We start from the raw sequence: 72,089 nt of genomic DNA, 5'->3' as shown, positions 1-72,089 counted from the left end.
TACCATGGCAAAAAATGAGTTAGCGGACTATCTAGAAGCAATAACTAAAAGGAAGTGGGAAGCAAGCAGGTTGTCTCATCATGAATACAGGGAGGGATGTGGCAAATTCCTGGCGTGGAAAGCCAATGCGTACCATACCAGGAATATGATAAAAGACCTTAACCCCTTCGACGCTCATGATGAGCTGGGCTCGTCATGGCGTAGCCTCCTCGCACGCTCATGACGAGCCCAGCTCGTCACGTAAAGTGCGATTACGAAAAACCCAGCGTACGGGCGGAATTCCGCCCGCACGCATGCGGTTAAATGCCCGAACTCTGAAAAAATCATCACAGAGGATGTTGAGATTGAGGAAGCTTTCGCCCAATTCTTCCAAGGTCTCTACTCTGAAGATTTAGAATTGAGGGAAGAACTTTTAGAAATCTTTTTCTCAGACCTGGAACTTCCTACACTTCTAGACTCTGATAAAGATAAGCTGAGTAACCCTATCACTTTTGAAGAAATCCTCCATACTATTCCGACATTAAAGAAAGGAAAAGCCGCGGGCCCTGACGCCATTCCAAATGAAATATACAACATCTCAAAAGAAGAGTTAGCTCCAATTTTGCTCCAATTGTTTAATTCTGCTTTTATATTTGTCCAAGACCTCCCTGTATCCTGGAATGATGCCACTATAACCATCATCTTGAAACCAAATACAAATCTGTGAGTTTGCGAATCGTACAGGCCTATCTCCCTCCTGAATAGTGAGCATTAAATATATACTCAGATTTTAACTAAACGCTTAGCAGGGTCAATAATACATCTTGATTAGAAGGGATTTATGAAGGGGAGGCAACTTCATGAACTAACTCATGACTTAATTTGAGCAATCGACTTGGCCAAGGAATATGAGATCCCCCTAGCGGTTATGACCTTTGGCGCTGCAAAAGCATTTGAGAGGGTCAGCTGGCCCTTCTTACATAAATATGAGATCCCCTAGCGGTTATGACCTTTGGCGCTGCTAAAGCATTTGATAGGGTCAGCTGGCCCTTCTTACATAAAGCGAATCACCGCTTTAACTTAGGAAGAGCTTTCATAGCAGCGGTGATGGCCCTATATAAAAATCCATCTGCCAGGGTTCTTGTTAATGGTAATTTAACAAACCAAATACAAATTTGCAGGGGAACCAGACAGGGCTGCCCCCTCTCACCCCTTCTGTTTAACATGGACATCAAACCACTAGCATGCAAACTAAGAGCTTGTCATGGTATTTTTTCTTTTAGCTGTAATGGTTGGGAAAAGAAAATCGGCCTGTTCGCTGACAACCTTATGATTTTGAAGGGGAATTATAGCAATCACTCCCGGAGATTTGGGAGCAGTTGAAGAATTTTGGGAGAGCATCTGGATATTCAATTACTCAGCAAAAAACTGAATTAATGTCATGAATGCCCCCTATAAGAGTAACCTTATAAAACATGAAATAAGATACATTGGAGTCCAAATAATCCAAAATATAGAAAAGATAGCACAGGTGAATTTTGATAAAACAACAGCGAGTATGAGCTCGCAACTACAAGCATAGGAAACTCTTCCACTTTCTATCCTGGGTCGGTCAAACCTCTTAAAAATTTAAATTTTACCTAAGTTTACCTTTTTGTTTGACACTATTCCATTAGAATTTTCAAAGATCTGGTTTAGGAAAGTACAGGGGCTCTTTTCTTCTTTCATTTGGGGAAGGAAAAACCCAAGAATATAACAGGAGAAGCTTAGGAGAAAGAAAGTTCATGGCGGCATAACCACCCTGGACCTTTACTTTTGCTATTGTGTCTTTCACCTAAAGAATTCATGTCAACTATTAAAAGAAAGCTCAGCTTTTTCTCCACTCTTTAAGGCTCTAGGCATGAGCTTTACGAATCAAGCAGATTTTTTTCTTTTAAAATTCGGTCACCCTAATTTTTTTAAGAAGATTAGGCTGCATATCCTCCTAGCTGCAGCTAAAGTATGGTCTCAGGTGAGGTCAACATTGCATATACCGTACTATAACGGCGAAGCACCTATCTGATACTCCCCAGGCAACCCAGCATGCTTAGTGGATGCACTTGAAGTCCCCCTTAGAATATCTGGGATATTGAAGTGGGGGCAACTAATTGTGGACAATGAGCTGATCTCATTGCAGTGCCTTTCTGCAGTTTCAGATAATTTGGTATCAGAGTTTAAATACTATCATATTTCGAGTTGGATAAAATCGATAGAGAAGAAGATAGAAGGGAATCGGGATCTGGTGAATGGGATCTGCACAAGGTCCACAATGCGGAAAGAAGTAGCAGAATGGTACTGGTTGATAATTCGGACCGGGGAGGACACATAGAACCCATTTACAGAGATCTGGAAGAAGGACCTGCCAGGCAAATACCTCAAAACCTTAGGGCAAGTATCTATGTCTCTTTTGTGGTCATATGTGAAAGCTGTGCCTTTAAAGAGAAACCACCTTTTTACTGTCCATAAAGCATACTGGACGCCACGGGAACTGTCAAATATGGGGAATGGAGCGACAAAGAAGTGCCCAAAATGTGATGAGAACAACATGAATGAGGTCCATATGTTTTGGCAGTGTCCTTCAATCCAGTCCTTTTGGCAAAACGTGGGTAAAATAATTTCTGCTTTTATGGGTCAAGAAATTGGGTTGACCGGATCTTCTGTTATTTTTGGTGTGATCCCAGGTGGGGTGGATAATCGAATATTCTTCAAAACCCAGAAGGCTCTCTTTTTCGTTCAGATCCTTTTGGCATTAAGGGAGTTGTGTGTTAAATGGATCCTCCCTTCTCCCCCACTGAAACTGAATGGATTGGTTCAATACAGAGAATTTCACAACTTGATTGCGTAAATAAGCGGGTTAGGAAAACTACATTTTGGGATCTTTGGGACACTTGGTTTAAAACTTATGTCTCAAGTCTCTCTCATTGAATATAGCTTCCACAAACTGTTACTGCTACTTTTTCAGTTGTTGTCTTCTATTCAAATTTTCTTATACTTGCCATGGTTTTCTTTTCACATGTCTGGGGTTTATCTCTCTTTTTTATTTAATCAAGAAACTAAGCGGTGTGCTCAATGGTCTAATGATTACCAACTTCCTGTACAGGCTGTTATGGTGGCGGCTCAGTTTATCTCAATGCATTTGCCTGTAGAAGAATTGGTGCCAGGAGGCTTACTCTTACGATTGATCCTGGGGTAACAACTTACCCATCCTCCTGTTTGGAGTGACCTGGTTCTTTTTCGCCTCTTACTGGTCTGACTAGGCCCGATCTTCTTGAAATCAGAGCACCATTTGTTGAATAAGGACTAAAAATTAAAAAAACAAAACAACAAAAAACAAACAGTTGGTACATATCCAACTGATCCTTGACATTTTCCATGGGTTGACGACATATAAATGTGATAGTACATACATCGTCAATAACATTTTTGCAACACAATAAAACAATTTTAGATTTAATCAAAGTGCAGTGTGCCCCAGGGTAGCACTGCAGTGGTCTGAATAGAACTTACTTTAAAGCAAGTCTCATCATCAACTAGCTGTTGGAAATGGTAATAGGCATAGGTGCATTACCAAAGTTTCTAGATTTCATAATTGGAATAAAAAACATGTTGGTGAATATTTTATAAAAACAATGGATGAAGATAAAATGTACCATTGTGACCCTTGACCCTTTTTTTAAGAAGGTCGCTCCCCACGCCGCACCACACCACCTGCGTGCCTGTGTCCTGAGCCCCAGCTGCCGCTGCTGATGTAGTCCCTCCTCCACCCACAGGCTACCACCTGTGCCTCATTCCTGGTGGCCAGTGGTAGGCCGTAGGTTTTGCTCTTTTGTATTGCATTCATAATTGTACTGTGATTGTCTTCATTAGTTTCTATTAGTTTTATCGTTTTTCCTTTCCCTCTTGTACTTTCACTATGCCCTGTGCCCTCTGCCTGCTGTTTCCTTTGCCGTTCCTCCTCCGTAGGTGTTGCTCTTTTTTGTATTGCATTTGTAATTGTACTGTGATAGTTTTATTTGCTTCTATTGGTTTTTTACTGTGCCCTGTGCCCTTTGCCTCCTGTTTCTTTTGCCGTTTCCTCCTGCCGTTTTTCCAACTGCTGCATCCCCTGCATCCTCGCCCCCCCACGCGCCCATTCGTCCGCTCCCACCTTTCAGCTGCTCCTCCCTCCCATCTCTCCTCTTACGGCAGCTGCTGGGCGGCATGCCGCTGCCGCGCGGAAGGTGCTCCTTAGGCAAGACCGTCTGCGCCCGTCCATGCTCGGACCGCGCCCAGCGGCAGAACTCCTGGCCCCCGCAAACGCCACAACGCCAGCCTCCATTACGGGGCCAGCAGCCTTCACACACTCAACACTGAATGATCACACACCTGCTTCCTGGACCCAAGGACACTTCTCCAGCCACAGCTGCAGCTTCACCAGCCTCCGAGCCACCAAACCACCCACATAGAAAGGACACAACCACCTCAGATGCATTCTGCTTAACACCCGCTCCACCAGCAAACACTCCATCGAACTCTGGGACCTCCTCGACTCCACCTCCCCAGACATCGCCTTCATGACGCAGACCTAGTTAAACCCCTCTTCGGCACCCGACATCGCCATAGCCATCCCTGATGGTTACAAGATCAGCCGCAGGGACAGCACCAACAGAACAGGAGGAGGAATCACCATTGTCCACAGGAACACCCTCAGCACCGCCAAACACCTGCACTTCCAGATCCACACTGATCCTCAGATGCCATTACCGACTTCGTCAGCCCGCACGCCCTCGCCTTCACAGACTACATCCTCCTCAGGGATCTGATCCTCCACCTCGAGAACAATGACAACACCAACTCCACCGCCTTGATTGACAACCTCGCCAAGCTCGGACTCAAACAGCTCGTCACAACACCCACCCACTCTGCCGGCCACACGCTTGACAACATCTTCTCCGCAAGCTCCCATGTCTCCTTCTGCCACACCACCGAACTCCACTGGACTGACCATCACTGCATTCACTTCACCTTCCGGAAACCCACCACGCACCATCGCACTCAACAGATCCCTAACCGATGCTGGAACAAAGTCACAGAACACCAGCTAAACACCACCCTCGCCCGAAGCCCACCTGACGACCCCACCAACCCCGACACCGCTGCCCGCAACCTTAGACAGTGGATCAACGACTGTGCCAACACCCTCGCCCGCTTAAGAAACCCTCCAACAGACACACCAACAAGAAAGCCAGTTGGTTCACCACAGACCTCCAGACATCCAAGCAAACTTGCAGAATACTAGAGAAGAAATGGCACAGTGAACAGACACCAGACCGCTACGCAGCCCACAGGAACCCCATCCGCAGACACCATCACGTCATCAGATCTGCCAAAAGGACCTCCTTCAAAGACCGCCTAGACAACAATGCACACAACAGCAAAGAGATCTTCAACATCGTAAAGGAGCCCTCCAACCCCAGCTCCAACACCACTGACATCCCACCTTCACAAGACCTGTGCGGCCCCCTCAACACCTACTTCCATCACAAGATCGCAGACATCCACGGCAGCTTCAACACCCTGACTGGCCCGACAATCACCAAGACCGCGGACCTCACAACCACCACCCTCAGCAATCTCCTGCTCACCTGGACCAACATAAACAACGACAACACCATCAAAATCATGAACACCATCCACTCCGGCTCTCCGTCAGACCCATGCCCACACAACATCTTCAGCAAAGCCAGCTCCACCATCGCACCCCATCTCCGCAAAGCCATCAACATCTCCTTCGAGACTGTGACTTTCCCGGAAAGCTGGAAGCACGCCAAGATCAACACCTTACTCTAAAAATCCAAGGCAGATCCCAAGGACCTCAAGAACTTCCGACCGACCTCCCTGTTCCCGTTCCCAGCGAAGGTCATCGAGAAGACCATCAACAGACAACTGACCCGTTACCTCTAGGAGAACAGCATCCTGGATCCGTCCCCGTCCGGGTTCTGCAGCAACCACAGCACCGAAAATGCCCTCATCGCTGCCACTGATGACATCAGGATCTTACTGGACAACGGCGAAACCGCGGCCCTCATCCTCCTAGACCTGTCAGCCACCTTCAACACTGTCTGCCACCGCATCCTACGCACAAGCCTCCCCAACGTTGGGATCCGAGACAAAGAACTGGACTGGACCGAAGCCACCGAGATCATTTGCAGCGTACCCTAAGGAACATCCCTCAGTGCGACAATGTTCAACATCTACAAGGCACCACTCGCTCACGTCACCCGACTGCACTGCCTCAACATCATCTCCTATGCTGACAACACCCAGCTGATCCTCTCCCTCACCAAGGACCCCTCACTGCCAAAACCAACCTTCACAAAGGAATGAAAGCCGTCGCCGAGTGGATGAAGATCAGCTGCCTGAAGCTGAACTCAGACAAGACGGAAGTCCTCATCCTCAGCTCCACTGCCTCGGCATGGGACGACTCCTGGTTGCCGACCGCACTGGGAGCAGCACCGACACCCACCAACCACGCACGCAACCTAGGGTTCATCCTCGACTCTACACTCTCCATGTCCAAGCAAGTCAACGCCATCTTTTCCTCCTGCTTCAAAACCCTCCACATGCTAGCAAGATCTACAGGTGGCTCCCCACCGAAACAAGATGAACGGTCACACAGGCCCTCGTCAGCAGCAGGTTAGACTACGGTAATGCCCTCTACACAGGAGCCTCGGCCAAACTCCTGAAACGACTACAAAGCATACAGAATGCCTCTGCACGCCAGATCCTCGACATCCCTTGCCGCAACCACATCACACCCCACATAAAAGACCTGCACTGGCTTCCCATCAACAAGAGAATCACCTTCAAGCTACTCACCCACGCACACAAAGCACTTCACAACACCGGACCGACATACCTCAGCAGATGACTCACCTTCTACACCCCGAACCGCCAGCTCCGCTCCACCGACCTCGCCTTCGCCACCTTCCCCCTCATCCGAAGAGAGAATGCCGGCAGCAGATCATTCTCCCACCTCGCCACCAGGATCTGGAACACCCTCCCCGTCCTTCTACAGCAGACCCAGGACCTACTCACCTTCAGAAGGCTACTCAAAACCTGGCTATTGGAGCAGTAGCAGCACCCCTTCCCTCACCGCCTTGAGGCCCTCACAGGTGAGTAGTGCGCTTTACAAATGTTATGATTGATTGATTGATTAATTGACCAGAAACATCATTGCATGTGCACGGGACGGGCTTTGAGGTTACACTGATAACCTGATCTGCCCTAAAACTAAACAATAACGAGCGTTCCCATCTCCCTCTATTATTCCAAACATAGCTAGTATGAGAATTCTCAGGACTTAAATATAAAGAGTCTGCAAAAGTCAATTTTGATATCTTTATACTGAGGCTCTAAGCTTGTACCTGACCTAATAATAAAGCTTGTACTTTCTTTCTTCCAAGGTGAACATATGCTAAATTGGAAAAAATGTGATTTAGACCAAACTCTTTTATTGCTTTATTTACCTAAGCTAACCACGAAATAGAGAAGCCTCTGTCACAGGCTAAACTGTCAAAAATTCTATCTCTTGTAAGAGAGGCCTTTTCTGTCTTCCAAATGGACAGCCATAACAGTGGCGGTCGGATACAAATTTGGTCAGTCAGGTAGCTTAAACCCAGTTCCTTATTGCAAATGAAGTGGGAGGTGGATATGGGGACAGATAGAACCTTTCTACAGAAGTGATTTTTCTCCATCCATAAGGTTGTACAATCTAAAATACTCCACTTTTACACCCTGTAAGATGCAACCGGGACATATTGGGAGGTATATTTCGGCAAGAGTGGGGCAAGTTCCCTACCACACGGTGGAGATGGAAGACTGAGGAGTGAACTGACTGCCCTGGATAGCTTCACCGTGCACTGTGTAATGTTTGGAACCCATGACCCAGCTGCATTAAAAATGACTCCCAAGTAGGAAAAATTGCTAGTACTTAACAGATGATTTATACCAACTGTAACACTTGAGAGTAGAGTGCATTTAGGGCCATACACCTTATAAATGATCTGGTAAAGTTTGTCAACAAATCAAGGTTGGCCATACATTGTACAAGGGCTTTGGGTGTGTGGGCAACTAGGTATAAACAAACCCATAGACCTAGTTGAGATCTGGGTGAGGGAGTATAAGCAAACAAAAATATCTCAACTGGTTTTATTGAAAAGACTGGTAATTAGGCTTAAAAGAAAGGAAGGCAGGGAGACTCATAATTCGTTTGAATGTGCCAAGGCACCATATATTTGAATGAATACAAGAAGTTTGCAGGACAAGTGAGAGAAGGATGGGTACGGAAAAATTGGGAACAGTTGTAGCAGCACTGTAAGCAATTAATACGTACGTAACCCGAAAAACTTTGTGCACACAAGTGCTTGTGGCACTCAAAGGTGGACGGCGCAGGTGACAAGTGAAATCAGCGACGGCACAGAGTGAAACCGTGACAAGAAAATACAAAGGGACTTCTGGTTCACAGGTAATTATTTACATGAATTTTACAGATTTTAGGCTTATTAGTGAACCATGGTAAAGGGCGCTACAACTTTCGGCCCCCTTTATCATGGAATCTACAGTTGAGCACATTATCAAAATTGTCATTATAGAAATTGATAAGGTGTAGCTTCAGGTACCTCTTGAAGGGAGGGAACTGCCTGAAAATTACTGCCTGGAATGTTTGAGGCCTCAGTGTGACCGTCAAGTGACAAATGTATCCTTATGGCTAGGCCACCTGAGGCACAGCCAAAATGGGTTGGAGTGGCCGGTAAGCTGAAACACAGGAACCCCAAAAATTTGATGTATCCCAGGTTTCCTGAAAAACTCATAACTTATCATAAATGACTGCCAGTCTGGGACATTTATTTTGGAATGAAGGCCTGCGATGTTTCAACTTGTTATTTTCATAGGGGGGAATTTTATGTTAAAGGCAGGAGTGGGTGAACTTAAAACTGGGCATTAGGGCACCACCATTGATTCAACCAAGGCATTCTCCAAAAGCTGATAGGGCTGCATATGTGTTGCTACATTTTAAGCCCCCTCTTGGGAGAGACTGAAAAACAAATGAAGGCAGGTACAATGCCTTCTTTGGGGGTTTAAAAATACCCTATAGATAGTGTGACAATGCTGGTACTAACAGATGACCCCCTCACATGTGGTTTTAGTATATTCCCTACGCTAAATGGGTGTCTGAAATTCACAACAAAGAAGGGGGTACTTCGGCCATTATCAGCATGTACGGGCAAGCCTCTGTGGGTAGATTTATAATTGTGGTACTGAGGATGTGCTCTGCTTCTCTTTTTATCCATGTTATCCATAGCCCTCCGGCCCACACTCTGGCTGGGTTAGATGAGAGGTATTTATATGTAACAATGCTTGAAGCCCCTGTACCGAATATGTCTCATTACAACGTGAGGCATTACAACACAGTACCATTGCAACGCAAGTCGTAAGAACGACTTGCTCGAGATGGTGGCGCTGGACTTAGGAATAGTATAATTTACTATTCCAACTCCAGTGTGTGCAACTGTAGGGAAGATGTTGGAATAGTAAATTATACTATTCCTTAGTTTAGAGCGCCATCTAGAGCAAGTCTTTGTAATGACTTGCGTGGTAATGGTACTGCGTTGTAACAACGCGGTCGTTGTTACAACGGCTTTGTAAATGTAACATAATGTGATGACAACATTGTAAAGGTTGTTTCCCCCCTGTACCTTGTTCATTGAGAGTGAGACTGACTGTGCTGCAATTGGATCTGTTCCATATAGCAGGCATTGAGTAGTTCCCATTCTATGTTGATATTGCTGCCAAAGAGGGTTTACCTGCAATGCCGTATGAATCTGGCAGCCGCGAACATGCTCATCAGTGTCATCAATAGGGTTAACCTGACTGCTAACCATAGCATAGGTCTTACTCAGGTTTGCTAATTTAGCTTCCCAAGCAGCAGTTGCTCCTTAATTGTGTTAAGTTGCTTGTGTAGAATTGCAGTGAATTTATTGCATATCTCCTTGATGCTTAGCATTCCCGCGGTTGTTGGGTCTGGCCCCTTCCCTGTTTTCATTTAGTTAGTTTGTGGTATTGACCTAGGTACACGAATACTGGTCTTCTTGCATTTAAGGACTGGTTCAGGCAATGAGATGACACTTATTGAGCTAGGTGGTGATAAACAAACATACAGATTGTCCTGAGTGGCTATGGCACCATTATGGCAGGTTAGCACCTGGAAATGAGTGTCCCACCATCATTCCTTAATGCTTCGTCTGCTTTTGAACCACATGATTTGTTCACAGATGTATTAGTACCATGAACTGACTCTTCTGTTCCCCTCCCCTGCTCCATGGATAATGTGCGGTCAGTTAGGGCTATTTCATTTGTAACTACCCCTATGGCTTCGCTCCAGCATGGCTTGTTGTTCTGTGGGGTACTGTGGTACACCCAATTACTTTTCATTTGCCCATGATGTATAAGTGTTAAGGCACTCACCTACAATGAACAAAGTACTTATTGCAAATTGAGGTCCACGTCAGAATACTGAGCTGTTCCAGGCTCGTTCGGCTGCGGACGGGTACAGACGGGCCTGTCTTGGCCTGGTCTTGGCCCGGGCACGTCCTGCACTGCGGGAGCCAAGCGGTGTGTTTATAGCACCCGACTGGTGCAGTGATAGGCTCCCACCTCCTATGTCCCCTTCAGGCACTTTGGGGCTTGTAGTCCTGCCCTCAAGTGTCGACACCAGCACTGGTAAGGCTTGTCCATTAATGCCGGAGGGAAACATTGTGTTTATATCGCCCGACTGGTGTAGCAATAGGCTCCCGCCTCCTACTTTTAATGAAGGCACTCTGGGGCTTGTAGTCCTGCCCCCAAGCACTGACACCAAAACTGGTAAAGCTCGTCCCTACACCGGTAAGGCTCGTCCTGACATCTAATACAATAGAAGCATGGTACCGAAAAGGAACTATTGCTTTTGGTACATTTGCAAAATTTGAATCACATTTTCTTCAAGCAGTGACTGAAGGGAGCTGGACTAAACAAATAAATGTCTGAAAGAAGACTGACCAAAAGTTCTTCTCTGTGAATTTGTTTCTTAACCATGTGAGCTCTAGAATACAGCTATGCTGTCTCTTACCAGACATATAAATGAAAATGTGGGCATGCTTATACAGCTAAATGCAGGTATGTTGTTTTTAACAAAAATCACCAAATAAGTATATCTCATGAATAAATCATCGAAGCAATTAGATATAAATGTCCCTAACAGTTGTTCACAATATCACTCACTCTCTCAAGCACAATGTCAGTATTAGGACTTTGGTAAAATAGCAACTGTTTCTTTAAAACTCTGGCACCATTTTACCTTAATGTCACAAATACCCTGGAACTAACTTGAAAATGCCTTTTCATGTCTATACAGAAATCAATTAAATTCTGGTGTGCAATAGGATTTGATTTTATTCGAGATGATTAATCTGAGACACCATCTTCACCAACAGAGTATTTTGGCACAAAAGAACATGTTTTGAAATTTGAGACAATATCTCTATAATGCACTTTCTGCAAATTTCAATTACTGGTATCCAGTATTCAGTTCTGCATATGTGGTTAGGACAACACATTTTGGGATATATTTAGATTTGGCAGATGAGATACCCCATCACAAATGGTCTAGTTCTCACAAAAAAACAAAAAGGTTCTAGTTTTTCCACTAACTGCCCAGCCCACTGTCTTTATCACTGCTAATTGATAGACTACCCTGTTAAGTGCATGCATGGATCCCACCTATACGTCAAGACTGCTCCCTCTTATTCATATACACAGCCTCAGCTCTACTATGTTTCTTGAGAAATATTGAAAATGATTAAAGGGTTTTATTGTCAATTTCTTTTTGAATTGAAACTTTATTTTTCGCTTCTGAAGCCTGGCTAACCTCAAATTTTCATGTAAGCATATGAGCTGATGCTGAGCGTCTTCTGGGTTTAACAGAAATTGTCTTTTTTATAACTGTTTGCATGCAGTAATTCCAATTTTATGTCAAATTCTCTTATACCCTTCGGTCTTGTTCACGTTTTATAAAACTCCAAAGATAAAATATGTACATAAAATAAAACTTCGATTCTTGGAATCCAGCGTTCTGCAATTCACAGATTCAGAATTTGTGTATTTTTATATATGTAAGGTGCAGGTTTCCAACAAACACAAATTGCATTTTGGCATAAGTGGCATGGGTGAGCGGACGCGCAGAAGCGGTTAGCAGCGAGTGTAAGAAACCTCTTGCACTTTTAACTTGTTTCTAGCCGCATTTGTACTTTCTCTTAATCTGCTCTTACCCTGTTTAAATTGGTGTAATCTGCGCTGCAGCCTTTTTAAAATTGCTGCGCTCAGGCATTTTAAACTGGACAGTTCACCTGCTCTGTGCTCCTGCACGATCCCCGGTCCACCACAATGATTACCGATTGCGCGGAGGGACGTGACTCCTCCCCATGACTCTCCTGGCTTGGCTGACCAGCTGACACAGCCACACTACTTAACTGGCATGGGCGAGTGGACAAGCCCAGCGGGCGTACCACCGGCACGACAAAGACAAGCGGGCGTCCGGGGCAAGGGTCCACCCACTATGACTGTTTGAAACCTGCACAGCCCGTGCGATACTCTGGCAATGTCTTGAGGACGCTGGAACAGCCTCTGGCTGGAACATGCCTCCACCAAATACAGGTAGGAGAAGGGGTGAACTGCTGTTGCAGTAGCCCTTTCAGTCTCAAACCCTGCAATACCACTCCCCAGCAAGCCCACTTGCAGCTCACCCTCATCAATTGCTGATCCCTCGTCAAACATAAAACAGAAATTCATGATTACCTCACTGACCACCAGCCTGAGGCCATGATCCTCACAGAAACTTGGCTTAGTGAAGAATAACTATGATATGCTCAGACAAGACCGTATCTTGAAGCGCGGAGGTGGAACAGCTTTAATTTTCCACTTATCTCTCAATTGCACGTTTGAAAGAGCTCAAATAGATAACTCAGAGGCAGCTTTTTTTAGCCTAAGGAGAGCTAATGAGACCGCAATGAATGGTCTCTTAATCTATCGCCCACCTGAGCCACTTAATGATTTCATTACCAATCATATGGATCTAGCGACCCAACTGCCTCTTAAATACAACCATTTTATGGTTTTGTGCGATCTTAATCTCCACATAGAAGATCACCTCAAAACTAGGGGTGGGTGGAAGTCGTGTAAGGGATTTTCGCTGAGAGGCACCGAGATTGAACCAATCTCCGTGCCACTCCGCATATTTCCATTACGCGGCACCCGCCAGCCGCCTGCCTGCCATATTAAACAACATTAAAGCCTAAAATAACTATATAAAAAACTTACCTTATCGCGGGGTCATCTTCCTTGTCCATCTGGCCTTGTTCTTGAAACTGCACATGCGCAGGAGCCTCCGCATGCGCATTCCTGGCGAGGAACGCGCATGCGCAGTTTCAAGAATAAGGCTAGATAGACAAGGAATATGACCCCGCGATAAGGTAAGTTTTTTAAATCGTTATGTTAGGCTTTAATGTTGTTTAATATGGCGGGCGGTAGGCGGGCAGCCAACTTCCGTTCCGCCCCCGAGTGTGCGCTTATTTGCCCCGTTTCTCCGCCTTCTTCAGGAAAGGCAGAAGGGGCAAATATCCGCACATTCCGTGGGCGGAACAGAGATGTCCACCCACCCCTACTCAAAACCGAGGCACAAACTTTGCACAAAGAACTTGCCAGCATACAACTTGAACTTAAATCCGTGGCACCTACACACCACGCAGGCCATCTGCTAGATCCCATCTTCTCAAACCACTTGGGTCCGGTAGTGGAACAACCACACTCTGTCCCGTGGTCCAATCATCACCTCATAGAATTTCATATACACCTACCCAAACAATGCCCTATGAAAAACACCAATTCCACCCATCCTTGTAGGAATTGGTCCAAGTTCAAACACAAGAGCTTTTCCAAAGCACTTCAGAAAACTATTAAATAGCGATGTCAATCTGGCGAATACCTCAATAAACAAGTGGATAACAGAAGCACTTGGTGAAGCAGCCCCTGGACCACAAAGACCCCAAAGAGAGGGTCTAAATCAGCGAAGAGCTCAGAAGTGCTAAACAGGGATGTAAGCGCCTAGAACGAAAATGGAGACTAGCTTTCTCCAAAGATGCCAAAGAAGCTTATAAAACAGCACATAACAAATACCACTCCCTCCTCAAAAAGAGGCGCTCCATGTACTATAAAGAGAGAATTGACATGGCAGAAAATTCCTCTAAGGAACTGTACACTACGTTGAAAGAGCTCTCGTCTCTGGAGAGAACACTCTCAAAACATAGCAGCTCTGAAGAGCGATGCAACGTAATTGCAGACTTCTCCCTTCAAAAATTATCCACTATATACAATGTCTTCCCCGAAGGAAGTCCGCAACTACCTTATTGAACCTAAAGAGGAATTTACCTTGCTGAATTCACCACCCTTGCATGAGTTTTTCACCCCCCCTGCAATGGTGCTCAAGGAAATGGCTTTAAAAATCAAATCTGGCTCCCCTGAGGACCCAGCGGCACCGAACAGAATAAAGAAGGGTATTGAATTGATAATACCCAAAATACAGCAACTAATAGATGCATTGTTCAAATGCAGAGAGGTTCTGATGGCATGGGAACATCTGATTGTCATACCTCTAAAGAAAAAGCCCTAAGCCAACCCCGAGCTACTGGATAACCTGCGTCCCATCTCCTTGCTCCCCTATGTATATAAACTCGCTGAAAAGGTTGTGAACAAATAGCGGAACATATCAACACAGATAACCTTCTGCATCCTACGCAGTCAGGTTTTGGAGCATCCTTCTCTTCCGAAACCGCTCTCCTTTTTGCAACACAGACCTTACGGAGACGGGCGGACGCCGGTCTGACGGTGGCCTTGGTCCTGCTGGACCTCAGTGCCGACATCGACATGGTATCCCACAAGCTTCTCATTCAACCTCTAAGGGTGTGCGGTCTGGATGGGGTAGCACTACAGTGGATGCGTTTTTTTCTGGAAGATCGTAGTTTCCAAATCGCACAACACCCCCACCATTCCAAAACCCTGCCACTACACCAAGGGGTCCCTCAGGGATCTATTTTTAGTCCCACCCTTTTCAATCTATATATTGGACCTTTGGCTAAGAATATGGACAACTACAAGATCTCCATGGTGTTGTATGCTGACAACACACAGCTTGTGGTGACCTTGGCACAAGACTCTGGCGAGTCAGCACTACAGTTGTCTTCCTGTCTCAATGATTTGGCCTCATGGATATGAAACAACTACCTTAAATTGAATGGTAGCAAGACAGAGGTCATGATTGTCAGGAAATCCGGGATACAGCCTGTTGGCCACAAACACTGGGCCTATCCCTGAGCCCAAAGCCGAGGTAAAAAACCTAGGAATGTGGCTCGATCCTAAACTCTCGTTTGAGTCCCAAACCAGAAAGGTAGCAGGGAGATGTTTCAGAACTTTGAAAACGCTAACAAAAAACTAGACTTTCTTCCTGTATCAGCAAGAAAAACCATAGACCACACTCTGGTGACCTTGCAACTTGATTACAGGAATGTCCTATTACAGGGTGCGCCAAAAGACTGCATGATATGCCTCCAACGTATTCAATAGGCAGCGGCACGACTTGCTCTCAATCTACCCAGTCGCGCTTCTACGACAAAGCTCTCGACTCCCTCCATTGGCTACCTATCGAGAATAGAGTTCTCTTTAAAGCCATGTGTTTCTGTCATAAGAGCCTACAGGGGAAAGGCCCCAGCTACCTGTATGATTTGTTCACCCTGTACAATCCCAGCCGCCAGCTAACATCGACAGGAGCACACTTACTCAAGATTCCCAAGATAAGGAAAGCTAGGATGGGCACTCGACCCTTTGGCTACCTAGCGGCCAAGAACTGGAACTCACTTCCTTTCTGGCTGCGCGCTGAGAAATCTGAACCAGCATTTCGTAGAGAACTGAAAACCTGGCTGTACAAACATTTGCCCAGCAGTCTCAATCACTCTTTTTGACGTGCTTCTAGCGTGGGGACACACCTTTTGGGGTAGCCAGGCGCTCTTCAAATTAACTATTATTATTATTATTATTTTAAAGTTGGGACCCTGTACATTTCTGGATGTGAAATTGAAGGATATCATGTCATCGACAACAAACAAGTCATTGGGTATTTTTATACCCGTTCCAGGCAGTTTTGACTCCTCAATGCAAATTTGCTAATGTCACGAACAGTAAACGTAAACGAGTTTCAAGAATGGAAAGGAGAGGACACAACCCAAAATTCGGCTGTAGGTTTGGGCAAATGTGTTCTTTATTAGGAAAAATAGGTTCTCTTGGTAAACAAAAAAGCTGCATAAGCTAATACACATTGGTACATCATTGACACATGCCAAAATTCCACCTGGTGACAATTCTACATGCGTAAATGCTGTGTACATACATTTTACACACTGGAGAACAACAGGAAATCTACTACTGTCAAAGATGTACTGAAATACTAGGGGGTTCCTTTGTAAATCTAGTTTTGGGCCAATCATTTTAATATTGTTAACACCATTGTTTTTGCTATCTGCACTCCAATTTATGCCTCAAATTGTTAGAAGAAAGTGTCTTAAACAGTAGTAATAGATAACCCATGTAAATATTTCTGGAACTAGAACAGACAAACCAAAAAACATATTGTTTAGAATGTGTGCTCATGGGACCCCTTAAAATATGACTTAATGGCACTCCCACGGGCGAATCGATTGTGATGATGTTAAACCACAAATTAATGGGGCAATATGACCCAGGATAATTTGTGAAATCAACATATTATAAAAACAATCAATTAAGTAAGGACAGACTCAATAAGTGAGTTTGTTTGTAGAATTAGATACATATAGTAATTTATATGAATGCTCTCAGTAACAGGACAATACCAAATGTTATACAAAATCAAAAATATTCGGAAAAATATTCTACGTTTGGAATGCGCCCCAAAATCAGTAACAACATCCCTACTAGCATGGAAAAGTCTTCAGGCTCACCCAGAAGTTCTAGGGCTCATATAGGAGAAAATTTCGTTCACCGTAATGGAATGTGCAGATTCATCATGGTGTGAGCAATAGAAAGACAAATGAAAGAGCGTAATACAGTGTTACCACCTTAGAACTATCCTACTAAATGAATATTCATTCAGCACTCTCTATGCTAATGTCATCTGGAGATGTCAAAGCAAACTAGACTCAAAACAATTGTGAACTACTGAGAATGAATGCAAAACAATGAGAAATGTAAAATTACTGAGTTCATGCTAGAGAGCCTTCTTTGAGAACAGCGTCAATCAGAAATAAACAAACAACACATGCGTGTGTGTGTGCAGCAGAAATAGTTAACAGTGAATGTGTAGGGTGAAACATCCATTTTGAATAAAATGGTGCTGAGGCCTAACTAGGGCCTAGTTTGTAAAAATGCACAGTATCATATCAGTGCGCAGATGTGAATTTGAGCACAAATTACTATAGTGCACAAATAATATTAAATAAACAAAAACTTCCACACATGTTCTAAAAACGTCCACATATGTTACATATATACATAGTTACATATTGCACCTAACCCATGCACTAGACGTTTCACCAAAACAGCGCATGTGAAACAGGGCATCACACCTAAATCCTTTCAAAGTACCTAGTAATGATCATGGAACCCCTGGATTTCACTTACCCTAGTGGTGTCTGTATAAACATGAGCAAGTTGAACGCTACTATGGCAGGGTTTGCAGAAAGCAACAATCCTGGCAGAGAAATTGCCCAGGTCATTGTGAAACCCTGCCCTTTGGCAAGTTATCTTGAAAACATAGAGTAAGCAAGGTTACCAGAAAAACCATGAATGTCTGAGGATTTTTGCAAACTCATATACAACCGTTAACGCAAACTTGACTGGCTGAGCAGAACAGAAATATATTTTGAGTCTCCGAAGCACCAGTCATCCTACCTGTACAATAGTGTATACTCCAGGACAAGCAGCCAGCTACAACAAGACCGAAAAATAGAAAATGATATTTGGAAGAAATCTGAAAGCACAAATATTTACACTTTTGGATTTTGTTCAAAGTGCTTTGTCATACTCTTCCCCATAGAACAATCGGCACAATTTAGAGTTTGGTGAATGAGATACTTTGTCACAATCATCAGAGATGTCCCTTCTGCCATATTAGAAGTGCAATATAGCAAATATACTTATAAATGATGAATAGAATATCTGCAACATTTTCAGTGAGTATCTCATATGTCAACAACTAAAGAGAGGTTTGTAGGATTTATAATTTTAGCTTTCAATTTAGATTGTGATAGTTAAGATGTGGCTACATTCCCACGCTTTTGAAACTGGAACCTAGAGATCTTTGTTCTAACCTCGTAATCAAAATATTGTGTGGTTTGTAAATACTATGGGCCCGATTACAATGCCGGACGGACCGAAGTCCGTCAGACATCGTTTGGGTACTGGAACCGAGCAACATCCTGTAGTCGATTACAGAACTGCAAGAAGGACGCGACATAACCCTGTTTGATCTCATGCCTATACCTTTCAATGATAGTATGTATTCCGCACAGAATGCATGCTCTCATTGAAAGGGCAGGGGTGCGTTTCATCCCTGCACCCCATGGCAGTCACCTCAAGGCGCCTGCCACCAGGTGCAGGGATCAACCCTAGGCTGCCAAACCCTGACAGATCCCCAAAGCCTTTCTGTGTCAGAAAGGCTAGCACAGAAAGGCTGTGGGAATCTGCCATTGTAATCCCTTGGCCGGAAAGAGCCAGCCAAGGGATTACTAATGGCTATCCGAATGGTGGACAGAGCCCGTCGGACTCCATTCGGAAATCCGATTTAGATTCTCTTTAGACTGACCCCATCAAAATGAGTTGGTTGTAAAGGAATCTGAACAGGTGATTGAGATGCAGGCTGAAGGACTCCGACCAATGGTCGGAGCCCTTCAGCCCACATCATAATAAGACCCTATATGTGTAGTTTGGTATCTGGTGCTGTAAAAATGTCATATGCTCATCCTCATCCTTATCTTCATTGTGTGCTCACTTTGGTCTTCACTGTATAAAATTCTGTCCAATGTGTTAGAGGTACTTGGTTGTCTCTAAAATCGAAATTAAATTTACTAATCAGTGGCAGCTGGTGAATAGTAAATTGTAGCAGGGCCAATATTTATCAAATACATTGAACGAATAAGGAGGTGAGCCTAGGGAGGTTCTTTGACTGGATAAAATGTTAAAAGAAGAGCAGTAAATAATGCACCACATAGTACAACTTTCTATGGTAAAAGCTTTATAGTCAGTTCTACTGCTTGATGAAAAGTTGCCCAGTTTTAGATTTTGCAGTACAAATACCACCAAAAGGACTAGAATTAGAATTACAAATAGCATTTGTGGACAATTGGACAAGAGTTCCTATCATTTTATTTAAGTAATATCTCCTCAATTCTAAGTAAATCATCTGTCATACAGTAGTAAGTAAACCTGCTGGGAAGGGAAATATTTATAGTTATTAGTGTGGTTACCGAGTTCAATACATCGTGTTTGGAGGTGTGAAAGTTATATTAATTTGAAGGTGCCGGTTAAATATAAACTAAAGGAATAAGTATATGTTTACAATACAATTTTTTGATATATTGTAACTTTGGTTTGTAGTTAAATAATTTAAAAAGTTATAATATTTAAAGGTGATATGTATATATATATATATATACATATATATATATATATATATATATATATATATATATATATATATATATATATATATATATATATATATATATATATATATATATATATATATATATATATATATATATATATATATATATATATATATATATATATCCTACTGGCTGTCGCCAGTAGGTAGTTATAGTTAGGACCAAGTATCGATAGGACGAGCATTTTTTGTTTTGCTTATAACTTTGGCATAGTTTGATGAATCTTTATGACATTTTCCAAAATCATTATTTGCTCATATCAGCTCATATGTTGAAAGTTTGGTGGTGTTTCATCAAAGGGGGGGCTGAGAAAAAAGGGGTCCCAAAACGTGTTTTTTCCATGCAATTTCCATAGGAGACTTTAGACAAGGCTGCAGGTCGAACAGGTGAACGGAATTACCCCAAATTTGGCAGGAAGAAAGGTCTTGGTCTAGAAATCACGCTTTTGATCATTTGGTGTAAATCCGTTCAGTAGTTTTGGAGAAAGATATCGATATTTGGGAATTCTGCTATCTGATTGGCTGAGGCGTTACGAGCACAAGCTTGCTGCTTATTGGCTGCGAGCCGTTGCAACTTGGAAGTGTTGGCAGCCATTTTGTGATTCCGTTGAAATGAGTAAGGGGACAAAAGGGCAAAAAGAGTAAAAAACAGGAGGATAGGAGCACTTTACCTCTGTGGGGGAGTGCGAAGCGAAATAGTCACTCCTACCGTTCTGAAAGTGCGATGTTGCTCAGAGTGACATGGTGATGCTGCTACACTTGGGTATGAAACCGAGAGCCTAAACCGTGAGCTCTTTGCTGTAAAGTGATGTGCTCTGGTCTTTGTAGCATACGTGTGCAAGTAGAGTTAGTAGGCGTTTATACCATGCAGGGAGTGGGAAGCAAATTTCTGACCACTACCATGCATTTATAATATACCGGAAGTGGGAAGCGAAGTACTCATGCCTACCGGTGTGAAGACTCGGGGATCAAACTGAGCTGATTGCTGTAAAGTGATGGGCTCTGGGCGCTGTAGCATACTGGCTGCTGTAGTATAACTGTGTAAGTAGTGTTAGTATGCATTTATACAGAAAGTGGGAAGCAAACTACTCACCTCTACTGGTCTGAAGACTCTGGATGAAACCGTGAGCCTAAACCATGAGCTCATTGCTGTAAAGTGAGCGCTCTGGGCGCTGTAGCATACCAGTGGAAGTAGTGTTAGTTTGCGTTTATTCCAAACAGGGAGTGGCAAGCGAACTACTCACCTTTACCGGTTTCAAGACTCGTGGATGAAACCATGAGCTCATTGCTGTAAAGTCATGTGCTCTGTGTAGTATTGCAATGTAAGTCATAGTAGAATGTTAGTATGCAATGCTGCTAGAATATAAATATGTAATGTTAGAATGTAGGGCTGTCATGAGGGGAATCTTGGGAAGTTTGTATACGGTGCTGGAGAAGACGGTTGCCTTGCTGGCTGGTCCTGTTGGTTGCTATTTAAGCTGTCTTGTTTTCCTGCAATAAATCTACTTATTGGATCTACTGCTGTCTGCCTCTTCACTACATAAATTTGGTGATGAGCGGGTGAAGGTAAAAAGGCAGCACTCACCAATACTTCGAGCTCCCTTGCGTTCTGCTGAAGACCCGGTTTCTTCGTGAAGCTGTTTCTACTCATCCCAAGGTCGTCGGCTCATCGAACTATGTCATCTGATCTCTGGTAGGATTTATATTTTTTGATTTTGGGTTTCCTCTGCCTCGTCTCTACACTCTGGTGGCTGTACCACATGTGTGCAAGTAATGTAGGTATGCGTTTATACTAATTCTGTAGTTATGTAGTAACCAATGCATCATGCCCTATGGAGCGCCACCTCCCAGACGCACCTCATACAATGTCCCGGGGTGTGCATCCACAGGACATTTATGTTTGCTATTACGGGGCGGGAGCATGGCTTCCACCCTGTGATAGCAAATCCTTGTTTGCCTCATCGAAGCGAAAGGACGAAAACCTCGCATCGCTTCATTAAAGCGGATCCGGATGGTAAAAATGGAAAAAGAAAATGAAGCGGGGTCTCACCCGTTCATTTAAATGAGCCCCCTGGTGGGTAATGTTCCGGGGCCAATCCTATTATTACATTGCGGGGTCTCTGCAGTACTGGGAACCTTAATCTCACATGTAAATTAGAAGCGGGAGGGCACAGAGACATTTCGCAGCCTAGGGGATCCCTGGGTATTGTTTACTAATTGTTCGGGGGCCTTCGAGGCCAATTAAATTCCGGGGATCACTACCCTCCAGTGCTTTACGTAAATATGCAGGGTAGGCCTCGTCAGTCCCTGAAGCCTCGGTGACCCTAGGCAATGCTTTATTGGTTCTGTAATCACACGGGCAGTACTCATGGTGTTATAAAGTGATACACGCATAGAACCCTTGCAGTTGTAGAATTACCCAGGCTTCATTTATGTAATAGTCTTTTGGTTTATGTTTGGTAGGTGCACTGCAAAATTACTAAGCATGGGCGGCAAATCCGTTACGTCCGCGGATTTTTCGGATTTTTGGTGAATACGCAATCCGTGTATTTTACGTATTTTCCACAAAATCCGAAAAAATCAGCGGATGTAACGGGTTCAAAAGTTGAACCCCCACCCACTCATGTAATGGCGCCAGCAAGCTGCCAGCGCCGTTGTAAAATAGTTACAAAGTTAGCTTGCACAGGAACCACTAGATAAAACGAAGCAGGTGCTGCTTTATTTTATCTAAGTGCTTCCTATGCAAGCTAACTTTGTAACTATTTTACACGGCGCTGGCAGCTTGCTGGCGCCATTGTAAACACACACATGGTCGCTGGAACTAGTTGAAGCTCAAATGCAGTGACTCATTCATCAGCCCAGAAACAATCGAGAGCGTCGTCGAGGCTGGGCAATGTGCCTTCTTTATCGAAAGTCAGCTGTGATGCTGGATAGAGGCCTTTGCATCCTTGACTTTCACGAGCACAATCCCTGTGCTGTTCCTGTGACCTGGAGTCTCTGTATCTTCATCTGCTGCTCTGATCGGCCTCTGACCTTTTATACACACAAGAGGCATGTGCAGCACAATCCCTGTGCTGTTCCTGTGACCAGGAGTCTCTGTATCTTCATCTGCTGCTCTGATCGACCTCTGACCTTTTATACACACAAGAGGCATGTGCACTCGCATGGAAGCCCCGTCCGTTTGGCCATAAGTAGGCACATTGTGTTCGCACGGGTTTCTGCACGTTCGCGAGCGTTTGTACAATAAAACCCTCGCGAACTTGCGGAAACCCGTGCGAACACGCCAAAAAAAACAATACGCTAGGATCCGCGGATTTTGCGTATTGTCGCAATCCGCAAATACGCAAATCCGCAGAACCGCGGATTGCCAATACGCAAAATCCGCTCATGCTTAAAAATTACAAATGTTTTCCCTCATAACCTTCTATCAACCGCTGATTTTCACAATAAACTACAGACAAGTGTTGTCAGAAAAAGAAGACCCATACACTCACTTATTTATTGGTAAAAAAATAACCTTTATTAAAACAACACAAATAAATGGAAACGCAACTTCATTCAAACAAACAACAGTATAACATGACGTGGGACTCCTCCGGAAGCAGCGTACAAAACCTGCAAGACAAAAAAGAAATAAAATTATGTGTGCCATGTCCAAGAGAAAAAGAAAGGTAGTCAAAATGAAAGGAAGAAAGTGAGAATGGGACAGATAGCGAGTGGGTGGAAGGGAGAAGGGGAGGGATAGTCAAAAGAACGGAGGGAGAAGGAGACAGAGCATCGGCCTACTGCACCCAGCCCTCACTGTTTACCTCGCGTCACCCGTGTGTCTGGGACGCTATGGTCCGTGAGAAAGAGTGCGGTCCTGCAAGTCCTTAAACTGAAACAGAGATATGAATGAGGCCAGAGATTACATTATTATCTACGGCAACATCACTTGCCTGCACCTGTGCACCCAGGCTGCTGCACCCCAGCCCCTTCCCCCGCACTGTGCTCAATTGCAGCTCCTGAGCATCAAGGTTTCACTGCTCACTTGCCACCACTGGTGTGCCCAATGACGTGCCGGTGCGAGCTCCGACTCCAGGGTGCCTCTCTCAGGGTGGCACAGCAGGTCTCCGGTCGGGGACAGTGTCTTGATACCACGATGGAAGGCGTCAGAATGCCCAGGGCATGATCATGAGCTGAGGACCCACTCCGCCCATTTTGGTGCAACCAACTTAGTGTCTGCAAAGGGAGAAATAATATAATGCTGGAAACGTCTTGAGGTAATGAAGGTTTATTTCAAGCTTAATAGAGAACACCAGTTGAGTGCATCCTTCCTTCTTGAAGTAAGATCTACCAACTGTTAGTGGTAATCGTGGTTCAAAGAGGAGTTGGTGTGCACAAGAATACAGAAGGTGAAATAATAATATGTTATGCCAACGTTGATATACAAAGGAACAGAGCGCATGCTAGAAGCATAATGTGCATGTGTAATGCAGTGACGGAACCCTGTGTGCATGTACAGCAGGTCCTTAAAATGAGACAGGGATGTGACTGAATGAGGTCAGAGATCACAACATTACACATGGCAACATCGGTTGTTCGCACCTGCCCACCCAGGCTGATGCACCCCACCCCAGCCCTCCCGCCACGCTGCGCTCAATTGCAACCCCTGTGCACCCAGGCCGCACTGCTCACCTGCTGTCATTGTTGTGTGTCCAAACACTACGGCCAGCAAGATTCACAATTCAGATGGAGTTTTGATTGCCAGGATGGTGTAAACCTCATGGATTCCTTTTTTTATTGCGCATTGTGATATGCGAGGTGGATTCGGCCATATCACTTGAGGCAGTGTGGAAGAACTTGGACATGTGGAGTCGTTGTTATCCTATTTATACATTCGGAAAGTGGGCTGGGCTGGGCTTGCGTTCCCCAGGCTAGCATAGGGGTGTGAATAATTATTACGGGGACCTGGGCGTTGTTCAGTTCCTGCCTGGCCAGGGAGTGTACTTATGTGTGTGTCCCTGTTGCAGTTTTGACTTCACACAATCCGCAATTTACATTATTGCAGCATGTACCTGGAGGGCGGCAACTATCTCTAATGAGATGCTGTCCGAAAACATTGAATGGCCAACATCACGTCGTTGTCAAGCTTGTGGATATGCGCAGACACGCATGTCAATGGTGTGCGGTATTATTGAAAGTGTTGCTATCGCGAAGCGCACACATGTGAATGTGCTCGGATGGAGGGAGAATCAGCAGTGAGGTTACATCATACACAGTGATAACGCTCGTTACAGTCGAGCAATGCATGTCACACGTGAATCTGAAAGTCTCACATATGACACACTACTATACTAGTAAAGCCTGACAACAGAGCATACTGCAACACAAATCTACACATTACACTTTACTGTTTGTCACATGTGATCTAGGATGTGCACTCAGCCCGTGGCTGATGATACCCCTTCGAGCCACCAATATCCAAGCCAAAGGCAGCACAATAGTGCGCATACACAAACACACACCAGGGGCATCCTGTAACATACATTTGTTTTTTTGATGTAACGTTTCAGATGCATGGCCATCACACGTGGAAGGCTACTGTACAGACCTTGAATATTGATCAAGATGTTCGTTGCATGTTGTGTGTAGTATAAGATATGCGTAAAAAGCGAAAAACTTTTCAAAAAAGCTCTCAAAGCAGAAGAGGTGTCTCTTATCAAACGCTGTAGAGAGAATGACTAAAAAGGGTGGGGTCTTCCAACTGTTACAATGGGAATTGTTATGAACCAATCAAATGCTTTTTTTAAGGTCACATGGCAATCGCACACCGAGCGCGGAAGGAGGCCGTACCCAACGCGATTTTGAGAAAATATATTTGCCATAATATAAGTTTATTACAGTTAGAAGTATATAAATGTTTAAAATATTTTAGATTATAGCTTGCTCCCATATACACTTTAAACTTATTTGGATATAGTTTTGAAACATAAAAAAAAAATTAGGGCATGGCTTGCCCGGCACAACACCATACGTCTGTGACATAACACAGGGCCTGGCAGCATGCACTCTTCGCATACGCAACGGTCAGTGGGCGTGACCCCATACGTGCATGAAGTAACGCGCGGCTTGGTACTGCGTACCCGTAGCATACCAAAGTCGCAGCTGGCGCTCCCTCATACGTATATGATGTTGCGTGGGATGCAGTGCCACAAACCCGTCAGATACGAAATGCGCATCATTTACGAGTTTAGCAATATGGTGGATAGGATTCGCGTACTGATGGTGCTTGGTACACCACCGGTGCTGGACTTCAGTTTTCTCCCCCCAAAAAATATATATACATATTTTTGGGGAAGATATAAAACATTACATAATTTGCAAAGTTAAAAAAAGATAATACAGTTCCAAAATAGAAAAAAAAATAGAAAAAATATAGGTTTTATAAATATTAAAATATGAAATTAACATTTAAACAACTTTTTTTTACAGACGTTATAGTTAGGAATTAGCATTTAAAAAACCTTTGAAATTCACAAAAAAAACATAGGTTTCAGGGACTTTCTAGTTAGTTGGACATTTTACTCATATAAAACCAGACAAATTCACCCGTTATAGTTAGTTGAGCTAACTATAACTCGCGTGCCCTCAATGCACTGCTGATGACGTCACATATTACATCACTCATGACATGGTCAGTGACACCACTGATGATATCACTGATGACATCACTCATGACATCATCCATTGAATGTGGGCTTCCGTAAAGTTTAAATATTGTGAGTGAATGGACGCCTCAGTGGTACATGTGTGAGTAACTGCATATGTGAAAGGCAGTATATGTGAGTGTTGGTCTGTATAAATTACTATATTTGAGAGTGAGTGATTGTGAGAGTGCCTGTATGGATCAGTGTATCCTTGTATTAGTTATTGTATTAGAGTGAAAGTATGTGTTAGTATATGTTTAAATAAGTGAGGTGGTATGTGTATAACTGTACAGATGAGTAAATTAAAGTGTGATTCATTATTTCCATTACTGACTAGGTGTGTCAATAACTCTATGAATGAGAGGAGGTGTCTGAGTGTCTGTATAGATATGTCACCGGATATGATAATTCTGTATTGATGGTTGACTGTATGTATGAGTGACTGTATTGGTTGAATGAATTGATGTGTGTGTGTAGACCTAGGAATTAGTCAGTGGATATGTACTAACTGGTATTGGTGTGTTCATGGTTTCGAAAAATATAGTCTGTATTTTAGAGTGGGTGTATCAAGTGTTATATTAAGGTCTGATGAGGTGCATCAGATTGTTACGTGGATGATTTCATCAGTGATGTCATTTGAGATGTCATTAGTGAAGTCACTGACCATTTCATGAATGATGTAATATGTGACGTCATCAGCAGTGCATTGCGGGAGCTCGAGTTATAGTTTGCTAAACTAACTATAACAGCGGAATTTCTATAGTTTTTTATGAGTGAAATGTCCAACTAACTATAACATCCCTGAAACCTATGTTTTTTTCTGTGAATTTCTAAGGTTTTTTAAATGCAAATTCCTAACTTTAACGTCTGTAAAACCTAAGTTATTTTTAGTGAATTTCAAAGGTTTTTTAAATGCTAATTTCTAACTATAACGTTCTTGAAACCTATGGTTTTTTCAGTTAATTTCAAAGGTTTTTTGAATGCTAATTTCTAATTATAATGTTCATTAAACATATATTTTTTGTGTGATTTTTAATCATCATCCCATCCTCAACCTGGTGAAAACTGCAAATCTCACCACTCTTCCATCGATACCTTCCGCCAACAAAATTGCCACAAACGAGAGCCACAACTAATGATATGCAAAGTAGGCATTCCTGTGCAAAAAAACACGAAAACACCACTTCCCCATATTTTCAACAACCAGCCAAATCTGCAATGCGATCCAAAAAGCAGATGATAAGCAGAATTACCAGTAACAAATTAACATCAACTTTTAACTGGTGTAAGGAGGTCGACTATCTACTAAGTGAATTAAACCCAACTCACAGCCACATCTAAAGACCAACATGTGATAGAGCTACTGATCATGCAGCTCTGACACCCAACAAGGCCACAACACCCAGGGCCACCACCACCAGAACCTCTCCCCCGGACCACCCCCCGCTACTACCATCGAGGCAGCGCAAAACAGGACAACGGACCTTCACAAAATACCATGTCCCTTCAGCCACACAATAGCTGAATGTTGGGAGATGTGGCAACCAACTATATATGAAAAAGGCAAGTCACCCATCAATAATAATACACACAATGCCAAGTGTAATGCTGATGTGCTGCACAGACCTCACTAAGCAAAGCACAAACCTCTCCATTTGGAGATAAACTATTGATACTTGAGCTGTAGTGCACAGTGGACACAACCATATTCCCTCAGGCAGTCGGGAATATCTCGGTCATGTAGCTGTGTTATCCCCCCCGGTAGCGAGTGGGCTGGTCCAACTTACGCCACTCCAGCATAGGAGTATGATATGAATAAATAGGCCAGACACTGGGCGTGGTTAACTTGTGGGAATACCAATGAGTCTACAGAGCAGGTGCCCTCACCTTGGCACATGGCTGCCGCCACAACTGCGGGCCTCCTCCACACAGGCCCCCTCGACCCCAGCGGCACAGCACCACAGACTTATGTCTCTACCAACTACTGCCTTCGATCTACACTGCGGACAGCAGGGTTCACAATTTGAATTCAGCCCTGATTTATTAATTGCACAGAGAATTGTACTCTATGTCCTCGGATTTTATCAAGAAAAAGTGACAAAAAGCATTTTTCAATGTCTATGCTAACTACTGCCTTCAATCTACACTGCGGACAGGAGGGCTCACAATTCAGTTACAGTGGTGATTGCAGATGATGCAGTTCATTTCCAAGACACGTTGCTCCCAATGCGGCCCGCCAAGACCACGCATCATTGCAGGATACGCACACTCTGTGTGCTTCAGGTGCTACTAACTCACTGCACTGTAAGTCATCTCCACGTGGCCTTATCAAGGCAAGACATTGCTCCCAGTGCGGCCCGCGGGACCACGTATCATCGCAGGGTTCGCACACGCCGAGTACTCCAGGTGCCACTAACTGTGCAGATCAACTCAAGGCCACGTGGCTTTGCGCCCATCCTGATCGCTGCCTATGCCCTACACTGGGGTTACATGGTTCACAATTCAAGATTAATTGCGACATAAATTGAGTAAGAGACTATAATTGGTTAAGAAGGCCAAATGCTCCCAATCCGTGCAGCTCAAGTTAACGTCACCTGCCGGTCAGCCTTTACTGACCGCTGCCTCCGGTCTACACTGTGGAAGACCGGCGACACGTGGTGCAAACTAACCCTATTCAGCACAAGCCGATCCCACATGTGTAACTGGTTTCTGAGTCCTGAAAGGCAGCGACCCACATTCGTGGCCGCGACCACAGCACCAGACTCCCTGCAATCAGTGAAGGATATATGCATATGGAAGGCCAGCAACATGTGGTGCTACTGAACCTGTACTACGCAGGCCCGTGGGGCCACCAACGTATGCACATGGCTATGGGCCCTTGCTCACTGCTACCTCTGACCTACACTGTGGTAGACCGCCGACACATGGTGCCACTAACCGTCTTCAACACAAGCCGATCCCACATCTGTAACTGTGTCCTGAGTCCTGAGCAGCAGTGACCCCCAACTCCGTGAGACAACTACAGCAGCAGACTCCCTTCAATCAGTGAGGCATATTGCCACATGGAAGGGTGGCGACACGTGCTGCCACTAACTCTGTTCAACACAAGCTGATCCCGCATGTGTAACTGTGCCCTGAGTCCTAAATGACAGTAACCCCAAGTCTGTGGCAGCGACCACAGCACCAGACTCCCTCTGGTCAGTGAGGCATATTTCCATCTGCAACAGTGGCGGCATGTGGTGCCACTAACTCTCTTAAACACAAGCTGATCCCACATGTGTAACTGTGTCCTGAGTCCTCAATCGCACTGACCCCAAGTCCTTGGCAGCGACCACAGCACCACACTCCCTTCGATCAGTGAGGCATATTTTGATATGCAAGGCCGGCGACACGTAGTCCCACTAACCCTCTTTAACACAAGCCAATCCCACATGTGTAACTGTGTGCTAAGTCCTGAATTACAACAACACCAACTTCGTGGCAGCGACCACAGCATCTCACTCCCTTTGATTAGTGAGGAGTATTTACAGATTGAAGTCTGCTGACAAATGGTGCCACTGAACCTGCACTACGCAGGCCGGTGGGGCCACCAACGTATGCACTTGGCTGTGGGCCCTTCCTCATTGCTACCTCTGGCCTACACTACGGTCAGCAGGTCTCACAATTCAGATACAGTCCAGATTCCACATGATGTAGTCCAGTAGGCAAGACACATTTCTCCCAGTGTGACCCGTCCACATCGACCATCATCACAGGTACATACAATCTCAATGCTTCTGGTACCACTAACCCTATTGAACACAAACCAATCCCACATGTGAAACTGTGTCCTGAGTCCTGAACGGAAGTGACCCCAACTTCGTGGCAGCGACCACAGCACCAGACTCCCTTCAGTCTTATTTGTTGTTCTTTTCTTTAAATTTTTTTTTATATGTAAATCTATACATGACTAATATTCTTCTTTCTCCAACTACACAGGGACATTTCCGGGCCCAGGAAGGTTGTTGGGAAGAAGGTACGTTACCTGCTAATATGGGGAGAGGGAGCGTCAAAGGGGTATCACTCACAGAAATAACTTCGATATGTTTTCACAAATGCCTCGGACAGATGCCAGCTGACAGACTGAATCACAAAATGTTTTTTTAATACTTATGTAGTGTGAGTTGTGAACAGTTCGGACCCAGGCTTGCAGAGGGACAGCTGCGATCCATCCGCTCGACTCCCAGACACAGTACTACGAGCCATCCGCGTCATTGTGTCTATCCCTGCCCTGTTCTGTCATATGCCACGCCACGCCGATTACGTTCTTACGTTGGCCCCACATAGCTATCTGTCGCCGGCGTACTAGCTGTTGGTTTGTAGGTCAGTGGTCTAGTTCTCAACATCTCACAGCCACTCCCTGAGGGCAGATTTGCACACACACCACACCCATCCGGCATATGCGGCACAGGCCATATGACCACGCAAATATAATAGATCGACAGCGTCACATTCTCTATCGCCGGTGCTGACTAGCAGGCGAATGCTCCACGGGTCTCAACCATAAAGAGTCCATAAAAAGTTGAGCAGAAGGTTAGTCGCACCCTCAGCTGTATGGCCGTCAGCGGCCTACCATCCCCTTGGCGCGGACTTCATATTCATAGGGTTAGTGCCACCCCAAACTCATGTGGCCATCAGGAGCCTACCACAACATGGCACGAGTTCCACAGGCTTAGTAGCACCAAACCCTGAGGTGGTCTCCACCATTGACGACTCAGGACTTAACGACATGTGTGAGATCTGCTGGCCCGTGGAGTAGCTGTAGTGGTCTACACCATTCAGAACTCAGCGACATCTGGGAGATCCGCGAAGAAGCTGATGTGGTCTCCGCCATTCAGGACTTAGGAATCAGCGACATCTGTAAGATCAGCGCAGAATCTGATTTAATCTCCCCCATTCATGACTCAGGACTCAGCAACACATCTGAGATCGGCGGAGTATCTGATGTGGTCTCCTTCATTCATGACTCAGGACTCACAAACACATCTGAGATCGGGGGGGTTTTGACAGGCATGTGGAATCTGCCCACTGCTGCACACTCTGCTGGCACCAGGTAATTATTTGCTCATGGAGCCGCAGAGGCGACAGTCTCTCTCTCTCTCTCTCTCTCTCTCTCGCTCTCACTTCCCTCTCTTCTCTCTCTCTCTCTCTCTCTCTCTCACTCTCTTCATTCCTTTCCTTCTATCTCTCTCTCCCTTTCTCACTCCCTTTCTTTCCTTCCCTTTCTTTTTCTCTCTTGCTCGTTTTTCCTTCTCTGTTTCTCTCTCTCAGGCCTTTGATATGCGCATTACACACGTCCTTATTTTGTGCTTTATTTTCCTGGCTCTGTCGTCGACATCCATGGTCCCCACAGGACTCTTCCACCTTGTTGTTTTCTATTATGTTTGTTAAATTTTGTTTATTGGTTTATTTTTTATATATATATTAAGAAAAAAATAAAATTTAAAAATAGTTTTTGATTCATATATGTTTATAAAAAAATAAAGTTTGACAAAAAAAATATTAACCTTTTTGGTTGTTTTCTTAACTGCTGTGTGACTCTTTCTTGTTCCTATTTCTGTTATTTGCTGGTATCCACCATGGTGTTAATATTTTGGAGTACTTTTCGCGGCAATACTGGTGATCTCTGCAGTTTGCACTAACTTCCAAATACTGTGTTAGATTTATCTCAACTTTAGATGCATTAAAGTGCTGATAATGAAATGCAGAATAGCAGTACCATGCAAAAAGACACGAGGTGCACCTTTGCGATGTATTCAAAATACTAAAATCCTGTATTGAATTGCACTGAGGTAGTGCCTGCACTTACAGTGTACACAAAATCAATGAAGAAATCTCATTGTATTTATATTGATTAGTAATAGTGCGTTAGGTGCTGGATCTTGATGGGATACACTGCCCAGTTTGTATACTGTTCTTGTTCTGCACATGAAAAAATGACATCACAACTTTCACAACTGTAATGCAAAATTAATTCCGGTGATAACCCACGTTACCACCAGGAATTTTAGACCTGCTTTCTGCTGGTGTTAAGCAGTACGAATACCTGCAGCACGAAAGGAAACACAGCCAAGAGCCACACCAGAACACCCAGAGGTGCAATAGAGTCAATTAGCACGATACAGGTATACCCATGAGGGCCACAAGACTCATCGCAACAACCCCAGAACCACCAACACCCCCCGAACCCGCATCTCAGCAAGTGTGTCCATGTGGTCATTGTGTTAGCATGACAGGCACGGGCCCTGCAACATCACAGTGTGCTGTCTTCAGCAGATGTTACCATGTCACCTCAGCGTTGGCAGTGACCCTGGACATGTAGCTACGCACGCATCCTCCTGCAAGCACAACACAAGTGTGCTGGTCCGGCATACACAGGTCAGCGCAGGGGTGTGCCTATCCCGCGAGGGAAACGGGGTGTCTTGGACATGTCCATGTGCAGGAAGTGCGGTAAGTGTGTCTCTGTTTCCTGGTGTGGCCTGCCACAAGGGCCGCAGCAGGCGATGTTGTAAAGTGGGATACAGCACCACCAAACGGAACTCTCATGGTGTAGTTCGAATGCCGCAGGACATGCCGGAATAGGCATTACAATGCTGTGCCGTATGACTGCACGGGATACAACCAGACACCATACAAAAGTGTGGGGGCTCGTGGGAGGGAGGAGCAGCTATTGGGCAATGAAACACACAGTGAACCTGCCCAGGTGCCATGTGCTGGGCATCTCATCCATGATGACCACGGTCTCAGACATCCCACAACACCCACGACCGGCCTTTGTACACTTCCTGTATGAATGCAGTGTGGTTTTCAATTCTATGCTCATTCAGTGGTGTGATGTTGCCAGGTTGTGTGACTTATGCTCCTTGTTGGTTTGTTTTATTTGGCCATTCTTTGTCTATACTTGTGCTGTACTTCATTGTACATGTGTGCCATTGTGCCCATCTCCCCCCGTACCCCCACTCCTTGCTTCTTCCTCTTCCTGGTGCTGTTTCTATAATTTTGTTCCTCCACACATATATACAAGTGAAGAACAATTAGGACACTCCCTTGACTCTTTTACGTTTCTAAACTTCTCTCTATTAGTTTCTTTCTAATTTTCCATATGAACAGTTTTTTCATATTCAATGACACATCGAAGTCAGCCGTATCAACACAATTTCTAGAACATTCTACAACACGTGCAGGTTAAAAGTTTATCAATTTCTTTAAACCTAACAATATTTTTTGTAACATTTTCTCGAACATTTAACGGCACGTGCAGGTTAAAAGTTAGCAAGTAGCAGGTGTGGTTGAGTTGAGCAAGTTGTATCCTATAATATGTACTCCATGTTCAAACTGCTTTTTGTTAACCAATCATAAACATGCTTTTCCACAAAACGAATGTGCACCTTACTTTTAAAAAACAATGCTTTTCATCTCCCAATCAGGTATTGTTTTGTATGTGAAAAAAACTAGTCCCCATCTTTAAACATATCTCTTATTCTAGGAAGGAACTGCATGAGCTACAGACATCTTTCCATATCTTCCAGCCATACCTTCAAAATGCTAGTGTGGATCGTAGGACATAGCTATGTTTTCTGGTGCAAGAGGTATGCAGAACAGAGATGTATTGCGTTAGACCTAGGTTTACAAAATGTGGGCATTAACTGGTTTGCACAGAGAGGATTGAAGTGGCACCAATTGTTGCCTTTGGTTAAAACGTGTTTGCATCTCCAACACGCTGACCCCATGAATATCCACTGTGGTGGAAACGACCAAGGCACATTGACTGGGGTAGGTTTGGAAATGCTTATGAAGGACACCTTTGGACAATTGATGTAACTTTTGCCTCAAACTCTCTTTGTATATTCCAATATATGCCAAAGACAGAAGTGGAAATGATCAAAACAATGTTGTCCTCAGATTGAAAAATCTGGGAAGAAAGTCAACAAAGCTGTGTCTGCATACCTCAGAGACCACAAAATGTGGTCCATCTACAACAAAAACATACGTTTTGATATGGCTAATATCTACAGAAGTGATAGAGTACAATTCACATATCAGGGAAATCGAGTTTTCCTGAATAACTTGAAGCTGTGCATCCACACTTATATGTAGCTCCAACTAATGAACACAAGGGCTCTCTTTAGAGCCACCCTATAACTTACAACTTAGGCCCGCTATTTTAGGGTCAGGTAACGGCAACTCACGGACCCTCGCTAAAATGTATTCTCCACTCAGCTGTGGTGCAGCGGCCACGCCATCTCACTTTGCAGCAAGGAGCTCTCGCTATGATCACCGGCTCTACTCACCCACAGGGGTCAGTAGTTTGTGCTTTACAAATACCTTATTGATTTACCTTCGCACTCCCTATACAACACCACCTAAGCACCATATACAAGTTGGACAGGTGTGGCACAGCACCCAGAGCACATGACTTCACAGCATAGCACACACAGTTTAGGCTAACAGTTTCATCCCCGAGTACAGCAGCAGCTCAATTTAGCCGCATGACACTCAAGGCAATACCTCACTCAATTTCCGTACCCAGCACTTTCCGACCAGTTGGGGTCAGTAGTTCAGCGACTTTACCCCGACTCCTTTAGCAGCTCAGCTCATGCCCCCAGCACCATCACACACGTAGGACTGAGTAGTTTGCACTTCACAAATAATTAATTGATTTGATACGTGCAAATTTACCTTCGTACTCCCTGTATAACACCCCCTAAGCACGATACACAAGTTACAATGTTTGAATCAAAAGTTCCTCCGAGTAGCTATAACTACATGCTCACACTACTTGGACAGATGTGGCACAGCGGTCAGAGCACATAACTCACAGCATATGACGCACAGTTTGGACTCACGCTTTCATGCCCGAGTCCGGCAGCAGCTCAGCTTAGCAGCATGAGACTCTACACAGTACCTCACATATTTCCCGTACCCCAGGACTTTCAGACCAGTAGGGGTCAATAGTTCGTCCTAGTAGGTATAAACACATGCTGACACCACGTCAACAAGTGTAGTACAGTGGCCATGGCACATGACTTCACAGCATAAGACACAAAATTTGGGCTCACGCTTTAATACCCAAGTCCCGCACCAGCATCAGACTCTACGCAATACCTCACTAAGTTTCCGTAGCCCAGCACTTTCACACCGATAGGGGTGAATATTTTGCTACGCACCCCCTCTATAGCACACCCTAAACACCCCACAAAGGTTACAGTCCTCCTCCCCTCCTTTTTCCTCCTTTTTTTTTGCCTTTTTTTCCCCTTACTCGCTTAAACGGAATCACAAAATGGTGGCCAACACTTCTTAGTTGCAAACGCTTGCAGCGCTCATAGCCAATAAGCAGCAAGCTGGTGCTCGTAACGCCTCAGCCAATCAGATGACAGAATTTCCAAATATCGATATCTGTAAATTTTGAGATTTCTCAAAAACTACAGAACAGATATACACCAAATAAACAAAAGAGTGCTTTCTAGACCAAGGCCTTTCTCCCTGCCAAATTTGCGGTAATTCCGTTCATGCCTTGTATAAAGTTTCCAATGGAAATTAACATGGAGAAAACACGTTTTGGGACCCCTCTTTTTTCTCAGCCCCCCTCTTGAAGAATCAGCCCCAAACTTTCAAAATAGGAGCTGATATGAACAATGAATTAGTTTGAAAAATGTCATGAAGATTCCTCAAATGACGCCAAAGTTATAAGGAAAATAAAAAATGCTCTTCCTATGGAAACCAGGTCCTTACTATAACTACCTACTGGTGACTGCCAGTAGGTAATATACATATATATATATAGGTAGTTATAGTTAGGACCTAGCTACCATAGGAAATCCGCAACATTCTATTGGGAATAACTTTGGCGGCGGTGGAGGAATTTGCGTTTAATTTTACAAAATTTTGTCCAGCTCCGCTGCGCTCTTTCCCTGAAAGTTTCGGGGGGATTCGTGAAGTGGGGGCTGACAAAAAAGGGGGTTCCCAAAACGTGTTTTCCCCATGTCAAATCAAATCAAATCAAAGCATTTATATAGCGCACTAGTCACCCGGAGGGTCTCAAGGCGCTTGAGGTGGGGGGGGGTCTGCTACTGCTCGAACAGCCAAGTCTTGAGCTGCTTCCTGAAGGCGAGGTGGTACTGGGTCAGTCGGAGGTGGGTAGGGAAGGAGTTCCTGGTCTTGGCGGCCAGGTAGGAGAAGGACCTTCCTCCAGTGGTGGCTCTTCGGATGCGGGGGACGGCGGCGAGGGCGTTGTTGGTCGATCGAAGCTGGCGTGTGGGGGTGTAGAAGTTGAGGCGGCTGTTGAGGTATCTCGGGCCTTGGTTGTGTAGGGCTTTGTGTGCGTCGGTGAGGAGTCGGAACGTGATTCTCTTGTTGACCGGGAGCCAGTGCAGGTCTCTCAGGTGTCCGGAGATGTGGCTGTGTCGGGGGATGTCGAGGATGAGTCTTGCTGAGGCGTTCTGGATCCGCTGGAGTCTCCTCTGGAGTTTGGCGGTGGTTCCAGCGTAGAGGGAGTTGCCATAGTCCAGGCGGCCGGTGACGAGGGCCTGGGTGACCGTCTTCCTGGTCTCGGTGGGGATCCACCGGAAGATCTTACGTAGCATGCGCAGGATGTTGAAGCACGACAAGGAGACGTCATTGACTTGTCTGGTCATGGAGAGGGAGGAGTCCAGGATGAAGCCCAGGTTGCGAGCATGGTCTGCGGGTTTCGGTGCGGGGCCCAGGGCGGTGGGCCACCAGGAGTCATCCCATGCGAAGGGTGAGGAGCCCAGGATGAGGACTTCCGTCTTGTCTGAGTTCAGTTTCAGGCGGCTGTTCATCATCCACTCGGCTACGTCTGTCATCCCTTCGTGTAGGTTGGCTCTGGCGGTGGGGGGGTCGTTGGTGAGGGAGAGGATCAGCTGGGTGTCGTCGGCGTAAGAGATGATGTTGAGGTTGTGTTGGCGTGCGATGGCCGCGAGGGGGCTCATGTAGACGTTGAAGAGGGTGGGGCTGAGCGAGGAGCCTTGAGGAACGCCGCAGATGACTTCGGTGGCTTCTGATGTGAACGGGGGGAGGCGGACTCTCTGTGTCCTTCCGGCGAGGAAGGAGATGATCCATTCTAGTGCCTTTTCTTGGATTTCGACATTGCTGAGGCCCTGCACTAGGGTGCGGTGGCAGATAGTGTCGATTGCCGCGGAGAGGTCCTGGAGGATGAGGGCCGCAGTTTCCCCGTTGTCGAGCAGGGCTCGGATGTCATCGGTCGCTGCGATAAGGGCGGTCTCGGTGCTGTGGTTGGCCCGGAAGCCGGACTGCGAGAGGTCGAGGGATCCGTTCGTCTCGAGGAAGGCGGCCAACTGCTTGTTGACGGTCTTCTTGATGACTTTGGCCGGAAACGGGAGGAGGGAGATGGGGCGGTAGTTTTTAAGTTCGGTGGGGTCTGCTGATGGTTTCTTCAGTAGAGCGCTGAGTTCGGCATGCTTCCAGCTCTCTGGGAAGGTGGCGGTGTCAAAGGAGGTGTTGATGATGTCCCGCAGGTGGGGTGCGATGACAGCGTCGGCTTTGTTGAAGACGTGGTGAGGGCAGGGGTCGGTTGGGGATCTGGAGTGGATGGAGTTCATCGTGCGGATGGTGTCTTCGGTGGTGATCGGGGTCCAGGCGCAGAGGGTGGTGGTAGGGGTCGTTGGTGCGGTCATAGGGTGCGTCGTTGTGTGCTGAAGCTGTTGTGTATGTCTGCGATCTTGTTGTGGAAGTAGGAGGCGAGGTAGTTGCAGAGGTCTTGTGATGGGGTGATGTCGTTGATTCCGGCGTTGGGATTGGAGAGCTCTTTGACGATGTTGAAGAGTTCCTTGCTGTTGTGTGCGTTGTTGTCCAGTCGTTCCTTGAATGCTGTTCTCTTGGTGGTATGGATCAGTTGGTGGTGTTTTCGGGTTGCAAGCTTGAGGGTGGTCATGTTGTCAGGTGTAGGGTCTCTGCGCCAGGCTCGCTCGAGGGCATGGCAGTTCTTCTTGGAGCTCTTGAGTTCGACGGTGAACCATGGTGCTTTCTTGCTGCCGGGTCTGCTGGGCGGGGTCCTCAGTGGGGCGAGGTCGTCTGCGCAGTTGCTGATCCACTTCGTGAGGTTGTTGGCGGCCTGGCTGGGGTTCGCAGAGCTGGCGGGGGGATCTTGGCTCAGGGCTGCGGCGAGCTGGTCGGCTGTGATCTTGTTCCATTTTCTGCGTGCGACCTGCTGCTGGTGGTGGTGGATCGTGTTCTTTCTGAAGCTGAAGTGGACGCAGCTGTGGTCCGTCCAGTGGAGTCCGGTGGTGTGGCTGAAGGCGATGTGCTTGCTGGATGAGAAGATGGGGTCGAGTGTGTGTCCGGCGTAGTGGGTGGGGGAGGTCACCAGCTGCTTGAGACCGAGGTTGTCGAGGTTGTCCAGCAGGGTGCTGGTGTTGCGGTCGTTGTTGTTCTCCAGGTGAAAGTTGAGGTCCCCGAGGAGGATGTAGTCAGCGGAGGGGAGGGCGTGCGGGCTGATGAAGTCGGCGATGGCTTCGCTGAATTGTGTGCGTGGTTCCGGGGGTCTGTAGATGAGGGTGCCTCTGAGGGTGGTCTTGGGGTCGGTGTGGATCTGGAAGTGCAGGTGTTCGGCAGTTGTGAGGGTGTCCTCGGTGTTGGTCGTGACGCGGATGGTGTTCTTGTGGACGATGGCGATGCCTCCTCTGGTCTGGTTGACTCGATCCCTCCGGGTGATCTTGTATCCGTCCGGGATGGCGATGGTGATGTCAGGTGCTGAGGAGGCGTTCATCCAGGTTTCCGTGAGGAAGGCGACGTCTGGAGATGTAGTGTCGATCAGGTTCCAGAGTTGGACGGCGTGTCTGTGGACGGAGCGAGTGTTGAGCAGGATGCACTCCAGGTGGTTGCTGCTGGTGCTCGGTTTGGTGGGTGCTGGTGCCTTGCAGGTCCAGATGCAGGTGAACTTGCAGGAGTGGCAGCTGAAGGGTCCGTGGGTGTGTCTCGGGGTGGCTCGGTAGCATCCAGGGATCCGGCCGGCGTTGAGTTCGGTGGAGTCGTAGGTCCGGCGGGTAGGCAGGTGTCTACGGGGGCCAGGGGGTCTGGCACTGGGCGCGGTCCAGGCGCGGACGGGCGCAGACGGGCTTACCTTTGGCACACCTTCGGCGCTCAATCGGTGCTCCCGCTGCGTGCTTCCGCTGCGCGGTCGCTCTGGGGGCGTCATAAGTAAGGAGCTGGGAGGTGGGTCAGCTGGGTGGCGGGAGCGGGGCGGCGAATGGGCTGGTGGTGGGTGAGGCCGCAGGGAGGCAGTGGCGGGAAATCTGTGCAGGCAGGCGGGCGGCTCAGCGCCGGCTGGGTCGCTCGGGGTCAGCAACAGGCAGGAATCGGCGTCAAGAGCAGGAGGGGTGACCCGGCCTTGTTACAGGCACAGTGGTCACTCCAGCACTGGCAACTGCGGTCCACTTAAGTAAGGAGCCGGGAGGCGGGTCAGCTGGGTGGCGGGAGCGGGGCGGCGAATGGGCTGGTGGTGGGCGGGGCCGCAGGGAGGCAGCGGCGGGAAATCTGTGCAGAAAATCATGTTAATTGCCATAGGACGTTCTGACACGGCTACAGCCCGAACTGCTGAACGAAATTACGCCAAACTTTGCAAAATTGTAGGGACTGGTACGCAGATGTGCCTTTGCTATATTTGGGGAAAATTGCTCCAGTGTTTTTTTTGAAAATTAACTTCAAAAACACATATATATCTATAGCCGCGCTCCGAGCGCTCACCGGTACGCGTACCGGGGAGCGCACCCGGCCCGCCATGGGAGTGCGCGAGCGGAAAGCTGATGTCTGTCAACATTCTAAACAGTCTGGAGAGTCCGCCATCTTGTGTCTCAGTAGAATCGAGACACAAGAGGTGAAAATAAAAAGGGGGAAATGATTAAAAGGGGGCAGGGTAGACACCCCCGATCCCCTAGGTTTTTTGAGGGAGGCCTAGAAGGATCCTGAAGGGCAATCAAAGTTTTTTATTTTTTTTATTTTCGCGGGGTGAGCGCTGGGTACGTTCCTGTGTACGTTCTCTGGTATGTGCACCCTGAGCGCACCACGGGGAAAAACAGTGTAAAAAATTAGAGTAAAAAAATTATTTAGAGTGCTTAGATTTAGAGTAGCTCTGAAAAGAGATGTTGTGTTATGTGAGTGTTTTTTGTACCTACAAGTAGGTACCAATGCAGAGTCTCAAATTCAAGAGGAAGACTCTATTCCCCTCATCTGTGAAATGTACACCATCTCTCCTACTGATGCCTTGCATGTTGTAACGCAATTTGTTGTGGTATATGGAACTCATACCATAGTCTCTGAGGAAAGCAGAAACAGATGTATTCACATGTTTCCTTGCTTTCTCAATCTGTGGACAAAATTGGTTGGACCAGTTCCATTTTTTCCTTTGGCATATATTAGAAAATACCAAGGCAGTTTTTGGAAAAAGTGACATCAATTGCCCAAAGATGTCCTTTAAAAGCATTTCCAGACCAACCCCAGTCAAAGTGCCCAAGTCATTGTAAATGTAAATGTAGTTGAGCTTATATAGCGCACAGCTACCCGCAGTGGGTTTCCCGGCGCTTGCTTAGGGAACCCTTCCTGGTATTCCCCTGTGAGATAGCAGGGTATCCACAAGGTGAAAGTCAGGCATCCCGCCGCGAGGGGCCGGTGTGGAGATTAAGCAAGCTATTGCCCAGAGTCGCAGAGTGTGAACCCGTGAGTCGAGGAGGCACCGGGGCGAGAATTATCGAGTCCGTGGAATTTTTAGCCCAAGACCCGCCGAGGCGGGGAATTGAACCCTGGTCCAGGACCGATCTCAGCTTCCGGGTCTGCTGCCTCTAACCCCTGAGCCACACTTCTCCACCACAGTGCACAATAATGAGGTCAGGGTGTGGTAGATGCATAAAGGATTTTATCAATGGTATCAATTGGTGACTTCTTAATCCTCTCTGTCCAATCTACACAATGTCCACATTTGGTAAATCAAGGTTGTAAATACCTCTGTTACTTGCACATTTTTCACTCCAGTAGACAAAGCTATGACCCACAAACCAGACTTTTGGCATCTTGAAGTAGATGTGCTTCTATTCAGATGAGTTGTGGAAATGAAATGGCAGTTTGTAAGTAGGAATTATGAAAAAAAGTGGTTGAGATTCAGTGCGGCTGAAAAACAAGAAATGATTGGTGCTTTCTTAACATTCACCACTGAAAATTAGGGTGTATTTTTTTTTTAAAGAAGTCTTTTTAATGGTTGAGAAAAGGTCATTTAAAGAAACATTGCACATGATTAGCTAGTACATTGAGAGGTCAAACACCCTTGCTGGATTCTTTTGCAACATTCTATGATGAACTTTTGAACTGTGTGCTGGGTTAGGTGGGAGTTACCATGGTAACAGGCTGAATGAGCACTGGGGGGATGGGTGAATATTATGTGAGTTTCAAAGTGTTGAAATGTACAACCAATTAAAATGTGCAGTTTGGTTTTGAATTTGTGTGGAAAGAATTTTGATTGGTTATGTACAAGAATATGGGTCTGAAATGAGAGGGAATCTGTGCCATTATTGAAAGGCTCCAGTGACAGAAGCATTATTCAGAGATTCTGCTTAAGAAAATCTGGTGTGTGTCACTGACACTGTTCTACATCTTCCAAAGCATTTTTAAAGGTGAGTAATGATTCTTTTAATAAAGATAGACTGCTGTATGTACTATGGGGAAGATTAAGAAGCACATTGTGCTTCTTAATTCTAGTATTGTGTGTCATGTTTTTTTGTAATGCTGTTTAAAAATTGAATGGTGCATATTGGAAATGTATTTTGGAAATGAGTTAGGTTTCTGCTTTGTTTTTTAGTGGTCATTTAAATAGGCTGTGCTTTGTGTAAAAAACAATTTACTATGAAAAATGTTTTCTGGTAAAATGTCTGGCTTTTAAATTTTGGTCAAGGTTCACACTGAGTGTCTGTTTGAAATAAGGAATTACATTTTCACAATTTTCAATAATGTCACTTGTGCCTTCTAACAGTTTGCCTCTCTTGGCTTAAAGGGTACTATGTGTCTGTGTATCATGCCACTTTGCACATGCATAATCTCTCTTTTTCTGTGTGTCATTTCTCTCTTTGTGTGTGTGTCATGACATGTGTCTCATGTGCCTAAGATCACACTGTGAGTCAAGCTTGATTTTAAATGGATCTGGGTGAATAATATGCTTAGTTGATGTCTTTAAAAATATGGAAGTACATGTTTTTTTAAAGTCAGTTGGGCTTTAGTATATGTTCTAGTAAGGAATCTTAGGCAGCGTGTGTTAGTCCTCTTACTTCAGAAATAGGTTCTAAGCTGTGCAATCAAGATCCAGGGTGTGCCTTTGAAATGAAAAAGGAATGTTATGTCTTGCTTATGTATATGTGGTCTGTTTTTTGCCAGTAGAGACAGTGAAATAGTATGAGCAGACACACACATATTGCATGCTGAGACAGACATGGTAGATTACATGTAACATCCTGGTCATGTGCCTAAGATCACACTTTGAGTCAAGCTTGATTTTAAATTGATCTGGGCGAATAATATGCTTAGCTCAGGTCTTTAAAAATATGGAAGTACATGTTTTTTTAAAGTCAGTTGGGCTTTAGTATATGTTCTAGTAGGGAATCTTAGGCAGCGTCTGTGTTAGGCCTCTTACTTCAGAAATAGGCTCTAAGCTGTGCAATCAAGATCCAGGGTGGGCCTTTGAAATGAGAGAGGAATGTTATGTCTTGCTTATATATATGTGGTCTGTTTTTTGCCAGTAGAGACAATGAAATAGTATGACCAGAGACACACATATTGCATGCAGAGACAGACATGGTAGATTACATGTAACATCCTGGTAATGTGCCCAAGATCACACTGTGAGTCAAGCTTGATTTTAAATAGATCTGGGTGAATAATATGCTTAGTTGATGTCTTTAAAAATATGGAAGTACATGTTTTTTTAAAGTCAGTTGGGCTTTAGTATATGTTCTAGTAGGGAATCTTAGGCAGCGTCTGTGTTAGGCCTCTTACTTCAGAAATAGGCTCTAAGTTGTGCAATCAAGATCCAGGGTGTGCCTTTGAAATGAACGAGGAATGTTATGTCTTGCTTATGTATATGTGGTCTGTTTTTTGCCAGTAGAGACAGTGAAATAGTATGAGCAGACACACACATATTGCATGCTGAGACAGACATGGTAGATTACATGTAACATCCTGGTCAGGTGCCTAAGATCACACTTTGAGTGAAGCTTGATTTTAAATTGATCTGGGTGAATAATATGCTTAGCTGAGGTCTTTAAAAATATGGAAGTACATGTTTTTTTAAAGTCAGTTGGGCTTTAGTATATGTTCTAGTAGGGAATCTTAGGCAGCGTCTGTGTTAGGCCTCTTACTTCAGAAATAGGCTCTAAGCTGTGCAATCAAGATCCAGGGTGTGCCTTTGAAATGAGAGAGGAATGTTATGTCTTGCTTATATATATGTGGTCTGTTTTTTGCCAGTAGAGACAGTGAAATAGTATGACCAGAGACACACATCTTGCATGCAGAGACAGACATGGTAGATTACATGTAACATCCTGGTTATGTGCCTAAGATTACACTGTGAGTCAAGCTTGATTTTAAATAGATCTGGGTGAATAATATGCTTAGTTGATGTCTTTAAAAATATGGAAGTACATGTTTTTTTAAAGTCAGTTGGGCTTTAGTATATGTTCTAGTAGGGAATCTTAGGCAGTGTCTGTGTTAGGCCTCTTACTTCAGAAATAGGCTCTAAGCTGTGCAATCAAGATCCAGGGTGTGCCTTTGAAATGAACGAGGAATGTTATGTGTTGATTATATATATGTGGTCTGTTTTTTGCCAGTAGAGACAGTGAAATAGTATGAGCAGACACACACATATTGCATGCAGAGACAGACATGGTAGATTACATATAACATCCTGGTCATGTGCCTAAGATCACACTGTGAGTCAAGCTTGATTTTGAATGGATCTGGGTGAATAATATGCTTAGTTGATGTCTTTAAAAATATGGAAGTACATGTATTTTTTAAAGACAGTTGGGCTTTAGTATATGTTCTAGAAGGGAATCTTAGGCAGCGTGTGTGTTAGGCCTCTTACTTCAGAAATAGGCTCTAAGCTGTGCAATCAAGATGCAGGGTGTGCCTTTGAAATGTTTGTTTACAGACATCAACTAAGCATATTATTCACCCAGATCCATTTAAAATCAAGCTTGACTCACAGTGTGATCTTAGGCAAATGACCAGGATGTTACATGTAATCTACCATGTCTGTCTCTGCATGCAATATGTGTGTTTGTGCTAATACTATCTCACTGTCTCTACTGGCAAAAAAGAGACCACATATATAAGCAAGACATAACATTCCTTTTTCATTTCAAAGGCACACCCTGGATCTTGATTGCACAGCTTAGAGCCTATTTCTGAAGTAAGAGGCCTAATACACATGCTGCCTAAGATTCCCTACTAGAACATATACTAAAGCCCAACTGACTTTAAAAAAAACATGTACTTTCATATTTTTAAAGACATCAACTAAGCATATTATTCACCCAGATCCATTTCAAATCAAGCTTGACTCACAGTGTGATCTTAGGCACATGACCAGGATGTTACATGTAATCTACCATGCCTCGTTCTGCATGCAATATGTGTGTGTCAGCTCATACTATCTCACTGTGTCTACTGGCAAAAAACAGACCACATATATATAAGCAAGACATAACATTCCTCGTTCATTTCAAAGGCACACCCTGGATCTTGATTGCACAGCTTAGAGCCTATTTCTGAAGTAAGAGGCCTAACACACACGCTGCCTAATATTCCCTACTAGAACATATACTAAAGCCCAACTGACTTTAAAAAAACATGTACTTCCATATTTATAAAGACATCAACTAAGCATATTATTTACCCAGATCCATTTAAAATCAAGCTTGACTCACAGTGCGATCTTCGGCACATGACCAGGATGTTGCATGTAATCTACCATGTCTCTCTCTGCATGCAATATGTGTGTTTCTGCTAATACTATCTCACTGACTCTACTGGCAAAAAACAGACCACATATATATAAGCAAGACATAACATTTCTTTTTCATTTCAAAGGCACACCCAGGATCTTGATTGCACAGCTTCGAGCCTATTTCTGAAGTAAGAGGCCAAACAGACATGCTGCCTAAGATTCCCTACTAGAACATATGGGAAAGCCTAAAATACTTAAAAAATATATGTATTTCCATATTTTAAAACACATCAACTAACCAAATTATTCACCCAAATCCATTTAAAATTAAGCTTGACTCTCAGAATGATCTTAGGCACATGAGACACATGTCATGACACACACACACAAAGAGAGAAATGATACACATAAAAAGAGAGATTATGCAAGTGCAAACTGACATGAGACACAGACACAGAGTACCTTTTAAGGTAAGAGAGACAAACTGTTAGAAGGCACAGGTGACATTATTGAGAAATGTGAAAATGTAATTCCTTATTTCAAACAGACACTCAGTGTGAACCTTGACCAAAATTTGGCTTGTCTTTCAAGAAAAGTATGTCAGAGTGTTTTTCACCATTTTAGGATGTTAGCAGTGGATCATTATAAAGTGAGGACATTAGTGAGAAGGTTGTATTATGCAAAAAATCCAGCACTTAAACTAAAACAGTTAAACAGTGCTCTTTTGCATGGGACTGAATTAGATGTGAAAAACATTTGTGAAGAAATTGAGTTTTGTTACTTTGGTGAAAAAGAGGACAGTACACAAATTGATACAGTAATACAAGGTAATGTAGAAGAGAATATCGAGATTTCAAGTACAGAAAAATTTGAACATGAAATTACAAAGTTTAAGGTGAATTCAAGTGAAAGGCCTAATTTTACTTGTGTATGTAGTCGACGAACTCATTATAAGCATCAGACTAGTTTAGTTGATTTATATGTAAAAAGCGAAAGGGTAAATAATAATGAGTGGAAGGATTTTGCAACTTATTTGTTGGTAAAAAATTGTTTTGATTTGGGTTCTGATCAACGTATCTGTAAATATTGTTATAATAAATTAAATAAAAACAGAATGCCTGCTCGAGCTGTTCATAATAATCTGGAGTTGGTAGACATTCCTTCTGAATTGATGGATTTAAATACCTATGAGTCTATTCTGATTCAATGTGTGCATCCTTTTCAGGCTATTGTTCGCATGGAGCCTAAGACAGGGAAATTGCCTCCTTCAGATTTACAGAGAGGATTAAAGGGAAGAGTTGTTTATTTGCCTCTAGATTTTAAGAAAAATATTGATACAATTGGTGTAGAAAATGTAGAGGAGGAACCTCTGGTTATTCTAGTTAATGGTGTTCCGACAAAGAGTAAGATAATCTGGCAAGAATTAGTGGATGTTAGGCAAGTCAAAAACGCAACGTTGTATCTGGTAAAAAATAATCAGTACTGTAAAAATGTGTAAGTGGGAGAAGAGGAAACAACTGTAGAAGAGGACAGTGATTTCTACGCTGGGCAAATAGAAAAAGTTGATGTCTCTAGAAGTGAAGAAATTTATGAACATTATAGTGTTCATCCATTGCATTCCAAAGAAGTAATGGGGAATGCTATTGACTTGTTTCAAATGAAAGAAGCAAAAGGAAGTCCCATTAGTGTATGGGAAGAAAGTTTGGAAGCTCGTTGTTTTCCACAGTTATTTCCAACAGGTGAAGGTGGACGATATGACGACCGACCTGTTCAAATTCCTGCATCTGCAATTTCCTGATTCCTGCAACTTCAAGATTATAAGCAGAAGATCCAAGGTTTCATCAATGCATTCCATATTTGTTCCATTTACTGTTTGAGAGTGACTTGTCTGGACTTTCTTATGCAGTGAACCAAATACTGAAAAGTGGAGCACATCTACAAAATGTTTCGCAAAGGACTTTATGAATAAAGTGAAACTGCAAGACAGTGTTTTGGAATCTAAGCTAATTAATCTCATGGCATGTCAGCGTGGTACTAACAAGTATCGGTACCGTCGTCATGGGGAATTGAAATGTATGCTAAGAAACTTAGGAACTCCTACATGGTTCCTCACTCTTAGCTGTGCTGAGTATGCTTGGTAAGACTTACTTGAATTTCTACGAAAGGCATATAAAAACATTGAAAATATTGAATACAAGACACCTGGAGAACTGTGCTCTTTGGATCCAGTTAATGTATGCAGGTATTTCAATCATAGGTTTGAAGCTATGATGTCTTTTATTACAAACAAAAAAAATCCTCCGCTTGGAGAGGTGTTAGATTTCTTTTGGAGAAAGGAGTATCAAGCAAGAAGTGCTCCTCACATACATATGCTGCTATGGATTAAAGATGCACCAAAATTTGGAACAGATTCAGATGAGAAAGTAATGAGTTTCATTGAGCAGTATTCAACATGTGCTGTTCCGAAAAGTACAGAAGAAAACAATTTAAGACATCAAGTTTTACGCTTTCAAACCCATTGTTGTGGAAAATACTGTCATCGAAAATACAAATCCAAGGACAAGTTCTACACGAAATGTCGTTTTCCATTTCCACGTCCAGTAACATCAAAAGGAAGAGTGAACAATTTGATGTCTTCTCTGCGACATACTGTGACAAGAAAATCACCTAAAAATACATACAACCTAAGAAGAAATGAGGAGTCCAAATACATCAATGACTAAAACCCAGTCATTTTGTCCATGTGGAATGCTAACATGGATATTCAATATGTGGCTGACAACTCTATTGCTTTGGCTTGATATGTGACGTCTTACATCACAAAATCTAAAAAACTGAACTGAAGGAAATGTGGGAGGAAATTTCACATGAAAATAAGCTAAGCAAGAAATTATACAGTTACAGTCTGAAGATGTTGTCTCATTGAGAAATTGGAGCATATGAATGTTCTGATCGGTTATCATCAGCAAGTCTATATGCCAAATCTTGAACCATCATTTGGGTGAGTCTAGGTCTTGCTGCAACACGAAACCGAGTTTTGAAATCTGTACAATAAATAGAGTATTTGGCGGAGAAAGAACCAGGCAGTACAGATATTTTGAAGACAAACATGTTGGATACATACTATCCAAATAGAAGTACTCATCTTGAGAACGTTTGTCTCTATGAAGTTCTGCAAACCTATACTTTTAAAAGGAACGTCACAGAAGACATCAATAAAGGTGTATATGCTGTAATTGGATGTGAAGGCTGTCTGGTGAAACAAAGAAAAGGCCATTTGATTAATCATCAAAAATTGAGTTGTGAATCTCCCGACAAAAGGGAATTTTATCACTTAGCTCTTTTGCAACTCTTTAAGCCTCGGCGTACAGAAGAGGAACTACTTGGAGATTTTCTTACTTATGAAGATTCGTTCAATGCAACCAAGGATACCATAGAATGTCCTGTTTTTTCAAATTATCTGCAAATGTTGAACGAGGAAGTACAGCAAGAAGCTACAATTGCAGCAGAGATTGCTAGAGACAGTTCTCAAGATAGTCAGAGTTCTGCTTCATTAAGTCAGGATCCACTAGGAGGACCAATTATACAAAATGAAGCTGCCATTGCCATGGATGAAGTTGAAAGAGCCATGGAACAAGCTCAGGAGGATGGAGTTAACTTAGAAGATTTGGAAAAAGAACTAAACATTGAGCAGAGACAAATATATGACGAAGTCACAGAACACATTGAGCATAGTTTATCTCATGAGAAAAAAGAGTGCTCATGTACATCATTTATACATGTCCGACTGTACGTGATTGGAGAAGCAGGAACTGGAAAAAGTTTCCTGATTAAAGCAATTGCAACATATCTGCAGAAAAGAACGGAGTCATCGCTCTCTTGTGTTGTTACTGCTCCAACTGGGTTGGCAGCACACAACATTAAAGGTATTACTTTACATTGCTTATTGATGCTGCCAGTAGAGCATGATAATAAATTACAATACCACAAGTTATCTGGAGAAGCTTGTTGTGAAGTTTCAAGAGTCCTAAAGAAAATGAAACTTCTTATCATTGATGAAGTAAGCATGGTATCAAATGTAATGCTTGCTTTTTTGCATTTAAGAATGCAAGAAATTCTTAAAACAGACTATGATATGTTATTTGGAGGCAAACACATCATTGTTTTTGGAGATCTACTGCAACTAACTCCAGTGAAAGGACAGCCAGTGTTTAAAATGCTTACGCATGAAGATACCAGAAGGTGCTTAGGAAGCATTGGAAATGTTAACATATGGTTACATTTCAAATATGCAGAACTGCTTCAAAATATATGACAGCCAAAGGATGAAGATTATAAAAATATTCTACAAGATGTAAGAATTGGAAAACTAACTGAGCATGGCAAAGAAGCTTTACATGGATGATTAATTTCAAATTTGTTTCCAAATGAAAATATTCTCCCAGAGAATATTTTTATGAAAATTCCTGAAAACAAATCTGTCATATGCTTGATGCCAACTCTGCAAGAATGTTCAGTCTTCAACAACAAAATGTTAAAGTTGGAAAATCAAGAGATTGTGAAACTGGAAGATATTGATATAATAGAACATGAAGGAGCAACTATTATTTTGTCAGAAAAGTTTAAATCAAAATTGGATTCTTAAGAGAAGACAATATCTAAAACTGCTGGTTTGGAAAAGACTCTTTATGCATCTTTAAATTGTCGTATAAGTTTACGACGTAATTTACATGTGGAAAGAGGTTTAGTAAATGGAGCAATGGGTCATGTTGTGGATTTTGTGAATTACCGAAATAGAGATGAAATTGAATTTATAAAAATTAAATTTGATGGTATTGAAGAAGTACAACAAATCAGTCATTGTTCTGCCCGATTTTTGCTTGTGAAAGATTTATATGTCCGCAGAAAACAGTTTCCTGTTTCTTTGGCATTTGCAGTGACTATTCATAAATCTCAAGGTTTAAGTGTAGATAGTGCTTTGGTGAATATTGGAAGTTCTGTGTTCAAGGAGGGTATGGCATATGTTGCTTTATCTCGAGTTAGAACTTTATCTGGATTGTACTTGATTGATTTTGATGACACAAAGATTAGTGCAGATCTAAATTGTGTAAAATAATATAATAGGTTAAGAAGAGAGTATGCTCCAAATTACCTCAATATCCTCTATTTGAAAAGCGTGTAGTAGGCCGAAAAAGAAGAAATGAGAAAAATTGTAGTGAAGTTGTAGCAAAAAGAAAAAAAGTAGATGAACCAGTAATTGTAAGCAGAAAGGAAAAGGATTCAGTTAAAGATGCTGTTGGATTTCAGTTTGAAAACAGTTCTGGTGTCAACTGCTATGCTAATGTAGTGGTTAATGTTGGGTTTTTTCTCCAAACTGTACAAGAGCAGATTGCTAAAAATCGAGATCAAAGATTTTGTTGTCTGTTGAATTCTGTGTTTGAGAAAGGTAGCAGTGATAGAACAAAAATACAAAGTGTTTCTGAAATTCAAAATGTTTTAGACATATATATTCTAGTCTAAATCAATTTTCACAGAATATTCAGCAAGATTGTCAGGAATTTCTAATGTATATGCTTGTTGTATTGCAAGATGAAGGTGTAGATGTAGAAAATCTTTTTGGCCTTTCTTATAAATGGCAACATGACTGCAACAATTGCTCCTTTTCAAGTAGTACTACAATAGACACTGAAAGATTTATATATTTGACTTTACCAGACTGCAAATCAGTGTCTTTTAATAATCTAGTTAGAGAAGCAAATCAAAACATGATCTGTACTCGATGTAAATCTGCAATGCTATCAACATTATTTATACAAAGTTATGGACAGTATGTAACTTTAATGTTCCAACGATGTAGACCTGATGGAACTAAATTGACAACTTTAATAAAAAATGTTGTGGCTTCTCAATTGTCAATTTCTGGAAGAACCTTTGCAACTGCAGAAATTATTTACCATGATGGTCCTTCTACAACATCAGGACATTACACAGCTTATTTAAAATGTCAAAAAGGCTGGAGTAACTGTGATGATACTCAATTGACTTTCAAACAACGTTTGCCTTCTGACTTACAAAATTCTTACCTAGTGTTCTTACAACCGAAATTTTAGGGAAGGTAATGGCCTATGAAGATTGGAGCAGTTAATAAAATTTAGTTTGATGTTCAATTTTACTTTCCGAGTGAGAGTGAAGATAATAAAAAACATGTAGTTGTCATAGAGGTAGTATAAGTGTATCGCGTAGTGTGTGATGTGAGTATTGTAAGAAATATTATTGAAAAGTAAGCAAGGAGTTGGAAATAAAACTATTGTTTCATAATGTAAAAGATGTTGGAGCTTTTCTTTCAGAAACTCGGGTAAATGGGAGATTAAGAACACTCTTGAGTAATTTCCAAAGAAAAGGACTTTCCATATACTATTTGGCCTTGTGGAAAAGTACGTGGATCAAAAGTGACTTAAGATAAGTTTTTTCTAAATTTTACATTATTTATTGAAACATTGTATGGTTTTTTTAAACACAATTATTTTGATTGTGTTTTTTTTGCCCGCTGTCATATGATGAGTAGTATTGAAGTCACTGTTTTAAGTGAAATTCAATATATTCTGAGAACAGCAAAAATAAACCATATAACATGTTGTACAAATTATTTTTTATTTTGTATTATCAAATATATATTATGCTCCCCTTGTCTTATGCTCACTCCCATTTTTCCATTCTTTATCACTCCTCTTAACTAACCCTCACTAGCCTTCTCTCACTTTCTCTGACCTCCCTTTCCTTATTCCACTTCCCTCACTTATCCTCATTCTCCATTTCTTCACTGCCCTTTCCCTCTCTCCCATCCACCACTTTCCAGCTCTCAGTCACTCTACTTCACTCCCCCTCCCCTTCTTTTCTTTCTTTGCTTCCTGAATAATTCCCGTTGTCTCACTAACCTTACTCCACTTCACTCACTCCTTCTTTCACTCCCTCTGTACTCTCACATCCTCACTCCCCTTACCTCACACCCTCTCTCTTAGCCTCACTCTCTCGGTCCCCTCACTCTATCACTCCTCTTCCATGACGGTCACTCCCTATAACTCACCCACACTCCCTCACTTACCTTTCTTTGCTCCCTTACTCAGATCTTTTCTCTCACTCTTTCCTTCACTACCTCTATGTCCTCCCTCCCTCAGTCTCCTTGTCTTATAATCACTCACCTTTATCCACTCTCTATCACTCCTCTTTCCTCAACCTCACTACCCTTCTTTCAGTCTACATCACCCCCGTTCCCTTACTCCACTTCCCTCAGTTATTTTCATTCCTCGTGTTTACTGCCCTTTCTCTAACTCCCCTCCCACACTCAACTTCTTTCAGTCTCCCTTCTTCACTTCACTTCCCTTCCCTTCCCCTCTCTTTCTTTCATTTTCTCCCTCACTCATTCTCCTTCCTTTACTCACCTTACTCAAATTCTCTCACTCCTTAAGTCACTCCCTCTGTCCTCTCACTTCCTCAGTCCCCTTCCCTCAGTCCCTCTCTTTTAGCCTTACTTTCTCCATCCCTTGAGTCTCTCACTTCTCTTTTGTCTCGCTTACTCCCTATAACACACTCACACTCTCTCACTTACCTTTCTTTGCTCTCTCACTCAGTCTCTTTCTGTCTCTCTTTCTTTCACTACCTCTATGTCCTCACTCCTTCACTTTCCTTGTCTCATGCTCACTTGCCTTTATCCTCCCTCTATCTTCCCTCTTTCCTCAACCTCACTGCTCTTCACTCACCTTCCCTCACCCTTGTTCCCTTACTCCGGTTCCTTCAGTTATCCTCATTCATCATCCTTAACCCTCCTTCCTCTTTCTCTCCTCAAGCACTCATCATTTCCCAGTCCCTTTGCTTTACTTCTCTTCCCCTTCTTTCCTTCCTTTGCTTCCCTCACTCACCTAACTCCCCTTTATTCACTCTTTTTCTCACTCCCTCTATTCTCTCATATTCTCACTTGTCTTCCCTCACTCCCTCTCTGTTACCCTCATTTCCATTGTCCCCTCACTGTCTTACGACCCTACATTCACCCTCACTCACATTCCATCCCTCAATGTCATGAACCCACCATCAAACACTCCTGCTTCCCTGTCACTCACTCCCCTTTCTTTACTCTCCTTTCTTTCTTTAGTTTTTCTAATGCACATTCCTTTACAATCTTACTCACTTTCACTTAATTTCTCTCTCTTTCTCTTGTTCTCTGTCACTGAATGTATCCATGACATTTTCCTCTTAGTAATTTACATTCCCTCTATTTCTTTTTCACTCTCTCTAACTTTCACCATTCCTTTGTTTTCCTTTCTGAGTCCTTCACTCCTACTTTATCTCTTACTACCCTTTTATGACTTTTAATCTCCTGCTTTCTCTCTTGTATTGTAAAATATATATTATAAATATTATAACTTACTTTTTTTTCTCTTCCACAGATATTAAATTTACTGAAAATATGTAAGTAAGTTTACATTACTTATAAGGTAAGTTTGACATACAAAATTTAGTTTTTTAACACTCTTTTCCTTAACCTCACTACTGTTCTCTCACTCCTCTTCCATCACGCATACTCCCTATAACTCACCCACACTTCCTCACTTACCTTTCTTTGTTCTCTCACTCAGTCCCTTTCTGTCTCTCTTTGTTTCACTACCTCTGTGTCCTCACTCCTTCACTCCCCTTGTCTCATGCTCATGTGCCTTTATCCTCCCTCTATCTTCCCTCTTTCCTCAACCTCACTGCTCTTCACTCACCCTCTCTCATGCTTGTACCCTAACTCCGGTTCCCTCAGTTATTCTCATTCATCATGCTTAATTCCCCTTCCTCTTTCTCTCCTCAAGCACTCACCTTTTCCTAGTGTCTTTGCTTCACTTCTCTTCTCTTTCTTTCCTTCCTTTGCTCCCTCAGTCATTCCCCTTCATTCACTCACCCAACTCCCCTTTACTCACTCTTTTTCCCACTCCCTCTATTCTCTCATATTCTTACTTGTCTTCCCTCACTCCCTCTCTGTTACCTTCACTCCCATTGTCTCCTCACTGTCTTACAACCCAACATTCACCCTCACTCACCTTCCATGCCTCATTGTCATTAATCCACCGTTATTCACTCCTTCTTCTCTGTCACTCACTCCCCTTTCTTTACTCCCCTTTCTGCCTTTAGTTTTCCTAATGCACATTCCTTTAGGATCTTACTCACCTTCAGTTCATTTCTCTCCCCTTCTCTTGTTCTCTGTCATTGAATGTATCCATGTCATTATCCTCTTTGTAATTTGCTCTCCCTCTATTTCTTTTTCACTCTCTCTGACCTTCACCATTCCTTTGTTTTCCTTTCTGAGTTCTTCTCTCCTACTTTATCTCTTAATACCCTTTTATGACTTTTAATCGGATCACTGAAATAATATCGAGGGACAGAATATCGACCAACAAAAATATCGTTGAGAAAATATCGAGAGACAAAATATCGAGTTTCTATCTACAAACAGGTAAGTACAAAAATATCGAGTTAAAAATATCGTTTACAAAAATATCGTTGTAAAAAATATCGACTTTAATAAAAACAATGTTTAATTACATTAATATAAACAATTAATTACTAAAATATACTTAACAATACTTAAAATAACTTTTAATAATTAAATAATTAATGAAAGTAAAAAAATAATATTTTTTTAATCATATTTCTTAAAACATATATATATATAGTAACAAAATTTAATTAAATAATAGCCAATATTATTAACGTACAAATACAATAGAGTAAAAATTACTATTCCCACTCCAGTGGGTGCAACAGTAGGGAAAGCGTTGGATAGCGTAGGGGTTAAAATTACTATTCCCACTCCAAGGAGTGCAACAGTGGATATATGACGTTACAACGCAACTTTTACAACGCACTACCATTACAACGTAAGTATTGGTAAGTATATAATAATTTCTATAATTTAAATTATTTAAAATTAATTTAATATAATTTAATTTAATTTAATTTCATTAAATTAAATTAATGTAAATTTAATTTTACTTTCTTTTTACACTGTACCTCTGTACCCCAAATACCCAAAACTGACCCTGAACCCTAAAAAAAAACCTTTACCCAAAACCCCAAAACTGACCCTGAACCCTAAAAATACCCCTTTACCCAAAAACTAAAAACTGACCCTGAACCCTAAAAATACCCCTTTACCCAAAAACCCAAAACTGACCCTGAACCCTAAAAATACCCCTTAACCCAAAAACTAAAAACTGACCCTGAACCCTAAAAATACCCCTTTACCCAAAAACTAAAAACTGACCCTGAACCCTAAAAATACCCCTTTACCCAAAAACTAAAAACTGACCCTGAACCCTAAAAATACCCCTTTACCGAAAAACTAAAAACTGACCCTGAACCCTAAAAATACCCCTTTACCCAAAAACCAAAAACTGACCCTGAACCCTAAAAATACCCCTTTAATTTAACATAATTAGCAATTAATCAATTAAATTAAATTAATTACCAATTACATTTTAAATAATTAACAAATATTATTTAATTACCAATTAATTAAATATTACTACCAATTAATACATTTACACATTTAATTAATTATAATTAAATTACTTCCCACCCTATTCCCCTATAAACCCACAACCCGCTACAGGAAATAAATTATTTTTATTTACATAATTAGCAATTAATCAATTAAATTAAATTAATTACCAATTAAATTTTAAATAATTAACAAATATTATTTAATCACCAATTAATTAATTATTACTACCAATTAATACATTTACATATTTAATTAATTATAATTAAATTACTTCCCTCCCTATTCCCCTATAAACCCACAACCCGCTACAGAATAAAATTACACAATAATTACAAAAAAATCATTAATTAAAAATATTTATAACATAAAATGACACTTTTCACACATATTATAACATAAAAACACTATAAATAATTAAATATTATTTAAAAAACGATATTTTTTACTATCTAGATTATATACTTGGATATTTTCACTTTCTATATTATTTACAGTCGATATTACTTCACTTACCTTAAAAACGATATTTTGACTGTCGATATTCTGTCCTGTCGATATTTTGTCCAAACGATATTTAAAACTCGATATTCTGTCCAAACGATATTTTGGAGTCGATATTATGTCTGTGCACCTTTTAATCTCCTGCTTTCTCTCTTGTATTGTAAAATATATATCATAAATATTATAACGTACTTTTTTTTTCTCTTCCACAGATAATAAATTTACTAAAAATATGTAAGTAAGTTTACATTACTTATAAGGTAAGTTTTACGTACAAAATTTATTTTCTCAACATTCTTTTCCTTAACCTCACTACTCTTCTCTCACCCACCAACACCCCCGTTCCCTTACTGCGCTTCCCTCACTTATTCTCAATCCCCAGGTTTACTCCCCTTTTCCTCACTCCCCTCCCACACTCACCTTCTTTTAGACCTTTTCCTTCATTTCTCTTCCTTTCTCTTCCTTTCCTTCGCTCTTTCACTGTTTTCCCTTCCCATACTCTCCTTAATCCACTTCACTAACTCCTTCTCTTACTCCCTCTGTCCTCTTACTTCTACACTCCCCTTGTCTCATTCTCTCTCTGTTAGCCTTATTCTCTGCGTCCTCTTAGACTCTCACTCCTCTTCTGTCACGCTCACTCCCTAAAAGTCAGCCACACTCCCACACTCACTTTCTTTCACCTCTCCTGTTTTACTTCCCTTCCTATCTCTTCCCTTCCTTCGCTCCTTCACTCTTTTCCCTTCTCTTACTCTCCTTACTCCACTTCACTAACTCCTTCTCTTACTCTATCTGTCCTCTTACTTCTACACTCCCCTTCTCTCATTCTCTCTCTGTTACCCTCATTCTCTGCGTCCTCTTAGTCTCTCACTCCTCTTCTGTCATGCTCACTCCCTAAAACTCAGCCACACTCCCACACTCACTTTCTTTCACCTCTCCTGTTTTACTTCCCTTCCTGTCTCTTCCCTTCCTTCGCTCCTTCACTCTTTTCTCTTCCCTTACTCTCCTTACTCCACTTCACTAACTCCTTCTCTTACTCCCTCTGTCCTCTTACTTCTACACTCCCCTTCTCTCACTCTCTCTCTGTTAGCCTTATTCTCTGCGTCCTCTTAGTCTCTCACTCCTCTTCTGTCACGCTCACTCCCTAAAACTCAGCCACACTCCCACACTCACTTTCTTTCACCTCTCCTGTTTTACTTCCCTTCCTATCTCTTCCCTTCCTTCGCTCCTTCACTCTTTTCCCTTCTCTTACTCTCCTTACTCCACTTCACTAACTCCTTCTCTTACTCTATCTGTCCTCTTACTTCTACACTCCCCTTCTCTCATTCTCTCTCTGTTACCCTCATTCTCTGCGTCCTCTTAGTCTCTCACTCCTCTTCTGTCATGCTCACTCCCTAAAACTCAGCCACACTCCCACACTCACTTTCTTTCAGCTCTCCTGTTTTACTTCCCTTCCTGTCTCTTCCTTCACTCCTTCACTCTTTTACCCTCTATTGCTCTCCTTACTCCACTTCAAAAACTCCTTCTCTCAATCCCTCTGTCCTCTTACTTACTCACTCCCCTTCCGTCACTCTCTCTCTGTTACCCGCATTCTCTCCGTCCTCTTAATCTCTCACTCCTCTTGTGTTACACTCACTCCCTATAACTCAGCCACACTCCCTCACATATCTTTCTTTGCTCCCTCACTCAGTCCTCTTTTCTCACTGTTTCCTTCACTTCCTCTGTCTCCTCACTCCCTCACTCCCCTTGTCTCACGCTCTCTTGCTTTTATCCACTCTCTATCACCCCTCTTTCCTCAACCTCACTGCTCTTCTCTTACCCTTCCTCACCCCCGTTCCCTTACTCCGCTTTCTTCACTTATCCTCATTCCCCATGTTCACTCCCCTTCCCCTCATCCAACTCCCACACTCACCTTCTTTCAATCCCCCTACTTCACTTCCCTTCCCCTCTCGTCCCTTACCTAGCTCCCTCACTTATTTTCCTTTCCTCTCTCACTGCACTCCACTTCACTCAGTCCTTTTGAATTTGTAAAGAATATAGCTCTTTTTGGAGAATTGGAGGTAGTTCTTTTCTTCTTTTTTAGGTTTTATTTATTTTTTTACTTTTTCAGAACGTTTTTAAATTTTTGATTTTTCTCAACAAAAATAAAAATAGGGAATGCCAAACTGCTCAACAGGAGCAAATAAAAGGGGAAAAATTAGGGCTGGGGAGGGCACCGATGGTCTTCTCTTTTGCGTACAATTAGCTTGATACTCTGCTCTCCGTAGCAAAGCAGTTCATCACACTGCTTACATTTAATGGTGATGTCAGAAAATACTGGTTGAATGTTCGGTATCAGCTCCAATTCCACTGCTCTTCCTCTCCCCGATGATGTTGCTCCTCTGGTGGATGTTGAGGCGTCATCTCTTGGGGGATTACGTGCCAGGTCTCTGACACTCTCCCGGGTATAGTTCTGGGGGTGCCTCCTTTGAACATGCCTGATCATTGTTGAGTTGCCAAAACTATATTTACTTCTAGGGTCACCCCGTGAAAGAACTGTTTGGCAAATTTTGCACTCCACCTTTGGAGCATTAAACTTTTTCTCCCCTGGTGGAATAGAAAGTTTTTTCCAGATAAAGTGCTCCTTCACCTTTGGCTGAGGAGGGTCCTCCTGGATAAACTCATCAGAGTCCTCACTGCTACTAGGTGGTCTTGCAGCCATTCTTTCTAAAGTAATGAAGAGAAACAGGGAACAGGTCTTGCTCTCTCCAAAGCGAAAGAGGTAGTGAAGGAAATGGGTGGGGTTTTCATTAGTTGTAAAAAAAACTGTAAAGAACCAATGAAAAGTGTTATTTTAAGGTCACATGACTTGACGCGCTTACGCTGCGCGCACCGGAGCGCTGCCGGGGGCACTTACGCGGCACAAATGTAGGCGCTTCCGGGGGCGCTTACGCGGCGCGCCTAAATGACGTTTTGCTACCTTTTCGGAAATACGTTTAAAGTTAAAATACGGGTATTTAAAATAAAAAATATTACTTTTATAAGTATGCCACTAAATGTCTTGCATTATTTTTTACTTTAAATACAAAAAAAATGTTCCCGCACGTGGGAATAGCGCTCTCGGGTGAGTTTACCGGTGCGCGCACCCTGAGCGATCCGAGACAAAATGATAAAAAAAAAAACCTACATGAAAAATACATTGAAAAATTAATTTTAGATAAAAAAATAATAATTAATAGTTATAAAAAACAGCTGTTAAAAAATTAATAATTCACTTTAAAAATCGGAGGTTACAAACTTGATATAGCAAGGAATTAGCTTTTAAAAAACCTTTGAAATTCACTAAAAAACTATATGTTTCACAATCGTTACAGTTAGGAATTAGCATTTTAAAAAAACCTTTGAAATTCTCTAAAAAAAACATAGGTTTCACAATCGTTATAGTTAGGAATTAGCATTTAAAAAACCTTTGAAATTCACTGAAAAAACCATAGGTTTCACACCAGTTATAGTTAGCTGAACATAACTGGTGTGAAACCTACATGCCCGTTGTTTCTGCGTCTGACCGGTTTCAGAGGCCCAAGCTCCTTCTTCAGAGACATGTGCTGCAAACAAGCAGGTGTTTCATGTCAAGTGCTGCATCTCCATGTGCTTAGTCTTTTTTCTACCCTCCAGTGGGTTTTTAAATTCACATTGATGTCTCTCAGGTGAGTTCAATACTGCTAAGCATGCTGGTACATGTAGGCTCCTTCACCAAATTTTAACCTTTTGGTAGGTCCGGAATTTGAATGCAGAAATGAAGGCACAATTTGAAAACCCTCCAGTGGGCCACAGGCAGACTAAGCACATGGAGATGCAGCACTTGCCATGAAAACACCTGCTTGTGTGCACCATCTGTTACCGCGCCGCTAGATGCCGCTGAGAGTACTTGGACTACTTCTACACCTTCGATCATACTGAGTATGGCTCATTATTATGAACATAGGGAAAATGAGAGTACAAACTTGATATAGCAAGGAATTAGCTTTTAAAAAACCTTTGAAATTCACAAAAAAAAACAAATGTTTCACAATCATTATAGTTAGGAATTAGCATTTAAAAAACCTTTGAAATTCACTGAAAAACCATAGGTTTCACACCAGTTATAGTTAGCTGAACATAACTGGTGTGAAACCTACATGCCCGTTGTTTCTGCGTCTGACCGGTTTCAGAGGCCCAAGCTCCTTCTTCAGAGACATGTGCTGCAAACAAGCAGGTGTTTCATGTCAAGTGCTGCATCTCCATGTGCTTAGTCTTTTTTCTACCCTCCAGGGGGTTTTTCAATTCGCATTGATGTCTCTCAGGTGAGTTCAATACTGCTAAGCATGCTAGTACATGTAGGCTCCTTCGACAAATTTTAACCTTTTGGTAGGTCCCGAATTTGAATGCAGAAATTAAGGCACAATTTGAAAACCCTCCTGTGGGCCACAGGCAGACTAAGCACATGGAGATGCAGCACTTGCCATGAAAACACCTGCTTGTTTGCACCATCTGTTACCGCACCGCTACAGGCCGCTGAGAGTACTTGGGCTACTTCTACACCTTCGATCATACTGAGTATGGCTCATTATTACGAACATAGGGAAAATGAGAGTAAGGATAAGACGGAAAAGAAAGCAAAGGATCTTAAGACACAAGTGTTGTTACAGCAAGTCATCAGGGGACAAGGCAGAGGGAGAGGCAGTAGAGGGTTCATCCTGAGGAGGGCGGGAACTGGACGAGGCGGAGGACAAGCTGTTGCTTTGGGAATAAACCAATGCGCTTACAGTAAACAGGGAGGGCATTTACGATCTCAGTGTCCACTATTGCTGGCTAAGAATGGGGCAGTAGGAGGGAGAGGAAGAGGTCGAGGTGGTGTGGATCAAAGAGATATGCGGAGAGAGGAGGCAACGCACGGCGAATCTGAGAAGAATTATTTTGATAATCCGAGCGGTAGGCAGTACTATAACGAACACTAATCAAAAAATGACCCAGTCCTCAAGGCAACGTAGAGGTAAGTCCTGCTATAAACAGTTCTAGATCGTCCAGAGCGCTCTCTAGTTATATCCCTATTCGTAGAGATTATACCACCGTTTCAGGCTGTTGCCAACGTTAAAAATTAAGCCCATCTCTGATAAACAGAAAACCTTTCAACACAATACAGACATTCATTCAAAGGGACAACATTAAGAAAAAGGTGTGAATAGCTAGATGACACCTCACGGGCGCACCACCAATGGGGCCCCTGGTTGGTACTCACCAGGTTAGCCCTGTTCTCATCATCGGTGTCAAATAGCTTAACGCAAAACGTGTCCAAAAACCCAAAGTAAGGAACATAACAGTGAATGGTGCAGTGTACAAACAACATATATGTGACACAAGACTAACCGCATTCAACATATAACATACACTAAACTGCGCAGCAAGATATTACTCATACTTTATTGATATCTTTTTGTTGCATTGCAGTTCAACATGTAATATAAAAGGGTGAAGTATGAATACTACCTATCGCCTCATACTCAACCCCTCTTGACTCCTAGTAGTTGAATATAGTACTATAACGAAGACTGTGTGATTGATGGGACTGAAGGGTATGCTTACACATAGGACAGCCAAGGACAGAGTGGGGGCCAGGTGTCAGTGCCCGTCGACATCACTACTATTCTCATTATGATCCTCCCACTGCTAAGTATTTCTCCGGTATTGATTTGAAGAATGCTTTCTTTAGCATTCCCATTCACCCTGATAGCCATCATATTTTTGGCTTCTCCTTATCTGGTCGCAGCTTCCGCTTTTGTCGCACTCCCCAGGGGTACACCGAGAGTCCTAGTATTTATAGTCAGGCTTTAAAAACATTGTTGGATGATTTGACCCTGCCCCCTGGTAATGTGCTCTTATTGTACGTGGACGATCTGTTGGTGGCTTCTGATACTGAAGAGGGTTGTAAGGACGCCACTGTTAAATTATTGTCTCATTTGGCGGCTAGTGGTAATAAGGTATCTCTTTCAAATTCCAATATTGTCGACAGGAGGTGACCTACCTTGGTCATCTACTGTCAAAAGAGGGGAGGAGACTAACCCCTGAGCTTGTGACTACCATTTCTAACATGTCTACACCTCGTACTCGGCGTAATGTTTGTGCATTTCACGGCATAACTTCTTACTGTCGCCAATGGATTCCTAATTTCTCCCTTCTTACTAAACCTCCCTTGTACTTAACCACTAAAGATGTGCATGATCCTCTACCTTGGACTGATGAGTGTCAGAAAGCTTTTGATTATTTAAAATCTGCGCTTTGCTCTGCACCCATCCTGGGTACTCCTGACTGCGGAAAACCTTTTGTGCTTTAGTTACACGAGGTGGATGGTTGCTTGCTTTCTGTGTTAACACAAGAATTTGGTTGTAAGCAAAGAACTTGTGCCAATTTCACGGCGGTGTTGGATTACGTCGCCAGAGCTCTTCCTAACTGTTTACGGGCAACTACTGCAGTCGCGGTGGCCATTCGACAGTCAGAAGGGCTTGTTCTGAATACTGACCTCACAGTGATGGTACCCACGCTGTGGATACATTATTGAACAAAACAAAGACCCAGCACCTTACGAGTGTGCGTCTTACAGGGTACGAATTGACCTTGTTTGCTCCCCATATTACAATTAAGCGATGTGCCACTCTGAATCCTGCAACGTTACTACCCCTCCTTTTGGACGAGAAGAATAATGATGTGCATGATTGTATATTTCGGACAGAGGAAGAGACAAAGAGACGGGTAGACCTCACAGACATTCCTCTATCTGACCCCCAAGGGGAATTGTATGTGGATGGCTCTTGTTTCATGTTACCAGATGGCACGACTACAGCTGCATATGCGATTATGACTCTCCGCACTGTAGTTGAGGCTTCTCGAGTACCTTATAAATCAGCACAGGCAGCTGAATTAGTGGCATTGCTCCGGGCCTGTGAGTTAAGTGAAGGATTGAGAGTAAATATTTACACAGATAGTCAATACGCCTTTGGCGTGGCTCATAGTTTTGGCCGACTGTGGGCGAAAGGGGTTTTCTTACTTCCCATGGTCAGAGAATACAACATGGCCCTTTGATTCTTCGATTATTGACCGCATTGACATTACCAGAAAAGGTGGCTGTAGTTAAATGCAGTGCACATAAGACAGTGGTGGATGCAGTAGGTGAGGGTAATGCTTTTGCTGATGAGATAGCTAAAGAAACTGCAAAATTAAAAATGTCTTCAATGTTCGTAACCACTTCTGCTAGGTGGGTGGTGGAGACAGAGATGTTTGACAACACTATGGAGAGTGTCCGAGAGATACAGAAAAAAACTACTCCTGCTGAACTGGCGCATCGGGAAAAAGTGGGGAGATTAGATGAAAATGATTGCTGGGTTGACTTAACTGAGAAACAGCGGTGGTTGTTGCCCAATGCATTAGTAAACGCTGTAGTGACCATGGCACATGGCTCAGCACACATTGGGGCAAAGGGCATATGTGCACTTTTAGACCCTGTGTGGAATAACCCTAATATCCCGAGGACTGCTGCTCATTTATTTCAATACTGCATGGTTTGTTTATGACATAATCCCGGAGGCAGGGAACCTGTTCTTAGTGGAAATTTTGCACCACCCTCTCTACCTTTCGAGGTGCTCCAAATGGATTAAATCCAACTGGAACGTGTGAATAATCTAAAGTTTGTTCTGGTTGTGGAGTGCGCCTTCAGAAAATGTGTGGAGGCCTACCCGACTAAATAAAACACTGCTCTGGCAACAGCAAAGGCTCTGATAAAGGAGTACTTCCCACGCTACGGAGTGCCTCGGGTGATCTGGAGTGATAACGGGGGGCACTTTAAAGCAGATCTTATCAGTCATGTTTGTAATTGGTTGCAAATTAAGCAGAAATTCCATGCGGCTCGACACCCTCAGGTATAATGGAATACTGAAATTAAAACTGGCAAAGATTCAAGAGAGTACTGGGTTAAGGTAGCCCAATGCTTTACCATTAACATTGATGTCAATACGAGTTACCCCACATTCTCGATCTGGCTTGTCCCCTTATGAAGTCATCTTTGGGTGCCCTGCCAATGTTTGGGTTGTCCCGAGACCCTGAACGTTTCGTGATATTGAATATCCTATGATGACAGATTACCTGTATGCTTTGACTAAAGATCTTCGTTCCATTCATCAACAGGTTTCAGCAGTATTGCAGTCCCTGCCGGAGGGTCCCGGACATCGTTTGGAGCCAGGACAGTGGGTCCTGGTCCGCAACTATCAGCGGAAATCCAGCTTTAACCCTCGTTGGTCCGAGCCCCACCAGATTCTACTGGCTATGCGGACGGTGGTGAAGGTGAAAGGAAAGAGACATTGGATCCATGTCGATCACGTCAAAAAGCTGCCCCTCCCCCTTCCTTTTGATCAGCAAAACCAGGAAGGAATTTTGACCCAGGAGAGTGAATGGGCCCCTAGCTTTGTCCCTTTTTCTGATGTCCTGGAAGTTGGAGAAGGGCAAGGAGAAGGAGCACCGGGCTCGGAAGGGGTTTTGTCATCCGCATCAGTGATTGCCCCGGATTCTATTGTCCCTGCAGTTGAACGAAAGGCTTGTGATATTCCTGTGGCAACGGATTCACCATCCTCTGTTTTGTTCTCTGATCAGGAAACGCCTGGCCATGTTCGATACAATCTGCGGTCCTGAAAACGACACGGTACCCCAGGTGAAGATGGTAGGAGATAGGGAGAGACTTGAGTAATACGGTTTGTCAGAAACATTTCTGGGGTACTGAGCGAGACACTGGACTGAACATGTCGAGAGCCTCAAACATTTGTTTGCTCTGTTCAGAAAGAAAGACTGAATTTCCTGTTAAAAGGGGCCCAGATTGTGTTCTTTTCAAGGGTTGTGTGAAACTATAACTCCAACGTGAAAGTCTGCTTTTTTTTTTTTTTTGATGAACGATAGGAGCCTGCCTGTGAGGCTCTAGACGGACACAGCAAAGAAACACCCTCTGGCAGGTTGGCCTACATTGCCCGAGTTTATTTTTGGACTTTTAACTAGCATGTACCTATTTGCTAGTTTCGTTCCCAAAGAGGAACGTCCTCTTGCACCACGTTATTACCCTGTATATATGCCTGTCTTTTCCAGTTGGACACAGCACGTTAAAATTACGTTTGTGGTCACGATAGCGATGTTGTTAATAATATTAACGAGTGTGTTTATATATTTAGAATTTCGCCACCCTATATCTACTGTCTTAGGTACTACGGCCCTGCCTCCAGAACATATATTCTATACCTTAGCCACACATAAGGAAAGGCACCGTCAGACTTATACGAAGAATGGATTTGTTGAAATGCTTCATCAAACACACAGTGCTACGAATACTACAAACTGCTGGGTTTGCGGCCTTCTGCACTCTGTTATGTACAAACATGATCTATTTATCTCTCTGTCCCTGTCTTATTTAGGAAGTTGTGAAGCATGGTTTAACTTACTCTCTATGATGTATATGCATTATACAGTAGATACTCAAAGATATTCGGAGAAGGACTACGAGATGATTTTAACATATATAGAGGTACACCAAGGATTTGACCCGAGGGGAAATGAAGGGGAGGGGTCCTTAGATCTGAATGCGTGTATGAATTTGTATACTGAACATGAAAACATCACCTGGGTAAAAAATGAAATAATGGATTTTGTAGAATTCAATTTCACCCAGTATTTTCAACAATTTAAGAAAAGAAATGTTACAGATGATAGAGCAATTCCAGTGCTTATATTAAACAGTACCTCTGCATTTTGTGTTCAGGGAGCAGGGTACATATCGGTAGGAGAAAGTCGGTGCAATTACACCTATCGGTTATGTACTTTTAGTAGCCCCCATTTTTGACTCCCCCTAATGTATATTTTGTCTGTTGAGAAAATGCTTATAACTGGCTTCCTCACGGCTGGGTCGGCCGTTGTTATTTGTCTTTCTTGTCCCCTCCAGTCTATATAGCCCCTTCTAATTATCACAAGGATCATCGATTAGCCACTGGCCAGGAATAAGAGAGAGATGGATACAACTGACATAGATCAAACAGATACTCCTGAGCAGCATTTTATTGACATTGTAAAAGGGGTATCTCCTATTTGGGGACCCATCATCACTAGTAAGGAAGTATGGTGCCTGTGCTTCAGAATCAAATGGTTTTAGACGTCATTCTGGCTGACCAAGAAGGAGCATGCCGCGTGATCGGCAGTTCATGTTGTGTATATATCCCTAACTCCGCCCCCTCTGTTCATCTGGCCATTCACCAGTTACATCGTTTGGCATCTGAAGTAAATACAGAAACTGGTACCTGGTCCCTATATAGTTGGTTTTGGGGTCTGGTGTCCACCTGGGGATGGAAAATGTTGATGGTACTGGCGGGTATAGTCGTATCATACTCACCTGTTGCCTTTGCATACAATGTGGGCCTGCCTGCTGCTCTTACTGTGCTACGAAACTCACCTCCTCTGTGACTAGCCCTTCCCCAGCAGCGTAAAAGCCCAATTAGTTCAACAAGAAATAAAGGAATGATGCAGATTGATGAAGACTGAAACAATTTTTAGTTAGCTACTTCATGCTAAAAGGGCCGTTCTGAGGGATAAAAGTTAGATTTCCCCTACACGAGGAGTATCAGACATATATATTGTGTTAGCATGATGTATCTATATATCCTCTTATGCTTAATATGCACATTGCATAACCTCTATCTGCTTTAGCTAGTAGGAAAAGGTTTGTGCTGTCCATTTGTTCTATACTAATAGAGTAGGCCGAGAATCATACAGAGGCTATCTTTTCTCTGCCTGTGTCAGACACGAGCTGTGATCACGTGTTACTCTCCAGTAGTTGTCTGGTACCAGTTCATTTGAGTTACTGAGAGCAGCTGAAGGTAAACTGTTTTCCCTCTGTCTTGGGACTCAAGGTCGCATCTGGTTTTGGGTGCAATAAGCGCATTCCTGGTCCCTACACTCCTGGGCATCAGGACGAAAGGGAGTCACCCCTCCTGACCTTCCCAGTAATAAATAGTAAAGCTTTGAACCAATCATGTATACCATACATGGTCCTTGCTTGGGGCCCAAGGGCCGAGTGGTGTTTTTCCATTTACGGTGACTTCATGTGTTGAACTGAAAGTATATATGTTTGGTGTTGACTGTAAGCCAGCAGTCTTCTCCGCGCATAATAAACGATTGAACTTTCTTCACTGCCAACTGACTGGTTATTTGGTAACAGTATTGGGGCTATTGGTAGGTATAGCTCCTTATGTTATTTTTATGGTACGTCACAGTACAAGTATAGCAGCTTTTTTAAAGACATAGTTGTAAACATGAGTCCTACACTTTTCCTACTATGTGCAAAATACACAAATAATCTGTATAAATACAGATAATGCATACATAGTAAATAACATGTTTAAGAAACATATTTTAAAGGTACTTAAAAACAGTTATATATTTTTGTACGGCTGTAAAATACAAACATGTACCTATATAAATAATGTTTAAAAATTGTTAAAATTAATCATTAAGAGGACCATTCAATATTACATGTGTAAAAATGCAAAGAATATCATAGAAATACCACCCCTGTGGGCATCTGCCCTGCCACTTGTAAACAATAGACCTAAAATGCAAAGTGCGAAAGGGCCTAGAGTGCTAGTCCGCATATAGGAACTCCTATGCAGAAGAAAGTGCCAAGTGCAAATTAAAAATGTGATTGTAAAAAGTATAGGTTCAGAATGAACCTATTTTTACAATAAAATGTGGATGTGGTTCTTAGCGGGTTAATGGGATAGCAGCTGATTGAGATTCTATATACCTTAATGGTATTTTAGTCACTCTTGTATGGTAGTGTTTGGAGACTTGAGTTTATGCAGTGTTAAAGAATTAAAGCCATGTATATAAGTCCTCAGTAGTATTTAGACCATGAGGACTTTTACTATCCATCTCCAAGATGTATCTTGTTTTCAGCCTCCGTAGACTGGCTTCTCTGTTGCCACCTCGTCGCTGTTGGGGGACAGTATATACCACATAGTATTTCACACAACCGAACTCAAAAGTCAAAAAGAAAAAAAATGTAGTGCTGTGCAACGCAATTACGGGACTTCGCTCCACTGAGCCCTCATGGAATATAATATTAACTGGCGATTTTAATTCGAATTTGATATACTCCCCTGAGGAAGATGAAATATTATCTGCAGACAACATGTACTGGAGCGTTCCACAGCAATTGTGCAGCGTGTCGAGAGCTCGTAAGTATCTGCTTGGCTTACACCTTGTGACAGAACTAGAGTATCTAGGTATGCGCGTTTTGAATGGCAGGACCAACGAAGATCGTCCTCCGAAAAAAACTTACTACGGTCCACATTCTCATTCAACGTTGGATTACACAGTTGTAAGCCTACCACTAATTCATTTAGTAGAATCCTTCTATATTGAATACACGCCCTTGAGTGACCATGCGATGCAGCACATTAAATTTAACCTCCGTACGGAAAGATTCCAACCATCACATATACTGGAGGGTCACCTAAGCACAATTAACCAAAAGCGCATTAATTGGTCGGAAGCAAATAAAACGGTCTGGTTTTCAACAATAAAGGCCACAATGAAAGATGTGGGTGACGAGCCAAAGAATAATATCCAGGCATGGAATCTTTTCCTGGATAAATTGATGACAAAAATGAAACTACCGGGTAAACAGGCTAAAACAGTAAGGCTCAACAATAAACTACCAAAATCACTCCTAGAGCTAAAGAGGACTTTGCGAAGAACTCAAAGGAAGCTTCAGACGCAGGATAAAGACGCGCAGCATTGGGACACTTTTTACGCACAAAAACAACTATATAAAAAGATGGTCTGGGAACATAAAAGGAAGTCTAACGAAAATTTCTGGACTAATTTGCTGTTTAGCTCAAAGCTTCCGAATTCGAACAAATTCTGGAAAATTGTAAACGAATTAACAAGACCGCGCAATGTATTGACCTCAAATGTCCAGGAATCCGAATGGGTCACCTTTCTCTTCTCCAAGTTTAAAGTTCACGGAGTAATAGCCATTGGGAATACATCAACAAATAAGGACATTGGAAGAAGCCTGCACCAGTCAATCACCAATTACTAGCCAGCCTAAATATCCAACTTCTGTCGTATTACATGGAAAAAAATCCGCTCAGGAGATAATGAAAATAATCAAAAAGGGCAAAAGTAACGGGCCCCTGGGCCAAACAGCATACCGCAAGCTGCTTTCAAACATGCACCGGAATACTGGAGCCCATTGCTTGAGAAACTCTTTGCAGACATCCAAACATACAACCTAGTGCCTGAAAGCTGGCACGGTTCCATCACAACGCCAATATACAAGGGCGGTGAGAGATCCAACCCTGCTAACTACAGATTAATCGCCCTGCAGGACGTCGAAGCAAAATACTTTGCATCGCTATTATTAGTTGATCTGGTAAAGTGGTCAGGAGAGAGGGACTTGATCCCACTTACCCAAACAGGATTCAGAGAAGGGATCGGAACTATAAGAAATATTTTATCCATCTCCATGATCGCGGATAAATGTAAGCGCATCAAACAGGATCTGAATTTGTGCTTCATTGACCTCCAAGCATCCTTCGACAGCGTGGATAGGAACCTATTATGGGCGAAATTAAGAGCCTGGATGATTCCAGAAAACTTACTAAGGGGTCTGCTGCTATTTTACTCCAACACCTGGATGCAAGTAAAGCTATGGGACGGGTCACGACTATCAAAAAAAATGCCTACAACATCAGGCTTAAAACAGGGATGTGTCCTGGCTCCGCATCTGTTTAATCTATTCATTTCGGACCGCTCGGCAAAGTTAAACGGATGTAACGCCCACCCGCCAAAACTAGGCGACTTACAATTGACACACCTGGCTTACGCCGACGATATCGTCCTCATGAGTCAGACAAAGGTTGGCTTATCAAGACAGCTATTGGTTCTATCAGCTTTTCTGTCTGCAAACAATTTGGCTCTTAATTTCTCAAAATCTAAAACAATGCTAATTACTAATCGGCATATAACATCACACAATGTTTGGCTAGAAGGACAACAGCTGGAAAGGGTGACAAGTTACAAATATTTGGGATATTACATCGACGACAAGCTCACCTTAAAGGCCCAGAAAACGTATTTAACATATAGATCAAGAGCACTAACATTTGAACTAAGCACTCTATCGAAAAAGCTGGAAGGTCCCTCTCTAAAACCTTTACTTACGGTGATTGCCAACAAAGCTCTTCCAACCCTAGCCTACGCTAGTGCAGCAATGAATGGCAAGGACTCTGTTCTCCTAAACAGTTTAATTACCAAAATTTACAAACAGGTACTACAATTGCCGAACTCTGCTTCACCAGCGCAAATTCGCCTAGAGTTTGGACTAAAGAATGAAAGCTTGGGACGGCTTTACTCATGCCTAAAAGAGTGGTATCGGATCAAAAAGAGAGCCACAGCTAATAATTTGAACAAATATCTATGGCAGGAATTAGAAACTCAAAAAAAATCAGAAGCAAACAAATATCTGACTAGTGCTTTGGAGATAACATGCACCGCTAATCTTTGGGACAAAAACTTGCCATTTTCATCATTCAAAGAGACACTAAATAAGGCCGCAAAACTTCACTCTCTGATTATGGACAAAGGCATTTTCTCACATCGCTCACATTTATGGATCCTGATCAATAGTTACAGATCTTTAACCCCAGCGGCTTATCTGGACGCAACATACTCTGTCTTTATCAAAAGAAAGCTGATGGCATTGAGGTTCGGTAAATTTCCAACATTGGCCGATGAGCCAGCCTGGAAACTTACAGAATCTGTCTCTTGCCTCCTCAGTGGGCTTGTAAAAGAAGATCTTATTCATATAATATGTATCTGCAAACCATTGACAAGGGAGCGAAGGCGCTTTCTAAGGAACATATTCCAGGCAAGGAAACTACGAACTTGTAGGACTGCAGTAATTGGTTGTCTGGACGCAACGTCACCACAAACTAATTGCAAGATTGTAAAGTACTTGCAGACGTTCGAAAAACTCGTGAACGCAATGTAAAAACTACGTTTTTTTTTTAAACTAATTATCAGTTGTGTGTTTAATTATAATTAGTAGGTTTTAAAGAGATGACTAAACTCAATGATCAAAATTTTAATTTAAGTTGAGATGATAATGAAAATGTGTTGTATCTGACCTTATTCAATGATTACATTTTAATTATGCTTAAGACCGACAATGGAAATTTTTGTTATGGTTTTAATTAACTGAACAATAAATAATAATAATAATAGTATTTCAAGTGGTTCAAATTGTTACTGTGGACCTCCTTGAAGTGGCGGGTCACCCAATATGTCATGTCCGAATTGGTTATGGCCCGTAAGTGCTGGAGAATTCCTTTGTGCACTTGCAGTTTTGTGCTGCCCACGTACTGCAGTCCACAAGAGCACTCTAGCACGTAAATTGCGAATACTGTCTTGCAAGTTAGTCAT

This window comes from Lissotriton helveticus, chromosome 9, assembly GCF_964261635.1.
Source record: "Lissotriton helveticus chromosome 9, aLisHel1.1, whole genome shotgun sequence".
Taxonomy (NCBI): Eukaryota; Metazoa; Chordata; class Amphibia; order Caudata; family Salamandridae; genus Lissotriton; species Lissotriton helveticus.
Note: the sequence above shows the minus strand (reverse complement) of the source record.